Source organism: Lolium rigidum, chromosome 6 (genome assembly GCF_022539505.1).
Source record: "Lolium rigidum isolate FL_2022 chromosome 6, APGP_CSIRO_Lrig_0.1, whole genome shotgun sequence".
Classification (NCBI taxonomy): domain Eukaryota; kingdom Viridiplantae; phylum Streptophyta; class Magnoliopsida; order Poales; family Poaceae; genus Lolium; species Lolium rigidum.
The window spans coordinates 12,129,651-12,193,449 of NC_061513.1; the positions used below are offsets into that span (position 1 = coordinate 12,129,651).

The 63,799-nt window shown below is 44.2% G+C and overlaps 1 protein-coding gene across 1 annotated transcript; it reads left to right on the forward strand.

Annotated features, from left to right (window-relative positions):
* The first annotated feature begins 50,554 nt into the window (after positions 1 to 50,554).
* Positions 50,555 to 54,003, forward strand: LOC124660825 (receptor-like cytoplasmic kinase 176). Its single transcript, XM_047198664.1, has 6 exons — positions 50,555 to 50,907; positions 51,191 to 51,525; positions 51,668 to 51,803; positions 51,913 to 52,055; positions 52,159 to 52,282; positions 53,437 to 54,003. The coding sequence occupies exons 1-6, from the start codon at positions 50,844 to 50,846 to the stop codon at positions 53,895 to 53,897; spliced, it is 1,263 nt and encodes a 420-aa protein (XP_047054620.1). The 5' UTR covers positions 50,555 to 50,843; the 3' UTR covers positions 53,898 to 54,003.
* The last annotated feature ends 9,796 nt before the right edge of the window (positions 54,004 to 63,799 follow it).

The window sequence follows — 63,799 nt, forward strand, 5'->3', positions numbered from 1 at the left end:
ACCTTCCAGAGCCGCCGCCATCGCGAAGCCAAGATCTGGGGGACAGGAGTCTCTATTCCGGCACGCCGCGGGGATGGGGAAGTGCCCCCGGAAGGCTCCTCCATCGACACCACCGCCATCTTCATCAATGCTGCTGTCTCCCATGAGGAGGGAGTAGTTCTCCATCGAGGCTCGGGGCTGTACCAGTAGCTATGTGGTTCATCTCTCTCCTATGTACTTCAATACAATAATCTCATGAGTTGCCTTACATGATTGAGATTCATATGATGATTCTTGTAATCTAGATGTCATTATGCTAGTCAAGTGGATTTTACTTATGTGATCTCCGGAGACTCCTTGTCCCACGTGTGTAAAGGTGACGAGTGTGTGCACCGTGTGGGTCTCTTAGGCTATATTTCACGGAATACTTATTCACTGTTATGAATGGCATAGTGAAGTGCTTATTTATATCTCTTTATGATTGCAATGTGTTTTGTATCACAATATATCCGTGTGCTACTCTAGTGATGTTATTAAACTAGTTTATTCCTCCCGCACGGTGTAATGGTGACAAGTGTGTGCATCGTGTAGTACTTGGCGTAGGCTATGATTGTGATCTCTCGTAGATTATGAAGTTAACTATTGCTATGATAGTATTGATGTGATCTATTCCTCCTTTCGTAGTGTGAAGGTGACGAGTGTGCATGCTATGTTAGTACTTGGTTTGGTTATGTTGATCTGTCATGCACTCTAAGGTTATTTAAATATGAACATTGAATATTGTGGAGCTTGTTAACTCTGGCATTGAGGGTTCATGTAATGTCCCAGGTTTAGAGACGATCGAGGGGTAGATTTTAGAAAGGGATGTGCATTGCATAGTAAATTCTGGGGAAATTTCGCGCTTTTAAACAAAAACTGCATCGAAGGGGGACAAGTTTCTCTCTCGACACCTTACAGGGTTAGGGTTTCGAGAGTGCGACAAACTTGTTTCTCACTTCACTAGTTTAGGGTTTTGAGAAGAGAGGGGAGAGTTCACATGATTGAATTCTAAATGTTATAACATGGTTGAATTCAAACCAAGGTTGATTTTGAATTTCAAATTCAAACATTAAATAATTACTTTAAGTAATTCAATTGAGGAAATTCATTAAGCAAATAACCAATAATAAACAAGTTAAACAATTATAATAAAGTAAAGCTCATTAGAGAAAACTTTGAGCTTTATTGATTATCACACAAATTACAATGTCATTACAATATCCATAAGTGAAATAAAAGAATAATACAACACATTACATAAATGGGCGGAATAGAAGAAAGGAAAATAAAGAAAAATTACAATTTAATGAGCCTAGACTAAATTCTACAAGATCATCTTCATTTGATCTTGTATATGATGAACTCCAAGTCCATTTTGATCCATTCTTGATCCCTGCACATAAACATAACAAAAGAGAAGTTATGCCAAGTGGTAAAACCACTTGGCAGGTTAGAAGAATAATGAAATTGAGCGGATATGGATCAGCTCCGCCGAGCTGATCATCTCCAAACCAAGTTCGCAGCATCGGTGCACACACACACAGCCACACCGCTCGCCGAGCGGTGTGCATGCTCAACAGACACACACGGACCGTGGGAGAGTCACCAAGATGACCGAGGCCAAGTCAGTCGACCAGAGGAGCCAACAAGGGATCATATAAAACCTTTTCACAGCCAGAAACCCTAGCAGCTCATCGACAGGATCTCCAAAGGGTAAGAACACAAAGAACAGCTAGAACAAGAAGAACAGCCAGTGCTGTTCAACCTGTCCAAACTCACCACTGAACCAGATCAAGAATCACAAGCCACAAGGAGGAGCAGGGCAAGCCAAGCAAATCACCAGAAGCAAAACCTCTACAACAACACTTTAATCTAGGAGCTGGAGTGAGGTATACAATTCATCATGAGCAAACCGGATGGTTTTGCTCATAAATTGCACGAGCATGATCTCAATCACACCACAAGGGTAGAAACCCTATATGTGAGTCATCATATGGCTACCGGCCAAATTGGTGCAAGTGAACAAGAGAGAAACAAATAGGAAAGCACCTCGGGAACATTGGCTATGCCAAACTAGTGACATAATCAAAGAAATCCAACAAGGGATGAACCTATCTAGCTAACCGGTTTCACTCAAGCACCTATAGCCACTACACCATCGAACGAGATAGACAATATGTGTCTATTCTTGTTTGTCAACACCAAAGATCACTGGAAATCCCACAAAGAAATAACCAAGTGATGCATTCACTAAGCCATAGCAAGCCCACCGGGGTGGGAGCTACCTAAACAGACAATGAATTGCTCGTCAAGGTTACCTCAACCACCGAAACAGCCAAACCACCAAGCCAAGCACAAATATCATTACCCAGATTTGGGTTCAAAAATGAGCTAGGGTCCCCAACCACTGTTGGCATCCCTCTAGCTCCATTAAGTTCATCACAAGAATCATCACTGCAAGCAGTTCATCTCATTTATCCATCAAACAAAGTAAGGTAATACAGATAAATGAATTATATAAGTAACCAAGCCACCAAAATCATGCACATGATCCAGAGGATCCATGCAAGCATCGACCGATGCTTGAGCAAGCACCGACAATGATCCGTGCCACACTTATACACAGAGAAAAGTAACGACAACCCACGAGCAACAGTATCCAATATAATGATCAGCTATTGATGCTCACAAGATCATTAAAGCCTGTTAGAGCATGCTACTGCATGCTAGAACTCATTCTAAGCATTAACACATGGACAGATAATCAAATCAATCATATAACTGAACAATTGCATCACAGATAATGACATCAGGCAGCACAATTGTATCCAGAAGCACTCCATCAAGGGATGGAGCTGCCAAGTCAGTAAAATGCTCAATTGAGCATGATCATGAATTATAGCACAGAGATAGCACACCAGAAACACTGGCACTTGCCAAAGGCAAGGATCATGCACCATGATCAAGCCAGGGAGTCGTAATTGCTCACACGGGAGAGTCGGGAGCAAGATAGCGATAGCAGACTAGCAATCCATGGCAGCGAGCGAAAAGCACAGCAGCATAGGCAACACAGCAGTAGCACACGCAGAGCGCAGCAACATAGCACAGCAGGAGCAGGCAAGCATCTCCACAGGGAGAAGTCGGCCAATGGCTGAGCTAGACGAAGAAAGGGAGAAGAGAAGAAGATAGAACAGGTAATAGAGGAGGAAAGAGGAGGAGAAACTTACAGGCGAAGCAGATGAACACGACCGTGGCGGCACGGCGGCACACGCCGGGCGACGGCGGCGCCAGGCCAAGCCAAGCCTGGTCGCCACATCACCGCAACGCCGGTATCTCCACGGCATCACCACGGCGCCAGGGACGCCGACGAACGGCAGATCTTCGCGGATCCGTGCGGCCGAGGCACAGATGCGTTGGGGAAGCGTCGAGGTGGAAGCGAGCGTCAAATCGACGCGGACCACCAGGTCCGCCGTCGAGAGGCGGTCCAGATCCACATCGGATCGTCGCCGATGATGGCCGGAGGCGGCGGAGCAGGGCGACGACGGCGGAGGCGATTCAGGTGTCGCGGGAGCCCGAAAGGGGATTAGGGTTGCGGGGTAGAGGACGACGAAACGACTGGGTCGGTTGGACCGAGCCCACTGGGCTGGTCCAACCTAACCAGCTCGGTCTCCTGACAAGTGGGGCCGAGGGGTATTTTGGGCATTTCCCAAAATACCCATTTAAACAAGAATTTCCAAGAATTTTATAAAATAAAATATAACTCCAAAAAAATAAATAAAAATATGAAAATGTATCAGCATAAAATTCTCTACCTAAATAAAATATCAAAGAGAATTTTTGAAGACAATTAAGAATGAGTCTTAATTTGAGGATTTAAATAATCATTTAAATCACACATATATTTTTCAATAATAAAAATAAGTCCATTAATACCTTTGGACTTCAAAACACCTTGACAACATTTCAAGGTTGGATTTACCCTAAATCAAGTATCCCTAAGATGTTCTTAGTATCTAACCTCTCATAAAATAGCAACGACATCGGAAAGGGGGGAACAAACCCTAAAACTGGAATCATGCATTATTGCTTCTTTAACCATTGCCCTTATCGGACAATGATGCTATTTTTCAGAACAAGAGGACAAGGGTCAGTCCATACCTTCCAACCGCAGAACTTTGCGTTGTTCGGTGCAAGTTCATCACTTGCTCATGTCATTTGAGTATCTTTATCAAATTACTTGCAAAGTACTATAATTATCACTATTGCATAAAAACCAAAACCACTACTTTCATAACTATGAATATGACTATGTGGTGGGCAATGGAACCATGGATTGTGTTGATATGGTGGAGGTTCCATTGCACGGGTTTATATCCATCTAGGATTAAACAACAAATGTCGCCAGTGATTCTTGTGCCGTAATACCCGTGTTAACCATAAGATCCGGAGTGGGACGGAGTAGTCAAAAGTGTTTCCACCTCTCGTTCATCAACGGATGCGCTTTACCGTAGACACTTGTATCCGTCGGGGCAAGCGGTTGGCTGGGGAAGCCTTAAGTCCCCACGGCATAGTCCGTAGACACTTGTCGCTCGAAGTGCAAGCGGTTGGCTGGGGAAGCCTTAAGTCCCCACGGTATTGCGGTCTATGATGGGTTGCAGCTACCGGCGAAGGAGTTTGGTTCGATCCCAAGCCGTCGTCGTGGTCGGGGTCCACCCGTGAGTGGGAATAATGGGACCGGCGAGGACCCAGGGTCGGGGTGTGCAACAAAAGGGTGGGTGTTCGAGGTAGCGGAGGAACATGATTGGCTAGACCTTATACCGGGCCTCACACCGAAGGAAGTGTGGACGGAAAGCTGCCCGGTTGGCACCAAGGTTAAGATCTCTTATGGGTAAAGCAACACACCTCTCGCAGAGTGTAAAGAATCGTGACTGTCACTCCTCGTTCCGGGATTGAGGAACCGCGAACGCGGCCGGAAAGGAGCTCCATGAAGTTCTAGTAAACCGGTGAAGGCCGACGGACATAGCTCTTTGGAATAAAAGCAATCTATTGAAGAAATGTTTATAAAAACTTGCATTGATATTAGACTTTCCGGTCTAATATCGTAGCTAGTGCATTAAACACCTCTTATCTATAATGAACTTGTTGAGTACGCTCGTACTCATACCACTCTTAAACCCCATGCTTAGATTGTCTGAACCATCTGGAGGAGGACAACGACAACCATGATGGAGCCGAGATCATCGGCTACGAGGAACCAGACCTCTCGTGAGGAGTGGAAGGCGTAGACTACATCATAGTCTATGGATCCGGAGAGGCTTCCGGAGGAGAACAAGCATAGGGATATCAGGAGGAGTAGTAGTAGTCGAGCAGCGCGAACTCTTACTAATTAGCTGCTCGCTTAAATAAATGTTTTGTTTAATGAGACAATGGTATTGTAAGTTAAGACGGGTTCACCTCGAACCCAGGAGATATCCTCTTAGGACCCAAGAGGAGCTCCGAGACGACTTGTGTATATGTATTGTAATAATGTGTGAATGAGTTATGGACCTTGCTATGTTCTCGTTGTACTACTCGAGGGATGTGATATTTGCGGAATGGTACTTCGCGAATGTTATATCAACGACTGGCATACTACAACATGCAGTGGTATGCAGGGTCACCACAGTTGGTATCAGAGCCAAAGCTTTGACCTTAGGTTGGAACCTAGTAAATGGGACTAAAACGTTAGGAGTCAAATAGGATTAGTAAAGAGTTCTCTAAAAATATGGTGTATATTCAATTGAGAATACAACAACCATATCTTTTAGTGCGATAATTCTTTATTATCTCTATTATGATGCATTATTACTAATCTCATAATCTTTCTAATTCTACAGCCAACATGGCAAGTTCACGACTGGGAAGAAACGTGAAAGTTATGGATTCAACGCTGAACGAGTACCAGGGAGGACTTGCTGATATCTTACGAGCCATGTTACTAGAATTTGGGTGCGATCCCCGCATTCCAAGTAAAGAAGTACATGTTTTATGATGGTCCGGTGTTGGCCAAGTGCAGAGTAGGACTGCGACTTCCCGAATCTTTGGGAATGAGCGTAGTCATGCCAGCTGGGGAAGCAAGGACAACCAATACAGCCTACCATATAGCTGTGATGAGAGCCATAACAGACATTCGGGAGCATAAGACAAAAGCGCTTATGGGTTCCGAATTCACCCACATTCCTCATACGGAGGAAGATAATGATCCCATGTTGAACCATTTCAAATATGCCAAAAGTAAACCCAGCTGAAGCAGCCAAATATATGGATAACAGTCGTAACTTCATATCATTACTCTTTCAGTTGAATAATCATCTGATAGGAGCTATTGATACGATGCTTGAGGAGTTCACTGAACCCAAGGAGGAGAGTAGGGGCAAAGAACCTATGGAGAATGTGGTACACACACCAGTTTATTCAGCTGGTGACTATATCAGTTTTGATCCACTTGCACGTGAACCTACACCTGTTACACCCGGGAACTATCCGGGTAGTTCCTATGGGGGATACGAAGCCGGCGAGGAATCCGGAAACCATCAGCGTTCCGAGACTCCAATCGAGAATTCCAGGGGTTGGCGTTGGGGAGATGATACGGGAACCCATAGTACTACCGCGTATTATGATGGAGAGATGAATGATGACGCAACAACCCGGAACCGCAGCTATCCTAGTAATGAAGGAGTGGATGGAGGATATCCGACACAAAGTTGAGTCGGGTATGGGTTTTGGTAATCCTTATGGTGGGGCTACAGGAGAGTACACCCGATGGGTGGATTATGATGCACTCAACGATCGGTTCATGAACACCGATTTCTCCTTAGGATCATCATCCGACTCGGATTACAAGCCAACGGGAGACCTTATGTTCCGGGGTCTATCGGGAGGACGACACGTTCGACCGGATGGAAGCCTCGGAATGTATCGGGAGTGAAGACCGATTAGAAGACCACCAAGGGAGGTGTGGCTATAATACACAAGTACCCCGTGTATTATAGTTTGTAACATTTGTATAAATTTGTATATATACTTTAATAAGTGAGTTTGCATACTCACATCGACTTGAGTTATGTAATAAGACCACTTATGTATGTAAATATATGGTATATGTTTTGTATGATTTGGATTTGCTTCTTGATTTCCATTGCGTGACTAGTTCTCGTGCACAATGTTGAGCTCGGAAAACTTGCGCATGGAGTAACTATGAGTATCATCTTGTGTTGCGTGAACTAGGGGGATTATGTCGGGAACATTAGGAAACGAAACGGAAGCGCAGCGCATGGAGCGCGAAGCAAAGGAGAAGGAAGAGGCTGAGGGTGCAGCCAGAGATCAGTTTCCACCACCACCACCACCCATGACGCAGCAAAACTTTATCCAGTACATGCAATCGGCGGAAGAGAGGCAGCGTGTAACACCGGAGCTGCGAACAAATTCCTTCAGGATCTGATGCAGCAGAATAGGGTGGAGAGACACCGAGAACCAGGGAGTCTCATTAGCAGACTTCCAAAACACCAAGCCGATATCTTTCGCATACGCGCCAGCGCCTATGGACGCGGAAGATTGGTCGATGGATACCGAGCGTAAGCTCAACACTGTTGGATGCAATGACCAAGAAAAGGTTAGATATGCTACCCATCTGTTATGTGGACCTGCCGCATCATGGTGGGACAACATTGTAGCCGTGTATCCGGCAGGAAAGGTATTCACCTGGGAGGAGTTTGCAAGGAAGTTCGGGGAATCCAATGTCCCCGAAAGTATTGTGGAACCGAAGCGTAGAGAGTTCGAGAGTCTCGAGCGGAAGGACAAGGCAATCCCGACCTATGTCGTGGAGTTTTCCAAGCTATCCGGGTACGCGGTTGAGGAAGTTAATACCGAGGACAAGAAGAAGAAAAGATTTCGAGGGGATTAAGTCCCCGATTCAAGGTACGACTACGGATGATGAGAGCAACAGAATTCCAAGAGTTGGTGGATGCAACCATCACTCTTGAAGATGATTTCAAACAACTGCAAGAAGAGAAGAGGAAGAAGGCCAAGTTTGAGCCTAAAAGGTTTGTTAGCAACAAGCCCAATACCAGCTTGAGTTTCAAGCCAAGATACAACAACAACAACAACAACAACAACAGTAACTACTACGGAAGTAGGAGGAACCAAGCTTTCCAGACCGCCAATCCAATGGTCTGTCGAATCTGTGGAATTCCAGGGCATTTTGCCAAGGACTGTAGAAAGCCAAAGGTAATATGCTTTGGTTGTCGCCGGGAGGGGCATATGCTCGAAGGACTCGCCCCAAGAAAAATAGTGGAGGAGGTCAATCCGGAGGAGGAGGAAGTCGAGGAAACACCGGAGGGAGCCGGAAGAATAAGAAGCCTTTCGGCAAGCTGAATTGTACCGGTCTGGAGGAGGTGGTCAACTCGACCAGAGCGGTGATAGGTACGCTCCGGATACTCACTCATCCTGGCAAAGTACTTTTTGATACTTGGTGCAACTACATCATTCATTTCTCAACAATTCATCATCAAACATGGGATTAGTTGCACTAAGTTAGATACACCCATAACCATACTTTCACGGGGGAACGATAGTAGTAACCCATGCCAAACAAAAACAAGTCATTATGATCAATAAGTGCGCGTTTGACGCGGACTTGTTCATTTTACCAATGAAGGACATTGATGTCATTCTTGGTATGAACTGGTTAGAAGCTAATGGAGCATTGATCGACTGTGTAAACAAGACGGTGTCTTTAAAAAGCCCCGATGGAAGTAGAATGATCTACCAAGGAGACAAACATACACAGATTGAAGTTGAACTACAGCTGAATAGCATGAAGGAGGTGAAGATAGAGGATATACCTGTAGTAAATGAATTCCAGGATGTGTTTCCTGCAGAATTACCTGGTATGCCACCAGATAGGGAGATAGAATTCACTATCGACCTAATTCCAGGAACAGCTCCGATTGCCAAAGCACCATATAAGATGGGGCCTAAGGAATTGAAAGAGCTTAAAGAGCAATTGGATGACTTGGAACAAAAGGGATTCATTCAAGAGAGTGTTTCACCATGGGGATCACCTGTGATCTTCGTGGATAAAAGGGATGGAGGAAGAAGGATGTGCGGAGACTATAGAAATCTGAACAACGTCACCATCAAGAACAAGTATCCACTTCCAAGAATACAAGATCTATTTGATCGAGTTAGAGGAGCGGGAGTCTTTTCCAAGATTGATCTAAGATCCGGTTATCACCGGATAAAGATCAAGAAGGAGGACGTTCCGAAAATCGCCTTTGTCTCAAGGTATGGACACCATGAGTATCTTGTAGTACCTTTTGGATTAACCAATGCCCCGAGCAATATTCATGAATCTCATGAATAAGATCTTCATGCCATATCTAGATAAGTTTGTCATCGTATTTATCGATGATATCTTGATATATTCCAAGAACAAGGCGGAACATGCTGAACATTTGAGGTTAGTGTTGCAAACACTAAGGGAACATCAACTCTATGCCAAACTTAGTAAGTGTGAATTTTGGCTAGATCAAGTGGAATTTCTTGGTCACGTCATTAGTAAAGATGGAATAGCTGTTAACCCGAGTAAGGTAGCAACAGTTCTAGAATGGGAAGCACCCAAGACTGTCAAGGAAATCCGAGGATTCCTCGGAATGGCGAGGATATTATAGGAGATTCATTGAAGGATTCTCCAAGATAGCAGGACCAATGACGAAGCTGTTAAGGAAGAATACACCATTCGTGTGGTCTGATGAGTGTGAGAAAAGTTTTCAGACTCTAAAAGAGAAACTCACCACGGCACCGGTGTTAGCAGTTCCGGAAGTTGGCAAGGATTACACCGTGTACTGTGACGCATCCAAGCACGGATTGGGTTGTGTACTCATGCAAGATCGGAAAGTGATATCTTATGGATCAAGGCAACTCAGACCTCATGAAGTAAACTATCCAACACATGACTTGGAATTAGCAGCAGTCGTATTTGCACTCAAAACTTGGAGACATTTTCTCTATGGAGCTAAGTGTGAGCTCTATACAGATCATAAAAGCCTCAAATATTTCTTCACTCGAAGGAACTCAACATGAGGCGAGAAAAGATGGCTAGAATTGATTAAGGATTATGATCCGACAATCAATTACACACCAGGGAAGGCTAATGTTGTAGCAGATGCCCTGAGTAGAAAGAGTACCGGAGGAGTGGAACAAGAAATATCACCGGAGTTGAGGAAGGAAATAAGCCAAGCCCAAATACAACTTTGGGAGAAGGAAGCCCATGAAGGATTATCGGCATTGCAAGTAGCCGATGAGTTGAATGTCAACCTGAAGAATGAGATAATGATGGGTCAGTTGGACGATCCATTCATTGTAGAAGAGATGAGGAGAATAGATGAGGGAAGACCATCAGAATTTCACCGTGGAGAATCTGGATCTTTGTGGTTCCAGAAGAGGATTTGCGTTCCGGATATTGCTGAAATCAAGGAAGTAATACTCCGGGAAGCTCATCAAACACCATATTCCATACATCCGGGAAGTACAAAGATGTATATGGATCTAAAGGAACTATTCTGGTGGAATAACATGAAGAGGGAGATAGCACAATATGTTGCGAATGCCATACCCGCCGACGAGTGAAGGCGGAACATCGAGTCCGGCAGGGAAATTACAACCTCTACCTATTCCAGAGTGGAAATGGGAGGAAATAGGGATGGATTTCATCACCGGACTACCCATGACTAATAAAAAGAAGGACATGATATGGGTAATCGTGGACCGGTTGACGAAAAGTGCACACTTCTTAGCGATAAATCAGCGAGGACAAAGGAGAGAAACTCATTGATCTTTACATCAAGGAGATCGTGAGTAAGCATGGAGTACCTAAGAAGATAGTATCGGATCGAGGATCCGTGTTCACATCAGCATTTTGGAAGCAACTCCACGAAGTTTTGGGATCCAAATTGGATTATAGTACCGCTTATCATCCACAAACAGGTGGACAAACTGAGAGAACCAATCAAATCTTAGAAGATATGCTTAGGGCATGTGCCCTAGACTTCGGAGGATCATGGGAGGAGCATCTACCTTTAGCAGAGTTTTCATACAACAATAGTTATCAAAGCAGCATCAAGATGGCACCATTTGAAGCTCTCTATGGAAGGAAGTGTAGATCACCGATATGTTGGTATGAAGCCGGAGCAAGCAAAGAGTTCAACCTCGATTATGTCAAGGAGAAACAACAAATCATTGACATTATCGGAGACAGAGCTTAAGATAGCCCAAAGCCGGCAAAAGAGTTACGCAGATCAGAAGAGGAGAACTTGGGAGCCACAAGTTGGAGATATGGTATATCTTAAGGTAAGCCCGATGAAAGGACTTCAGAGATTCGGAGTAAAAGGAAAGTTGAGCCCTAGATACATAGGACCTTTCAAGATACTGAGTCAGAATCGAGGTTTAGCCTTTGAACTGGATCTACCGGGAAGGTTGGCACAAGTTCACAATGTATTCCATGTGTCGCAACTCAGAAAGTGTTTGAAGACCCCAGATGAACCAATATCACATGATGAGCTCGAATTACAACCGGACTTGACATATATCGAGAAGCCAGCCAAGATCCTCGAGGAAAGCTGGAAACAACTCAGAAATAAAGCGATCAAGTATTGCAAGATACAATGGAAGCATCACCCCGAGAGGGAAGCCACCCGGGAAAAAGAGGAAGACCCGAGGAAAACATACCCCGAGCTGTTCGGGTATTACAACCACAACTTCGGGACGAAGTTTTCTTTAAGGGGAAAAGGCTGTAATGTCCCGGGTTTAGAGACGATCGAGGGGTAGATTTTAGAAAGGGATGTGCATTGCATAGTAAATTCGTGGGAAATTTCGCGCTTTTAAACAAAATCCGCATCGAAGGGGGACAAGTTTCTCTCTCGACACCTTACAGGGTTAGGGTTTCGAGAGTGCGACAAACTTGTTTCTCACTTCACTAGTTTAGGGTTTTGAGAAGAGAGGGGAGAGTTCACATGATTGAATTCTAAATGTTATAACATGGTTGAATTCAAACCAAGGTTGATTTTGAATTTCAAATTCAAACATTAAATAATTACTTTAAGTAATTCAATTGAGGAAATTCATTAAGCAAATAACCAATAATAAACAAGTTAAACAATTATAATAAAGTAAAGCTCATTAGAGAAAACTTTGAGCTTTATTGATTATCACACAAATTACAATGTCATTACAATATCCATAAGTGAAATAAAAGAATAATACAACACATTACATAAATGGGCAGAATAGAAGAAAGGAAAATAAAGAAAAATTACAATTTAATGAGCCTAGACTAAATTCTACAAGATCATCTTCATTTGATCTTGTATATGATGAACTCCAAGTCCATTTTGATCCATTCTTGATCCCCGCACATAAACATAACAAAAGAGAAGTTATGCCAAGTGGTAAAACCACTTGGCAGAGTTAGAAGAATAATGAAATTGAGCAGATATGGATCAGCTCCGCCGAGCTCGATCATCTCCAAACCAAGTTCGAGCATCAGGTGCACACACACACAGCCACACCGCTCGCTGTGCAGTGTGCATGCTCAACAAAGACACATACGTACCGGGGAGAGTCACCAAGATGACCAGGCCAAGCCGTCGACCGGAGGAGCCAACAAGGGATCATATAAAACCTTTTCACAGCCGTAAACCCTAGCAGACTCATCGACAGGATCTCCAAAGGGTAAGAACACAAAGAACAACTAGAACAAGAAGAACAACCGGTCTGTTCAACCCGTCCAAACTCACCACCGAACCAGCATCAAGAATCACAAGCCACAAGGAGGAGCGAGGGCAAGCCAAGCAAATCACCGAAGCAAAACCTCTACAACAACACTTTAATCTAGGAGCTGGAGTGAGGTATACAATTCATCATGAGCAAACCGGATGGTTTTGCTCATAAATTGCACGAGCATGATCTCAATCACACCACAAGGGTAGAAACCCTATATGTGAGTCATCATATGGCTATCGGCCAAATTGGTGCAAGTGAACAAGAGAGAAACAAATAGGAAAGCACCCCGGGAACATTGGCTATGCCAAACTAGTGACATAATCAAAGAAATCCAACAAGGGATGAACCTATCTAGCTAACCAGCTTCACTCAAGCACCTATAGCCACTACACCATCGGACAGTATAGACAATATGTGTCTATTCTTGTTTGTCAACACCAAAGATCACCTGGAAATCCCACAAAGAAATAACCAGTGATGCATTCACTAAGCCATAGCAAGCCCACCGGGGTGGGAGCTACCTAAACAGACAATGAATTGCTGTCAAGGTTACCTCAACCACCGAAACAGACCAAACCACCAAGCCAAGCACAAATATCATTACCCGGATTTGGGTTCAAAAATGAGCTAGGGTCCCCAACCACCGTTGGCATCCCTCTAGCTCCATTAAGTTCATCACAAGAATCATCACTGCAAGCAGTTCATCTCATTTATCCATCAAACAAAGTAAGGTAATACAGATAAATGAATTATATAAGTAACCAAGCCACCAAAATCATGCACATGATCCAGAGGATCCATGCAAGCATCAGCTGATGCTTGAGCAAGCACCAGCAATGATCTGTGCCACACTTATACACAGAGAAAAGTAACAGCAACCCACAGGCAACAGGTATCCAATATAATGATCAGCTATTGATGCTCACAAGATCATTAAAGCCTGTTAGAGCATGCTACTGCATGCTAGAACTCATTCTAAGCATTAACACATGGACAGATAATCAAATCAATCATATAACCGAACAATTGCATCACGAGATAATGACATCAGAGCAGCACAATTGTATCCGAAGCACTCCATCAAGGGATGGAGCTGCCAAGTCGGTAAAATGCTCAATTGAGCATGATCATGAATTATAGCACGAGAGATAGCACACCGTAAACACCGGCACTTGCCAAAGGCAAGGATCATGCACCATGATCAAGCCAGGGAGTCGTAATTGCTCACACAGGAGAGTCAGGAGCAAGATAGCAGTAGCAGCTAGCAATCCATGGCAGCAGCAGAAAGCACAGCAGCATAGGCAACACAGCAGTAGCACACGCAGAGCGCAGCAACATAGCACAGCAGGAGCAGGCAAGCATCTCCACAGGGAGAAGTCGGCCAATGGCTGAGCTAGACGAAGAAAGGGAGAAGAGAAGAAGATAGAACGAGTAATAGAGGAGGAAAGAGGAGGAGAAACTTACGAGCGAAGCAGATGCACACGACCGTGGCGGCACGGCGGCACACGCCGGGCGACGGCGGCGCCAGGCCAAGCCAAGCCTGGTCGCCACATCACCGCAACGCCGGTATCTCCACGGCATCACCACGGCGCCAGGGACGCCGACGAACGGCAGATCTTCGCGGATCCGTGCGGCCGAGGCACAGATGCGTTGGGGAAGAGTCGAGGTGGAAGCGAGCGTCAAATCGACGCGGACCACCAGGTCCGCCGTCGAGAGGCGGTCCAGATCCACATCGGATCGTCGCCGATGATGGCCGGAGCAGGGCGACGACGGCGGAGGCGATTCAGGTGTCGCGGGAGCCCGAAAGGGGATTAGGGTTGCGGGGTAGAGGACGACGAAACGACTGGGTCGGTTGGACCGAGCCCACCGGGCTGGTCCAACCTAACCAGCTCGGTCTCCTGACAAGTGGGGCCGAGGGGTATTTTGGGCATTTCCCAAAATACCCATTTAAACAAGAATTTCCAAGAATTTTATAAAATAAAATATAACTCCAAAAAAATAAATAAAAATATGAAAATGTATCAGCATAAAATTCTCTACCTAAATAAAATATCAAAGAGAATTTTTGAAGACAATTAAGAATGAGTCTTAATTTGAGGATTTAAATAATCATTTAAATCACACATATATTTTTCAATAATAAAAATAAGTCCATTAATACCTTTGGACTTCAAAACACCTTGACAACATTTCAAGGTTGGATTTACCCTAAATCAAGTATCCCTAAGATGTTCTTAGTATCTAACCTCTCATAAAATAGCAACGACATCGGAAAGGGGGAAACAAACCCTAAAGCTGGAATCATGCATTATTGCTTCTTTAACCATTGCCCTTATCGGACAATGATGCTATTTTTCAGAACAAGAGGACAAGGGTCAGTCCATACCTTCCAACTGCAGAACTTTGCAGTGTTCAGGCAAGTTCATCACTTGCTCATGTCATTTGAGTATCTTTATCAAATTACTTGCAAAGTACTATAATTATCACTATTGCATAAAAACCAAAACCACTACTTTCATAACTATGAATATGACTATGTGGTGGGCAATGGAACCATGGATTGTGTTGATATGGTGGAGGTTCCATTGCACGGGTTTATATCCATCTAGGATTAAACAACAAATGTCGCCGAGTGATTCTTGTGCCGTAATACCCGTGTTAACCATAAGATCCGGAGTGGGACGGAGTAGTCAAAAGTGTTTCCACCTCTCGTTCATCAACGGATGCGCTTTACCGTAGACACTTGTATCTGTCGGGGCAAGCGGTTGGTCGGGGAAGCCTTAAGTCCCCACGGCATAGTCCGTAGACACTTGTCGCTCGAAGTGCAAGCGGTTGGCTGGGGAAGCCTTAAGTCCCCACGGTATTGCGGTCTATGATGGGTTGCAGCTACCGGCGAAGGAGTTTGGTTCGATCCCAAACTGTCGTCGTGGTCGGGGTCCACCCGTGAGTGGGAATAATGGGACCGGCGAGGACCCAGGGTCGGGGTGTGCAACAAAAGGGTGGGTGTTCGAGGTAGCGGAGGAACATGATTGGCTAGACCTTATACCGGGCCTCACACCGAAGGAAGTGTGGACGGGAAAGCTGCCCGGTTGGCACCAAGGTTAAGATCTCTTATGGGTAAAGCAACACACCTCTGCAGAGTGTAAAGAATCGTGACTCGTCACTCCCTGTCCGGGATTGAGGAACTGCGAACGCGGCCGGAAAGGAGCTCCATGAAGTTCTAGTAAACCGGTGAAGGCTGACGGACATAGCTCTTTGGAATAAAAGCAATCTATTGAAGAAATGTTTATAAAAACTTGCATTGATATTAGACTTTCTGGTCTAATATCGTAGCTAGTGCATTAAACACCTCTTATCTATAATGAACTTGTTGAGTACGCTCGTACTCATACCACTCTTAAACCCCATGCTTAGATTGTCTGAACCATCTGGAGGAGGACAACGACAACCATGATGGAGCCGAGATCATCGGCTACGAGGAACCAGACCTCTCAGGAGGAGTGGAAGGCGTAGACTACATCATAGTCTATGGATCCGGAGAGGCTTCCGGAGGAGAACAAGCATAGGGATATCAGGAGGAGTAGTAGTAGTCGAGCAGCGCGAACTCTTACTAATTAGCTGCTCGCTTAAATAAATGTTTTGTTTAATGAGACAATGGTATTGTAAGTTAAGACGGGTTCACCTCGAACCCGGAGATATCCTCTTAGGACCCAAGAGGAGCTCCGAGACGACTTGTGTATATGTATTGTAATAATGTGTGAATGAGTTATGGACCTTGCTATGTTCTGTTGTACTACTCTGAGGGATGTGATATTTGCGGAATGGTACTTCGCGAATGTTATATCAACGACTGGCATACTACAACATGCAGTGGTATGCAGGGTCACCACAGTTCATGTAATCCTACACAGTTAGTGGTGTTCATCATCCAACAAGAGGGTGTAGAGTCTAGCATTTATCTATTTATTCTGTTATGTGATCAATGTTGAGAGTGTCCACTAGTGAAAGTATGATCCCTAGGCCTTGTTCCTAAATACTGCTATCGCTGCTTGTTTACTGTTTTACTGCATCTTTACTTCCTGCAATATTAATACCATCAACTACATGCCAGCAAGCACTTTTCTGGCGCCGTTACTACTACTCATATTCATTCATACCACTTGTATTTCACTATCTCTTCGCCGAACTAGTGCACCTATTAGGTGTGTTGGGGACACAAGAGACTTCTTGCTTTGTGGTTGCAGGGTTGCATGAGAGGGATATCTTTGACCTCTTCCTCCTCGAGTTCGATAAACCTTGGGTGATCCACTTAAGGGAAACTTGCTCGCTGTTCTACAAACCTCTCGCTCTTGGAGGCCCAACACTCGTCTACAAGAATAGAAGCACCCGTAGACATCGGGCACCTATCGAGTTAACACCGGTATCCCGGGATCATGTCCAGGGACGTGATCTTGAAGTAGGTTTTTGCGGATTGCCACTAGAGCAGTTAACTAGTACCTGATCCGTCAGATGAACTAGCCCCAATTACCATTATCCCTGTACAATATAGATATGGATGTCAAATAAAAATAGCAACGGCCTAGAGTCGATAAAAAGAGGGGCTGCGCCCAGAAATATAGTCAAGTTCTTTATCGAGTAGTACAACTTGAGCCTATGCCTAGGTGCAAGCACATGCCCATAGGCTCGGGGGCTACTCTTATCGAGAGTATTGTTCACCCTCCCGATAAGATACAAGAAAGAGGAAAAATTGTGGTGTCGATTAAAAGCAAGTTGAGCCTACACCCAAGTGCAAACACTTGGCTGTAGCCTCGGGAGCTACTCCCATCGGGAGCGCTGGTCGCGCACCCGATAGAAAGATAACTTCGACAGCATCTACGGCAATTAAGGTTTGTAGACTCAACTCGATTCTACGACTCGAGTGGAGCCTACTCCCATCGGGAGCACATGGATTTCATTAAGTTGTTCATCGAGTAGTACAACTTGAGTCTATGCCGAAGTGCAAGCACTTACCCATAGACTCGGCGGCTACTCCCATCGGGAGCGCTGCCGCGCGATAGAAAAATAATTTCAAGAATCGTCGACATCATCTACGCTACACATGATCTACGACATGGACCTCGCCTTTGGAGATGATTATGCTTGGAGTCTCTACGCAAGTCTTCGACTTCCCTAGACACTCGGGGCTATCGACATGGGTATACCCTTCGGGTACCCATTATTGGTATACCTGGATCGGCTCGGCCCAATATGGAGAAGGCCCAACAAGGCAACCCGAAGAAGTAGTCGACTAGGACTCTTGTAAAACCCTAGGCTGGTTGCATATATAAAGCTAGCCAGGGCACCCGAAATAAGGGGGACAATAGATAGATAACATAGCTCCGCCTACGGCGGTACCCTGTAAACACATCTATGATCATATACTGGATTGCTAGCAGCATGTAGGGATCCTCCACCGAGGGGACCCGAAGCTGGGTAAATCGTGTACCCAATCCGCTCCCGGAATCTCCATCGTCGCTCTCTCGCAAAACCCAAGTCTACAATACGTAGGCATTGGCGAGGTGATCCCTCGTCACCTGCATTCATGGTTTCCGAAACAACGACAGTTTTGAGGATATTATTCTACACTGGTTTTATCTAAGACTAGTCACTGTGGAAAGTATCATAAGTTAGTATCATGCATATGATAATAGTTTATGATGATGGGAGTGGTGTTTTGGAACATGGGTGCATATGCTTCCTATATTTTGAAATACATGTTATGTACATTTTAAATTTCAAAAAAATCGAAACAAAAAATTTGTACGTACATCTTTATGTGCTACGCGCTTACAAAGTCGTTTCATAAAAAATCGACTTATCATGTGACGTGTGTAAAAAAGACAAAATTCAGTGCTAAAAATAATGCTTTTCACAAGATAAGTTTCTCCTTTTTTACATAGACCACAAAAAATATTGGTTTTTCGTGAAACTTAGCGAATGCACATACATTATGGAGATGTACATGTAGAATTTTTTACCCAAATTTTTTAACATTTCGAAATATGTTTTTTTGGTAGAGGGAGCATACGCACCCGGGAGCCGAATTGAATTTCCGATGATACCACTCCTATAATGCATAGTATCATGATGTGGTATCATAGATCATTCATATTTAATATTTTGTAAAATCTCAATGCAAATTTGTGTACATAATGTATTTGCTATTAAATTATCTAGTTTCACATGCTATGATACGGTATCTAATTATGATACCAGTCTCACATCTATCCTCATTAATTATAATGTCATATTAGATTTTTGCCAATATGGTATGCATGATACTAGTACTACCACACATTCACACATCGAGACTGACGCACGGATGTGGAAAGCGCAGTATACATATCCATAATCCATCCATTTCGATGGAGCCAAACCCACCAGATTTCTGGCCATCTTTCCCGGCCAACCACATTTGCAGTGAAAACGACCTGTGTGTATCGGCTGGCCGGACGTACGGGTAAGTGAAAACGACATATATATATATGTGTGTGTCTCGTCCTAGGTTTAGGCTGGTGTTTTGCCTACCCAGCCGACCTCATCGTTTCTGCACAACCACCTGGATTGTTGATTGTTTCTATCAACGTCGATTAATTTGGTTAATTATTTCTCTTATTTTCCTATTTTGATGACTAGGTACTCACCACTTCACCGGTCACAACACAAACAAAGGTTCTTAGATGTAGCCGCGTCAAGAGACAATACCTACATGGGACACGACACTAGTAGAAACAAGGGCTTTTAAATATCCTGTCCTCGAAAGTGCTTTTGCACCGGATTTGGCACGAACCGGTGCTAACGGGGTCATTAGCACCGGTTCGTGCGGGACCTTTTGCACCGGTTCGTAACACGAACCGGTGCAAAAGGGTTGGCGTCAGCCACGAACTCTTTTGCACCGGTTCGTAGACCTTTTGCACCGGTTCGTAACATGAACCGGTGCAAAAGGTTTTTCTGCTCCCCACGCACCTCCACCCCCCCCCCCCCCCCCCCGTGGATCGCCTTTTTTAACACTGTAAAATAGAAAAGAAAATGATAGATTATTCAAAAAATAAAATCTTTTGAGATTCATGTATGTTATGCAACCTACTATTAGGGAAAATTAACAAATTTGAATTTTCATATTTATTGCAAAAAATGTTTGAAAAATGGTAAAACCGCATTAACTTTTGCATACGACGTCGAAAAAAACGTATAATATATCAAAATCATCGTGGGAAAAAATTACATCCGAATTCACCGGGGTTTACCCGGTTAGCTAATTTTTAGATTTTGAAAATTCCAAATGAAAATATGAAAGCAGGAAGATTTTAGTTTTTTTGCAGAAATTTAGGATTTTATATTTTTTTATTTTTTAAAATTAAAATTAATAATTGCATCCTGCATAAAGATTGTTATTACTTTTAGCAAATTATAAGATTTTCAAATTTTTAGGTTTTAGGTTTGGCAAAAAAAATTAAAAATTAAAAAATTGAAAATAATAATACACATTATAAAGATAATGTTTATTTATTTATTTATTCAAGATTATTATTACAACATTACTTTGGTTTATTAAAATAATTATTTGAAATTCAAACAATAAAGAAATATGACATCGATCGACATGTTAATAGGATTGATATGATACTACTATCACATACATGCGCGCGAAGCACTTGGATGCGGGATGGAAAGGAACTTGGAAGTTAAGCGTGCTAGTGCTAGAGTAGTGGTAGGATGGGTGACCGAGCGGGAAGTTTGAGCACGAGTAAGTAATTGGACTAGAGATAAGTTTAGTTAGAGACTAAACTTGTGAAATAACTAAAATATTAGAAATTTCGAAAAAAGAAAAAAAAAGGGAGTAGAAAATAATTCGAAAAAAGTGTTTTTCTGCCGCGGCAACCGGTGCTAAAGGTCCTCCCGCTCGGACGCCCGGGAGCCGCCACGTGGTGCACCCTTTAGCACCGGTTCGTAACTGAACCGGTGCAAAAGGGGGGGCCTTTTGCACCGGATTGTTTGCACCGGTTGGGTATCCGGTGCATATAGCCCTTACCAACCGGTGCAAAAGGCCCGTTTTCCACTAGTGCGAACACGGGTCAGCTGCTACAACAAATTACTGTATCCCTACGTAGCTATATGGTACCTGCAGCGTGTGAACGAATCGCCACATCATGTCGAACTAAAGGTGAAAATAAAGATTTCCGGTAACCGAAATTTTGGTCCGCACTTATAATACTCCGTAATCCAGATTTTCTTTCGGATTTTGATCTATATAAAATTAACCAGGCTTTAAAAAATTTGCCCAATTTTAATTTTTGATTAAAATCATTATGAATTTGGTATGATATTTCTAGGTTTCAAATATTTGGGTACCCACCGAAATTGCTAAATTTTAAGAGACCTCATTAATTTTTAATCTGGTGACTTTTTTTTGGAATCCAACGACCATAATGTCTATAAAAATAGAAACGAAAAGAGCAAAAATTGTGAAAAAAATGGCTTGTCGTTAGATAGCTAAAGGATATAATAACAAGAGGTTACAAATAACAAAAAACAAAAGTGACCGAGATACGGGAGAAAACCTTTTGTTTCTCATTTTCTGAGAGGCCACCTATTTGTTTGTTCACCATGCTCACTTGCTAGGCACGAAGTCATAAATTAGCTCTACCAAATTTTGCATGTGTCGACATGCATGCCAACAAAAGCGCACACACTGTCCGTAGGTTGTTGGACGTGTACCAAGTTATTTATGAGGCAACATGAGGTAAGCAACACGCACAGAGCGAATGCTTGTTTGCGAGCAAGCACCGTATATGCACCTTCATTTCTTTTGAAATAGATGGCCCTCCAGCTTCTGTGCCGAAAAGATGCGTACGGTAATTTACTGATTTATTCGACAAAGGTCTCATATAGATCATATAGCAAAATACATAAAGGCACCACGAAACATCTACATTTCCGGCAACGAGTTAGAATCATGTCAACATGTTGAAATAAAGAAATACTCCCGTCAACTATGAACCTGAAACATTGCATACGCCGAGACACACACCAAGCGAAGCGGGAGCGCTCATCCTATCTAGTAGACCCTTAGCGAACACATTGTAACAATATGCACCCTGGATTCACACTTGGTTGCGTATGCAGAACGACAATTGCTTAATTAGCAAGTTTTGAGAGGATAACACATGTGAAAGTGAAATTTGTTGATCAATAATTTAATATTCATATTCCCGAAAACAAAATCAATCTACTTCGGCAGGCAAGAAAATTGGTGCATATTATTTGACTTGGGACATACCTATTAATGAAGATCGTCTCGAAAATTATTAGTAATGTGTATTTTCCTCAACCAGTGAGAATAATCATTTTCATGCCATTACGTCGTAAAATGTCAACGTGCATGTATATACCACACAATCACTCTCTCGCTCGAGCTCGACTGCTCGAGTCGTACGCTGGCCGACTGGCGGCCACATCTATGGATATAGATGCATGCATGTACAACGAAGAATACGACAGATCGATACAGCTTGTTGTGATGGCGCCAACAAGACAAAGGCATCACATCGATTCCCTCTCGGGCAGGGCAGAACTGAGATGCAGGCGGATTGGCCTTCGTTGGTCGTGTACTTGTTTAAGACGGAGCCTTTGACTTCCTGGAGTCTAGAGTTGTAGAGTCTATATGATTAACGAGGCCGGCAATCTATATATATATGAGCCTGTTGTGTCTAGCTGATATATATCTTCTCTTTTAGTAGCAACAAAAGATGCGTGATTAATCAAGTGGACGCAAAGATCTACTGTCTGATCTGCTAGCTAGCTGCATTGTACGATTCAGAAAAAAAACCCCAAAAGACAGGGCAGCCAGCATGGATCTACTCAACCAGTTGGACTTTGTGGGGTATATGAACACGTGAAAGCGAAATTTAAGTGGCAAACAGGCCATCGACCACCTAGCTAGTTACGTATGCAGCGCGGGCCTGGTTCTTCTTTCCCGCGTTAATTAGTATAACTTAGATCTTTTGATTGCATTGGCTAGAGCATGGAATTTTACATGGTATCAGAGTTACAGATTTTGAATTTAAATTCTAATTAACAAACGAAGTATTAAAATAAATATCTGCACACACACCCTAAATCCGCGCGTCCTAGGCTTGTGAAGTAAAAACCCATCAACCGGATATAAGGAAAGAGTTTGAGAAATATAATATATTAATTGCCTAGCCTTTTTATATGTTTAAACTCTTGACAAATCTGGCTAGTGTATTTTCAAAATCTGATACCAGGGGAGTAACTGAGACTCTGAGAGTGACGAAATGGAGACCGAGCTACATGGAACCCTTTTTTTTCAAAAATTCGAAAACCACATTTTAAGGTTCAAAAAAATCTTAACAAAATTTCTAGATGTAGCCCATGATGAAGTACAGCTGTGCAAAATCTCAATGTGAAACTCTTTGTGGTTTAGGCTACACAAAAATGACAATTTTTTTTTGTCATTTTTGACAAATATATAGCCGCGTACTCTACCACCGTACTTTGTGATTTTTGCAGCAAAATATTTAGCTAAATTTGAGTCATTTATTTTCAAACGGAATTTCTACTAAATATGTTGCGCTTATATAGACGCTATATATTTGTCTTGAAAGGTACAGGCTCAGCTCGTAGCACTATATGGACGATTATGTATGCACATGGCGCAGTCTGGTCAACGATTTGGACTTCGTAGCTGGCCGGGCGCGGGGTAGATGGTGATAATACCCATAATACCAGGACAAGATCGATGAGCTAGCCAAAGTCAATGCTCACGAGCGCAAGCAAGCACAACGACCATATATGCGTCCAGCATGGAACCAGACAGCGATGCATTCACACTTGGTCGCTTAATAGGGTGTTTTAATAATTAAAAAGAAATATTGATTAGTTAGCATGTTGTACTGTGACGACCCGAGCTTATGTGAAAGTGTTTGTTTTTTGAAATAGGAAGTGTCTCAAGGGACCCAGAATCTGGAGGGTAGAGAACCAACCTGTGGTTGGATGGTTAGGAGGGCAGTGGCACCCCCAACCCACCAGAGTTCAAATCCCAGATTTGACACTTTGGTGTCTCATAAAAAGACGGAATATTCTTCAGTGGGAGGCGACGTTCCCGTCGACAGCGAGATGGTGACTTCGTCAATCTCAAGACCCGCCGGCTCAGTTCTTCAACGCAGTCTCTTGGAGGTGCTCATAGGGGTAGGTTGTCCGTGTATGCGTTCATAGGGGTGAATGTATGCGCGTATGTATGAGCGTCTTTGATTGTACTGTGTTTCGCAAAAAAAAAATCTGTAGGGTACATTTTCACAAACAAAACCTCTAGGATACTAGAAATTATATCCAAACCCTTGATTCTAACACAGATCGTCACCCAGAATATCGCAAACCTGCAATCAAGGCTTGTACATCCTCATCGGATATCCACCTCCATACATAGTCGTCTCTGCTGATGTTGGGGACAAAACCACTTGGGTAAACAGAGGCGCATGCCGCCACGCCGAGGCGAGTCCAACCTCATGGATGAAGCTAATCGTGATTAAACAGCACTACCGCTTGGAGATGGCCACATCTAGAGCGGAATCTTAACTTGGACCGGGCACCCTCCAGTGCCTACAACCATCACGCTACCTCCCACCCCATCTCGCCACCGAGGCCGGCCAAGAGAGCAAAGGGACCTAAATATCACAAAGTTGCCAACATCAATGCTTATTTGAGGAGCTTGCATTTAGGGCCTCCTCCTCCATCTTCGTCCGCAAAAGCTTACCGAAGGCACCTAGAAGTAGGTGTCCAACGTTGCGCACGCCAAGACGAAGGATAGCTCAAATGCATGGTCTTATTGTCGTAAATCCCTAGGAGAAGCTCCACCAACTACACCAGCTCCCGCTACGTGCAACAACAAATGTCCAAACCATGATTTACAAGATCTGGTCAGCTAGATGAAACATCATACCCCCACATGCCAAAGAAGACAAACTACCGTAGAAATTATTAACTTTGACGCCTCCCCTTAGCCATGTCACAGTTGTGACTCCGCCGGATAGAGCCTCGGTTTGGGCCGGAGGAAAGGAGAGGACTTGCAAGGTACTATAGAGAAGAAAGAGAAGAAAAGGATAGGAATGAGCTCCCCATGCTTACATGAAAGTGAAATTTATATAAACATATTGCCTTTTTGTCAGACCACCCCTAAAGTTTTGCTTGGCATCTCGAAGCAAGGGTCTCATTCCTCTCCCCAACCCGACTCCCCTGCTCTCCAAGATCCAGGGCGGGCTCCTGGCCCCTCCCCTTCTCTTCAGAGTAGCCAACATTGAGGGGGGACACGGTCCCTCCCTGTAAAATAGTAGCCTATTAGTATTTACTATCTAGGGTTCCTTTAGTTGTTTTTCCTCCATGGAGTTTGGCTATATGCCAATGGCAAGCTATTCTCTGTTGTCTCCGAGCAGCGGTTGGAGAAGCCTCATTCTGCTGCTCTGCTGCTGTCCATGGTGGAAGTGGGCAAGTGCTATATCAAATAAGCTCGAAGAACCCCCAAATCAGGGGTTACTGTGGTTGAATTCGGAATTTCAGTGCTTCCTCTCGATCTCGTCGTCGCGGTGGCGGTTGGTGGAGAGAGGTGGCCGGATTTGGAGCTCCATGGGGTGTTCTTGCTCCAGGTTAGAGATCATCACGTGACGGCCCTGGATTGCCTCCATGACTTAGCCTCTCCAAACGCCAAAGATGGCATTAGCTCAACCTCCAAGTTGGAGGCCCTCCGAGGGATTCCCAGCGGCACACATTTCCCCTCCTCTCCCAAGTACGTGTCTTCTTCCCTGACGAGAAGAAGGATGACCGACGGTGGAGTCATTATTGTTCCGGTGGAGAAGAATGGATCGATTGCTTTTTTTTGTTTTTATGTTTCAGGGCCCTTTGTGCTAAATTTTAGGACCGCGATATAATATTAGTTTCCTTTGGGGTCATGTTTGTACTTTTTATTCCACCGGCGATAAATATATTGCAGAACGAGGCCCTTCTAGGCCTCTCCCCTGTTAAAAAAGTAAGTTAACAAGTAATAAAGGTGTTTATAAAAATGTTGTCAAAAAATGTATTTATAAAAACAAGACTAAAGTGGGCTAGCCCTATTTTTAATAGAAGACTAGTAGTCTAGCAGGAGTACTTAGCACTTCCTCCGATTCTTATTAAATTTTTTTTGCGAATTCACAGATTCTTATTATTTTTCGTTAATATAGATGTATGTAAAACTAAAATGTGTCTAAATATATCCATGTTAGAGACACTTAATATGAATGGGAGGGAGTAAGAAAATTCCGGATATTCGCTCCCTGCATCTTAATAGTGGTATTCATAAACCCAAATGATAGAAACAGAAGTGGTGGTGACACAAACAATATGCTGCTCTTCAATACTGTCATCCAAATTCATGATTTGGAAGAAAGAGAGGGGATTTGGTGACTAGGTGTATACGTGAGCACCCTCTAGATGCCACACGATCTGCGTTGAGATCCGGTTCTCGTCAATTGGATCTGTTGCCTTGACGTTGTCTTATCCATCGCTAAGTGTACTTAGCATGGGCTGCGGGTCCCGCGTTTTAATGATTGGTAGCGCCAATCATTAGCAAAGTGTTGTTAGTGCTGATGTGGTTTGCTAACACAACAATGATGGTAACAGTGGATTCCTAGATGTGACACGTGTCAACCAATGGATCCGTGCTCACGTATACACCCGGTCACCAGGCTTCATTCGTTGGAAGAAATACCACTGAAAGGAAGATCATATACATGGAGTAATATGCAGCAATCACCTCTCCTTGAAAAACTGGATTGGGTATTTACATCTGCTAATTGGACTACTGAATTTCCCAATACATTGTCCTTCCCTCTATCTAGATTGGGCTCTGATCATAATCCTATTCATGTGCAAATTGGAACTGATATTCCCAAGGCCAATCTCTTCAGGTTTGAAAATTATTGGCTTGACTTTAATGGATTTCATGATACGATCGAGTAAAGAGTGGACTTCATCAGAATATAAAAGGGATACTGCATTGATGATCAATGGAAAATTCAAGAAGCTCAGATATGGTCTGAAGAAATGGAGTAAAAATATATCAAACCTTGGTAATCTTATTACTAAATGTAATTTTACCTTGGCCCTCCTTGATGGATTGGAAGAGCAAAGATTACTCTCTACTGCAGAAAAGAATTTTCGAGAGAATCTTGCGGAATCATACAAGGAAATTGATCGAAGCAAGAAGGATATATTGGAAAAATAGAGCCAAAATTAGATGGGCAACCTTGGGAGATGAAAATACTAAATACTTTCATACAATTGCAACAAAGAGCTATAGAAGAAATCTTATCACATACATTAAATCTTCTGATAATGTTATGGTCTATAACCATGATCACAAGGCTGCTATTATTTGGGAATCATATAAAGAAAGACTTGGTGTGAGTGAAAATGCTACAATGAATATCAACTTGGCAGATATTATACAACCAGACTCGATCTTGCTCATCTAGAGGCACCATTTACCAAAGAGGAAATAGATAATGTGGTCAAAAAATTTCCTACTGATAAAGCACCAGGGCCAGATGGTTTCAATGGAAAATTCCTCAAGAAGTGCTGGCCAATTATTAAAGAGGATTTCTATAAGCTCATTGAAGACTTTTATAATGAGAAAATGAATTTGGAAAGTATTAATACTGCTTTTATCACACTCATCCCCAAAAAAGCAGATCCAGAGGACATGAATGATTATAGGCCTATCTCATTGGTCAGTCTTCCTCTCAAGATTATTACCAAACTTATGGCTAATAGAATGCAGCAAGAGATTATCCCTTTGATACATCAAAATCAATATGGTTTCATTAAAGGAAGAAATATTCAAGATTGCCTAGGATGGGCTTTTGAGTACCTGCATATATGCCATCTCTCCAAAAGACCTATTATTATTCTGAAAATTGATTTTGAAAAGGCTTTTGATAAAGTGGATTATAATGCAGTTATTGCTATGCTTAAGGCTAGAGGCTTTGGACCAAAATGGGTCAAACTCATATACAATATCCTCAATTCTGCATCAACATCAGTGCTTCTTAATGGAGTGCTAGGAAAGAAAATTATATGCAAAAGAGGAGTAAGACAAGGAGACCCTCTGTCTCCAATCCTTTTTGTCAATACTGCTGATCTCTTACAAAGTACTATTAATAAGGCCTGGCAAGATGGATTAATTGATTTACCAATTTTGGATGATTTTGGTCAGAAATATCCAATTGTTCAATATGCAGATGACACATTAATGATAATGCCAGCAGATAATAATCAATTGGGTTATTTGAAAGAGTTGCTTCAAGTCTTCAGTCAATCTACTGGCCTTCATGTAAATTTCCACAAAACCACGCTTGTCCCCATCAATATTGATAGTGACAGAGCTAATGAGCTGGCCAACATTTTTGGATGCAAAGTAGAGACACTTCCGTTTGCATATCTGGGATTGCCATTGGGTACCACAAGACCATCTGTAGCTGACCTCATGCCAACAGTTTCCAGGATTGATAAAAAGTTATCTGGAATATCATCTCTGATGTCATACACTGGCAAGCTTACTCTATTAAATTCAGTGATACAATCATTACCAATGTTTGCAATATGCTCTTTTAAGGTACCAATTACCATATCTGTACACTTTGAAAAAAGTGGAAGACAATTTCTGTGGTCTGACAGGGAAAATAAGATTCAAGGAAAATGCCTAGCAAGCTGGGAAATGATGTGTAGGCCAAAAGATCAGGGGGGCTTAGGAATTCTGAATCTCAGAGTACAAAATCAAGCTTTACTTATGAAGAATTTACACAAATTCTATAATCATGCAGATATACCATGGGTTAATCTAATCTGGCAAGCCTACTATAGTAATAGAGGCACCCCACAGACTATTAAACCAAAGACATCATTTTGGTGGAGAGATTGCTTGTCATTACAAGACAAATACAAAGAGTTGACATCAGTGGACATTCAAAATGGAAAATCAGTGGCACTTTGGAAAGATAATTGGGATAATTCCATCAGACAGGATGAATACCCTCACTTACACTCGTTTGCCAAAAATCAGAATATCATCTTTGATAAGGCTATGGGAATGTCCAATGAAAATATATATGATATGTTTCAATTTTCCCCTGAGTACTATTGCACATGAAGAACTCCACAGTTTGGAACAGGAATTCTTGAACATGGAAATCACCGGGGATCATGATATTTGGTCATTCAATTGGGGAAATTCTTTTTCCACAAATAAAGTGTACAGAGAGGTAATTGGAAATCATGAAGTACCAAGTAGTATTACAGCGATATGGAAATCCTGCAGTATTCCAAGACATAAATTTTTCTTCTGGTTACTTCTAAATGGCAGACTTAATACTAAGGATATGATGAAACACAAGAATTTTTTTGTGGAATTTTCTGATTGTATACTTTGTGAAGCTTGTCCAGAAGAAACAATTATGCATCTTTTCTTTGAATGCACATTCAGTCAGAGCTTTTGGTGGGCACTTGGATTGGAGTGGAATGTGGATATGAGCCTATATCAGATGATTGATGAAGCGCAACAAAGATTGTCCCTGGGTTTTCTCATGGAAATAATGATTGCAGGCTGTTGCAGCATTTGGGATCAAAGGAATGATGCTATCTTTAATGCAAAATATCCTAATGTCCAAACTTGTATGGCTAGGTTTAAAGCCACTTTTACTCTTACAATGCATAGAGCTAAGCCTAGTCTTAGAGAAGGAATGCAATCATGGCTAGATACTCTATGAGTCTGTAATAAGGTTATCTTCAGGATAAACCCATTGTAAATATTCCATTTATTAATAGAAAATGACACAATAGGGAGCCTTTCCCTACTGTATTTGTGTCAAAAAAAATAGTGGTATTCATATGAGGCGGTTTATGGACGACCACGATCATGGGCACATTGTGGTTTTCTTTCCAAAAATCCTGCTCATGTCTTCACTCTTCCACTCCATGCAGTTGATCGTTCCAGAACCCAGAGGGAGGGTCAGCAGATCGATTGCGTTGCGTACGTGAGCAGCCAGAAAGAGCACAAACAAAAAGCAGCAACCCCGGGGACACTTTTGTCATTCTTTTTTTGAACGGGGACCCTTTTTTCATTCGTTCAAATAAAAATGGCAAAGCTATGGCACCTTCCGGGCACAACAACATATTCAACCGATTAATTTGCCGGCAACTAATGCATATCGATATACATCGATCGACCGACGTACGTAGTGATGACGTGCGTACCTAACTCCACGCACACGTAGGCCAAACTAAAAGTGTAAACTAATCTCGTGCTTTCGTTGCTGAAGCAACAACGGTGATCCGAACGCTGATCGATTAAAGTCGGACGGCGTTGGCTTGTGCCTGAAAAGGGAACGTTTATCCTTGACACAACGACAATATGCGCATGCATGTTCTTTTAGTAAACTATTTAAGTCTTGGCCCTCTAGCTACATCCATTGGTACATATAGCGTTTTATTGCATTATTAGGATTTGGTCATATTGTCCCAAAGAGAGCAGAGCTCAGAGAGTCACAAAGAGTCGATGCATAGACCAACCATTTAAAAAGGGAAACAGAAAAATATGGTCGTGCCTCAAGATGTGCGTCAAAATGTGAGTTGTCGATCAAGCCGTCAACATGTGAGTAAATATCATGCGCATGTATGTGGAAAGTGAAATCGGTTGCTTCAAAGAGGATACCTATCCATCCATTCCATTTCAGAGCCTAACCCACTTAATTTCCGGCCTACTACGACCTTCGCGAGACGATATCGATCAATCCGCGTGGCCCCTTTGAACTCCTCGATCGCGCGCTGCCATAATGTGAAAATTACATGTCTCCATCTCGTCCTAGGTTTGCCCGGCCGTTACATCCACATATATTCCACAACGAATAGGTCGAGCACAGTCACTACATGCCGTCGCTCTGTTCAGGAAAAACGCGTACTCTGCATATATATACTCCGTGCTACACATGCGCAGCATGTTATTTCAGCTTAGAATTGGCAGGAGCAGTTCGCTCATGGTCATGCCGTACGTCCCCAAGTCCATCAACACGGTGACTAAATTGTTGTAACCTGCTCTATACCATCATCAAACACGGAACGGGTTTTATTTTTGGGGGAGATCGGACGGCCACTCTCCATTCTCGCTCTCGTGTCCCTCTTGGGTGGCACTGGAGTGTCCACTGACTCCCCTCCCCCGTGCCGCAGGTTCATCCCTGTCTCATCCCTTCCTCGCTTCCTCCATCCTCCTATTCGAGCATATTGCAGTTTCTTGCGCTATATCTGACAGTCGTCGCCAGTCCTCGACCACGCTGCACCGCTTATCGTGTGCCGTGCTCGAGTGTGGGGCGCCCAGATACTTGGGTGGATCTGGCGTGCATGCTAGGCCATGTCTTTCCGACCGGCGTTACCTTCATCATTGGGGCTATTAAATTGATGCAATAGCTAAGTTTTTCAAAAGTCGGAACTATTAAAAATGACTAGGATATATATCTTAACACACCCCTCATGTCTAGGTTGGACAAACAAGAAGACACTAGACATGGGTAATTGGAGGCCACAACTATTTGGAGTAGATTAAATAGTGCATTAGTCGGAACTCGAAACTTGAAATTGAGACCTCTTGGCTTTGGTACCACATTAAATTGATGCATTAGCCAAGTTTTCTAAAAGTCCAGACAATTGAAAAGAGTCAGAATATATATTTTAACAGGAGCGGCATCAAAATTTTGGCCAGGCCACCATGGGTGGCATGGTTTTAGGATACGACGTGCGTTTTGCGGGTGATCGAGCTAGGCCTAGACCACAACACTTCTCGGGGTTGGTGGTTTGGCAGCCACATCTTGCTCTGTCTTATCGGCATCGTCACAATGGCTCTCTGGTTCTTAATGGGTGTTTTTCGGAGAAAGCATTGGATGGTTTTGGGCATTGCTTGCGGCAGCATAACATCGGAACCTTCTGGTGTTGTTTCCTTGTTGAAGGTGTCTCCATGAATATCCTCTTTTTTCTAGATTGATAGTCTTTGTCCCTCCATCTCCTCCTCTTGGTGTCCTTGCTTGGAATGAGCTCTTCTTGTAATGTCTTGTCAATTATCCTTTGATTTCTCTCCATGGCCACAGTTCTCTTGCGACGCCAACCTGGCTGCTCATACACAGTGTCACTTTTTTGTTGTTGGCAGCCTTCCTAGTGCTTGGGGGTCTTGCTAGGTTGAAGCCAGACCATAGTTAATGCATGCGATTTCTTCCAACCCTATTGGTTGATGCCGGTGATTTCCATGTGAGTATAAACCGGAGGAACGCAATTGATGCACACCGCACTTACACAATTGAGCATATGGAAAAGATGGGCACCTATGAGTAATGCACTTAGGGTGCTTAGCACCCTACCCTTATTCAAAAAAAAAGATGGGCACCACACCGTTACATGGTCCTCAATTCTCATAAGAAAAGAAAAATGTTCTGGGATTATCGAAAATACCAAACAAAAAAGAATTGAACGGGAATACCAAACAAATTATGGACGTCCTTAAAACATTACTTCTTTCAAACCGGTGGGACTAGTCATCATCACCATCAAAAAACTGTGAAGTCAACGTTCATGGGTAGCCACATATTTGCTCTAGCTAGGCTTCGAGCTCGATCGCACACTCATGGTCACATCGGTGGACATATAGGTGCATGCATGATAGATGTACAGCCAGAAGCTACAACTTGTGGCGATGGAGCCACCATGCAGTTCAGAAGCTTCCGAGACCGACAGAGACACGGACCGAAATTAACAAATGTCAACTAGCTATCCAGCTCGATCCGTCACATGGACGTTCGTACGCAGACGCACGGATTCTCTCCCCTTTTGTGACCTGCTGCAGATAGGTCATTGGTTGTTTACTTGTTTCTTTAAGAGGTAGATGGATGATGCTCTTGACTTCTGGGACGAGTGTGCAGTACAGAGGCGATCAGTGTACACTACAATACTGCCTGGCTGCCTGCTCTGTGTATCGATATAATATCGCTCTCATTTTTCGTTCCATTTAATCCCTAGACACAAGACTTTCTGTAGCACTTGAGAGTTGAGACCATCAAGAGCCACCACGAGGTATCAACTTGTATAGAGCTAAAAGGATTTGGTGAACATGGGCACCGGTACTCTCTTCACTTTTAATTTTTGAAAATTTCAAAACCTCATATTTTTATGTTTTAAAAAATTATTGCGTTAAATATGTAGATAGATATGTACATGAGAAGTGCATGCAAAAAACCCAGTAAAAATACTTTAAATTTGGAAAATACATAAAAGCAAATTAATCTCTAACAAAAATATACACTATTGTAATAAATTTCACTACCATTTATTGTCATAAATTTGTCTTTTTCATATTGTTCAAAATGCAAAGTATTTTTTAACGGGACTTTTTTTATACACCCCTCTAGTATATATATGTCTATATATTTAACGTTATAATTTTTGGGACTTAGAAACGTGATATTTAAAAAAAATGAAAATGCAGAGAGCATTGGTGCACATGTTTCAAGGACACTTTCCGGTGTTAGAGGCCCTTTAAAATTGCTGATTGTCGATGGATGAACAATCTCATTGTTTGCTGCATAGGCAATCTTTGTATGAAACTATTGTTAAGGTCACCTCTTTTTTATATTGTGCGTTTTAGCCATGTTTCATCCCCACTCCACCCTTTATCGCCGAGATATGTTGTACTCTGGGTTTTGGTGTTAATATATTTCCATTTGAAAAAAGAATAATTAAGCCAATGCAAGGCATGCATCAATCTGTTGTTTATCTACCACTTGCTCTGCTGCCACGGCACTGTACTGTAGACGACGGCAGTGCATGCATGCATGTGGTGCAGTTGACCTTTGTGTCGATCGTTTCGCCTTTCACTCGAAAGCTACTACTACTAGCTGCGGCTGCAGTTGACCTTTGTGGTGTTCTGCCTTTTGGTAGAGGCAAAGCTCATCAGGTCGCAGCAATGAACAAAACTGCCCTTGTGGGATGCAGATGCGTTCATGTTTGCACGCGTGTGGCGGATCGGTGAGGTCAGTGCCGTTGCTAAGAAACCTTAAGAGGCAGCATCTAGTCAACGAGTTGGACTTTGTGGCCTGCCAGCCGGACAAGCTTGTCACAGGCTCACGGGTACAATTACATGGAGTTTGTGCGTCGCTAACCATGATGTATTCACACTTGGTCGCTCTTGGATACAGGACGTTTGTTACCGAGGGCGCACGTGAAAGCTAAATTTACTACTACTAACACGCCGGAATCGGAGCAAATTAGTCCATCCGTTACCTGAAAATTGGTGACTAAAATCCGAAACATTTTCTTTACTTCACAACCACGGCACTTTACATGACAAACAAAATGTACAAATCTTTACAGGAGTCACCGACCGCAGAGTTATTATCTTCCTTGCTTTTGTTGAATAAGTTGGTCATGTGCATCTGCGATATCTCGAGTATTTTATTGTTGGAGAACTAACTCGTGGTTGGATGGTTAGGAGGGCACTGACATCCTCAACCCACTAGGATTTAAATCTCAGATTTGACACTTTGGTATGTCATAAAGGTGGAATATTCGAAATATTCTTCAGTGGAGGCGACGTTTCCGTCGATATCGAGACGTCTGTTGTGACTTCGACAATCTCAAGACCCCGTCGGATTAGTTCTTCGACGCAGTCTCTTGGAGGTGTTCATATGGGTAGGGTGTACGTGTGTTCATATGGGTGAGTGTGTGCGCGTATGTGTGAGCGTCTTTGATTGTGCGTTTCGCAAAAAAATTATATTATTATATTGTGGAGGCCAAGCTAGTAAATTATAGATGTATCATTTTAATATTAATATATTGCCTTTTATTATACTAGGAAAAATGCCCGCGCGTTGCTGCGGATTTTAAATAGCCAAAATACTCCAAAAATCTGTAACTAAAGGGTCTAAGTGAGTTCATGAGCATTTATTACATTCGATCACATCTAGTACGATTATTTCAAGTTTTTTAAGAAAGACGGGTGCAAAGATTTAAAAAAGGTAGTTTAAGGCATACTTCTTTTGGTTCCAGAAGGGCTTTTCAGAAATACCAATTTATAAGTTTCAATAAGTTTGGGAGACACACATCTAGCTGTGAGAAGCTGAGTAAAGGTAACTTCGGGGAGAAACCATCCTAGAAGCAAAAAATAAATCCCCCTAATACTGCTATTTACGGAAAAGCTAGTAGATTTTTTTAAACAATGTGATGTTGCCACGGATATAGAAAAAATCTTAATGTTAATTTAATTTGTTATTCAAGCCAAATGCAATTGCAGTAACTTTTGATAATTTTTTGGATGTACAAATTACTTACTTAGGAATAAAACTCCTTTAAACTAAAACTTTCGGAGAAGAAAAGTTATACTAAAAATTTCTGAAAATATTTTGGAATAATTTACTATGGTGTGGCATTGAATACCCCTATGAGAATTTTCACTATTTTGTGATAAATTCTAAACCTCCAAATAACCTACATATAATTCATATAGATCATACACATGACATACTCCCTGAACTAACACGCATGTTTAAAAAGTCAGTACCAAAGCAACATAGGCATTAGAGACTCGGTGAACTATCATTAATAAAGAATCCATAGGAAAGCAGTTAGCGCACACAGAAAAATATCATGCCTATTAAATCTGCCGTGACATCGTTCAGAGTTATTCCCCTAACACGATTTTCATTGATGAAACCGGGAGCAGGGCATTTGGATATCATTCGTTCTCTCACATCAGATGAGTCGGTTTCGCACTCTTCTGCAACTGAGCGCCTCGTGTGGAGAGCGAGACGACGCAGAGGTTCGCGGCTGTGCAGCAGGCACCGAGTAAGGGCAGAGCGTAGAGAGATATACTGACATTAGGCATCAAAACAGGTCTAAGAGCAAGTACAATAGAGTCCAGTCAGCTGACTATAAGATATTAAATAATATATTTTAGATGAGTTGGAGGAGAGAGAAGAGGAGAGAGAAGGGAGGTGAAGCTACTTATCGCGATAGCAAACTTCTGACGCGTCTTCCTAGACACCTTGTGAGAGTGAAAGGTGGGCCATATATTAGTAAAGTACTACATTCTTATAGCCAACTATTGTACATGTTAGCTATATGATGACTACAAATGATATGACATCTTGTTATAGCGGCTATACTATTGGAATTGCTCTAATGAGTCAGACCATTTTCACAACAACTCACATGAATGCCTAATCCCCATCGTCTCTTCAAGTAGTGTTCCTTCCACGAGGCCATGGCCGAGGAAGCTGATTGACTGCTTCTACTTCCCTGCTTTCACCAGCCTAGCAACGCCTGTCACTCCCGATTTCTCCATCTCGTGTCATGTCCGGCGGTGGTTGCAGTCCAGGCCCGAGATCTTCATACCGGTGGCGGCAGTCAAGCGGCCAGCACCCTTAAATACCCGCAGGGGCGACGACAGTATGCAAGCAGCTCCATGTGTCCGAGGCGGCAGTCTGGCGAGCAGCTCCGCATGATATTGATGTCGGACGCTCGACTTCGCGTGCGGCACGGCGGGAGTCGGGCGGCCAGCTCAGTATCATAGGGCCGCCGGCAATCAGTCATCTAAATCATCGGGTGGCGGTAGGCCGGATTCCCCTTGTGGCCGGCAAGTCATCGTGAGCTGGAGCCGGACTCCAATGCCAAGGACGCCCGACGCCCGGGTGCGGCGTCCACACGGTTGGCGCCCGCCAGCGCGCCTCATGGGGGGCCCTCCCGCGTCAGAGGAGGCTCAGCAGCGATGAATACTTCTGAAAAGAGGTTCTTGCCCAGGACGATTTGGAGACGGGCGGCGCTAGGTTCTCGGCAGCGGAGGCCTCTCGCCCTGGAAGAGTTGGGATGGACGGAGGCGAGTCTTCGGCGGCGGAAGGGAGAGAAACAGAGGGGATAACAGAGAGAGAAAGAGCCGCTCGACCGGAATATTTGGATCGGAACAAAACGCTTTGTTGACTAAGGGGTGGCAATTGTTGTAAATTCGACAGAAGGATTTTTTTTTTTTTGGAGTAAACCGTGAGCTTTATTAATCACAAAACACAAAGTTACAATCAGCCTCAAGGCTTTGAACTAAAAAGGAAGGACACTCCCCCAGCCATTCGTGTGACACCACGTTGTTGCAAGCATATTTAGCACACAAGTGGGCCACACTATTGGCTGAACGGCGTCTAAAACACAAGCTAAAAAACTGAAAAAACACACTCAGCTCACGGATATCATCTAAGATAGGAGAGATAACTGATCGATCTCTCCGGCCTACGCCCCGGATACGGACGAGCTCGGAACAGTCGACCTCAAAAATGACCCGAGGGTAATTATGCTCCCTCGCAAAAACCACGGCGTCTCGGAGGGCAAGGGCTTCGATCGTGAGAGGATCCGACATAGCTGGGTAGACCTTACACCAAGCTCCTTTGAAACCCCCATTGTCTCTAGCAATCCCGCCTCCTCCTCGCTACTCCTTCGGCAACCGCAACCGCCCCATCCGAGTTCATCTTGATAACTCCTTCCGGCGGCCTCTCGCCATCTACACTCCGGCCTCCTTGGCAACGGACGCCGCCGAGGCGGCGGAATATCAAGGGACGAAGAGTATCCCTAACAAAACCAATAGTAGAAACCGGGTTATACCCCTTCTCACCATGGGTCCATTTGTTCCGTGAGTCCCGGATCGAATACATAATAGTGATGATCTTCGGTCTGTCCTCCTTTGAGATAAGGCCGTCACGGATAATGTCCTTAGTCCATGTATCCCGATGGAGGCGAGGGAGTTTAAGATTCGAATCTCCTTTGCCGCCTCCCGTAACGGTTTTGCATGTGAGCATTCGATCAAAGCGTGCTTCACATCTTCAATGGTTGATTTGCGGATCCCACGGATACTTTCCTCTTTGATATGGCGCCGGGAGAGAGTCGCATAATCGGGCATAAAACCTTTTAAAACCCTCCACCAAAAAGTACGAACTTTGGGAACCACGTTAATCTTCCACAACTTTTTCCACAATCCTTCATCGCCCATAGACGAGGATACCGCATCCGACCCCTGAGCTACCTCATGGCCATCATTCAGAACCAGTGCTCGGTAGGCCGAGCGGACCGAGTACTCCCCTGATTTTTCCTTGGCCCAGGCTAGTACATCCTCGCTCACTCGCATACTAAGAGGAATTTGCAAGATTGTCTCAGCATCAGGAGCAAAGAAAATTGACCGGACCTTCCCAACATCCCAGCAGTGATCATTTGTGAGCAGTTCATTCACTGTCTCAACATCAGTATCGATTAAACGTCCCATTGGACGCATTGTTCTCGAGCTCGGGATCCAACTTGTCATTCCAAATAGACACCGAATCACCGAGCACCAATACGCTTCACCAAACCCTTCTCCAGGTGCCTTGCGCCCCGCCAAGATCGCACGCCAAGTTACGGGACGCAGCACGCGGAGCGATGGCCTCCATAAACCCTCGGTCGGGGTAGTAACGTCCCTTAAGGACACGGGCGCAAAGAGAGTTTGGAGAGGTAAGGAGCCTCCATCCTTGCTTACCCGACGAGCGCCAAATTGAACGCATGCACGTCCCTAAAACCCATGCCGCCATTTCCTTTAGGAATCGCCAGCTTCTCCCACGTCGTCCAATGCAAGGATCGCTTGTCAAGGTTCCCACTCCACCAGAACCGTGCCATAAGAGACACAAGCTTCTTGCATGACCCCTTGGATAACTCAAAACAGCTCATGCTGTAAGTAGTTTTTGCCTGGATAACTGACTTCAATAATGTCTCTTTCGCCGGATAAGAGAGAAGTCTCTCCGCCCATCCATTCATCTGTCCCTTTGCACTATCGGTAATGTACTCAAAGGCATCATTTGTTAACCTCCCGACGGCTGTTGGAAGTCCCAAGTACTTCTCACGTAAAGCTTCTATCGAAATATCCAGCACTTGTTTGACTTCTCGTTCTCACAATATCGGATGTACAAGGGCTGAAGTAGATAGAACTTTTGTTTCTGTTAACCTGCTGCCCCGAGGCCTGATTATATATATATTGAGGATTTCATTCAGCCTGGTCGCACTGTCCACATTAGCATTGATGAAAATCAAACTATCATCAGCGAATAACAGATGGGTGATCCATGGAGCCCTATTACACACTCGCATGCCCCTGTCAATATAGCCATTGTTGTAGAAGTTCAGCAATGCCGACGAGTCCCTCTCCACATAGAAGAAAGAGATATGGTGACATTGGGTCACCTCGCCGCAATCCTCTTGAAGGGTTAAAGGGATCTAGCAGATTTCCATTAACCTTAACCGAGAATTGCACGGACCGCACACATTGCATAACAAGCCCGATTATCCGAGGAGGAAAACCCAGCTTTTGCATAATTGCTTGGAGGAAGGGCCATTCTACACGGTCATACGCCTTCATCATATCAAGTTTCACCGCGCACAAACCTTTCTTCCCTTTCTTTTTCCTCTTCATAGAGTGGATACACTCAAACGCCACAAGGGCATTATCTGTAATCAAACGCCCAGGAACAAAGGCGCTCTGTTCCACGCTTATCACCTCCTCCATCACCGGTCTCATGCGATTTGCAATTGTCTTTGCACAAATCTTATACAACACAGTACACAAAGAGATCGGCCGAAATTGAGCGATGGACTGGGGATTCCTTACCTTAGGAATAAGGACAATCGCGGTGTTGTTAAGCATAGCAGGTAAGTCCCCTCCATTCAAAAAACCCAAAGCTGCAGCCACTAGGTCGGCGTGCAAGAGATCCCAATGGCGCCGAAAGAAGCCTCGCTGTGAATCCATCCACTCCCGGCGCCTTCGACGGGTGCATTTGGAACAATGCTAGTTTCACTTCCTCCTCAGTATAATCCTTATCAAGGTTCATTTGCATGTCATCCGACACCTTAGCCGGCACAAGATTCAACAAGTCCGTCATTACAGGAGGGCCCTGAGACGTATACGCGCTGTTGGTAGAAGGACCGTATTTCCGCATTTACCTCTTCTCGGCTCTTCACACCTTGTACCATCTTCCCTTTGGAGACTAGTGATCGTATTTGCCCTTTTCCTTCTAGCAACTCTGTGCATGAAAGAAAGCTGTGTTCCGATCCCCCGCTCTCAACCAATTTACTCGGGCTCTTTGTTTAACCCGATTTCTTCTTGGTACGTAACTTCACTAATATGCTGCATAATCTTCCGTTCTTCATACGATGGTCCTCGACCCATAGATTGTCTTCCGATACGATCAAGCTCCCTCCTCAAGTTTGACGAGTTTCTTCTTAAAATTTCCGAAAGTAGTCGATCCCCACCGATCTAGACCTGTTTGCATGAAACTCAAAGAGGACATCAGACCCGAGAGACCCTGCCCACGCTGAGCTCCTTGCCAAAGATCCTTAACTACTTTACTATAATCCCCATGAGACTGCCATACGTTTTCATAACGAAAAGGTCTTGCACCTCTTCTCCTCTTCTGTGCTTGATGTGTGCTAAGCTCGGCCACTAAGAGACAGTGATCCGACTCCACCATATCCACATGACGAATCTTGATAACCGGGAATAACTGCAATAAGGTTATGTCCCCAAAGGCTCTATCAATCCTCGCCTTCACATTAGCTAAGCCAGCCTGACGATTATCCCAGGTATAAGGGGCCCCTGAGAAGCCCAGGTCTAGCAGCTCACACTCCTCTGTAGCTTCACGGAAAGCTCGCATCTGCCACTCCTCCCTTGCATGCTCACTAAAATGCTCCGTCCCGTACATGGTCTCATTAAAGTCTCCCATGCATAGCCACGGCATTTTACGTAGTGAGAAAAGACGCCGGAGTAGCGTCCAGCTCAGGTGTCTCTTCTCCCGTCTCGATTCACCATAAAATCCTGTGAAACGCCACGGAGAACCGCTTCCATCTTTGGAACTAATCACCGCATCAATATGATGAGCATTGAAACTCTTGATATCTACAGACACTTCAGCGGACCAGAACAAACCTATTCCGCCGCTAAGGCCCTCACTTGCTACTGCAAATGCACCAGCGAAACCAAGTGCTCCTGCCAGTTTCTCAACCCTCTTCCCTTCGATCTTTGTTTCCATCACGAAGAGCAGGGTGGGGTCCATACACTTCGTAAAACTACGAAGCTCACGAACCACCGAGTGATTCCCCATCCCCCGGCAGTTCAAACTGAAGCACGTCATTGATCCCGGCGCGGCTGAGCCCCAGCCGACGCCGATAAAATTGAAGCCTCATTTGAGGGTGACACTTTCTTCTTCTTTGGATCAGGTGACGCTTTTTCGCATTTGGTGGTGGTTCTGGCCTGGTCTCTCTTTTATTGTTGCCACCGACCCATCAAAAACCACCATGGCCTTTGTCAAATCCATTGAGCCTGACTTATCAGTCTCCACGGCCGACATGTTTAACTTACGGTACACCTGCCTTGTTTGTCCTCCACGATTGTCTTTGGCCCCGCTTCCTCCTCCCTGGCCAGCCGTCTGGAAGTTTCCAGACTTAGCCCCCTGCTCCCCACTCTGGTCCGAAAACGGATTGTGTGAACCGGCAGAGTTTGGAAAACCTTGAGCACCTCCTCCTCCCTTCTGGCCAAAACCCGACTTCTTCCGGTCCTCAACCACACGAAGCCTTGCATTATAAGGCCACTCGCCATTGTCATCTTTCTCCGCTGGAGTTGGACACCGCAACGCTGAATGTCCAAGCGGACCACAAGAGAAACAGAAATAGGGTAATTGTTCATATTGGACTTCATACCAATCACACGCTTCTCGTAGAGTAGAATCCAGAAGCAATCCATCTACGAAGCGGTTCTTTTACGTTTATGAACACCCTCGCCCTCAAGAAACCACCGAACTTATTTCTAGTGTCTATATCCACTACCTCATCTCCAATGTCACTTGCTATCTTTGTTCCCCGAATTTATTGACCATATTCAGCGGAAGATCGATCACACGTACCCATAACGGCAGCCTATCGAAGTTCAGCTCGGATGGGCGCCGCCAACTTTGATAATTCTCGAGCAGACACAGCATGTTTGTTGACGGTCCAAGGAGATCTCTCCCGGACCCGCTCCCTATCTCTCTCGAAGCCAACTCAGCAATGAACGGATTCGGGCCGCCATCCGTGAAGATCGGGCCCTTAGGATTTCCCCAAGCGGGACGGAGTGCCGCCGAGATAGTTTGGATATGAATGACTTTTGGATCGGGAACCAAGATCCTCCCGGCAAGCGCCCAAGATGGGCTACCTCCTTCCTCTCGATCATCGATACGGACCTTCCGTGATTCCGCCGCCGACGGTTTCGGACGACCCACCATCTCCTCGATGGTTTCCGATCGGCCCCCCGTTTCCGGTGGTCTCGATCCCCTCGCCTCCGAAGAGGCTGCTTCACTTGCCGCCATGACCAGAACGTCCCAAAACCCCTAGATCGGAAAGACTCCACCAAGAGCGGGCAGAGGCGCAAGGGCCTCCCCTTGATCGCTCCGAGTTTTGTCAGGCCGATACCACGGGAGATCACCGTTCGTACCAGCGCAGACGTCGCTGGTGTCGATGGAAGCCTACCCCTGCGCCCCGGCGAGAGATCACCGAGCGCCGCTGCCTTCACTGGAAAACCCTAATCGCCTACAGGAGACGAAGCGTTTTTTCCGGAAGTTAATAAGTAACAATTCGACAGAAGGATATGGGCAGTAAAAAACGGACGAAATTTTTGGGGAGAAACCTTCCTTCCTTTATTAGTAGGTATCTTTACTATTAAAAATGGGAGTTAGTCGTTTGACACTCAACGCACTTTGGTGATCGTCATTCAAAGCATCGTATCCGTCTAATCTAATCCTACGGTCTTCGGTCTCCGTTTGACATCCAATCCCGCAACAATCATGGAAACAATCGATCACGCTACGAATTAATAAGGAAACAATCTGACAGCCTTCTTTAACGCTCATGCCATCAATCAATCACGATACAAATAATTAGGAAACAAAATCAGAGGCATTTCCTTACTTGGTTTCCTTAGGAATTTATTACCTAAAATTAGGAACGTTGTATTCTTTATCTTTACTATTATATGTGAGTCCGTACGTCCTCAAAAATGTTTGATGTCAAAGATTGGAATCATCCAGGCCGTCCATTTGCTCACAAATAAACAATCAACACCGTACCACAAGATCTGACATATAAGGAAGTAAACCACCAGCCTGACAGATAAGGAAGTAACAGAAAAAAGAAGTAAATAGGGAATTTAATTACGGTTTGCCGTAATCAAGGAAAGCAATAGTCACAATCACCCAGATGCCACACTACATGGAAAACAATCAATATATTTACCATGCACGAACCTGCCTCGATCAGGACGAAATTAACCCACGGTTGACATATATGTGCATCCACATCTTCTCTCCCAGCTCCTCGTCGCCAGCCACACCGCGCTATGCCATCGGTGATCCCCTGCGCTGCCGCTACGGGCCATGAGCTGTCCTTCCACTGTGTCGCCTCCGGCCTCGTGCTGGTCGCCTGGTCGGCCATAACCCGGACAAGCTCGCCGCCGTCTACGAGAAGAGATCAGGGCAAGGATCCTAGACCGACGTCCGCACTTCCGTGCTTGACTTCCCAGTGAGGGGCTTGCCGTCGGGCTGGAGGCACTAAGGAGAGCATCCGAGGACTCGATGGTTGCTTGCTCGTCAGCAACGCCGACGAGGTGGACGATGTGCCTGATCCGGGTCACACACGCGCCGGGCATAGTCGACGGGAAGTGCACCGTCATCGTCAGCATCTTCTCAGGTGCATGCATACCATTATTTGAGGAATATAATCCATGATGATACAAGTATATATATCATATGTGTGGAGCGGAATGTATTGCTCTAAATGTGTACGCAAGCCTGGAGGATTTGGCCTCACGATATGAGTATATGGAACGGATGGATCTTCTGTTATTAGTGTGCATTTTTTCTGGAAACCAAATGTGAAATGAAGCAATTGTTTGGTTCCTACAAACCTGGACTTCAGCTGTAGAAAATGTAAAAAGATGTCTAATATAATCTAAATAACGGCATGGATGGAGACTTTATCTACTCAAGTATAGTGCAATATGTTCTTTTTTTTGCGAAGATACTGCAATACTTCCTATCGTTTTTTATCTGTCAAACATCAATGTATTTTAAATTTAGTTGTGTGCTTCAACCCTTGACAAATGTCGAGTATCAATAGTTGATTTGAATGCTTATGTAGGATGCTGAAGCACAAATATAATCAAATGAAGCTAACCGGTAACATGTTGAAGTCCCTGAAGGTTGGTACATGAATATTAAGGATTAGATTAATTAGATGCTGAAACCTTGTAGAATAACCTCCAATTACATAATATCTACTGCCTTTACACCCATTCAAACATTTGTTTCTATGGCCTAACACTATCATATTTGTTTTTTATCTTTTTATATATACTTCATTAGTATTAATATTCATGTGTCTATTCTCTTGCTAAATTGGTAATTTATATCGTCTTAGAAAACTCAAATATCATACTCTCAGAATATTCTTGCGGAAATACATCAAGTTTTCCATCACTTGTTTTTACCACTAGGCTTTCAGTTAGACATTAATCAGTTTTTTCGGTAAGCAGCCTCCTCGACAAGGAACCGACAGACTCATAGTAGTCGCTCCAGGGGTGTTTAACATAGCTCGAGGTTGGGCGTTGACAATCCTATGTCTCTAGGAGTGGTGTTTAAAGCTTTTTTCTAGGCCTCGCTTTTTACCTTCACCATTAGCATCTCTCTGGAAGGGATCCTATGGCTATGTGTTGCAAGAAGGTGGGGTCCGGTGGTTTTTGGCATGCTTCCTAGGCATAGCTAACTTGAATAGGACTGGATGTTGAATTTGTGTCATTCTAGAAGTTAGCTTGATATGTGTTGGGCAGGTTACTAACAGGGATTTGTGATACAAAACTGCAAGTTGTGGTCCTTGTAGAACATCCATGGTCAAGATACCGTGTTGAGAAAAATTGGTGGGATGTTCAGCATTTTTTCATCTTTCTTTTGTGCTAATGTATTTCGTGGAGGACACAACTTCCAAAATATTTTAGGAATTTTTTATACTTTGTTCTTCTATTGTTATTTATCTTTCTCCTCAATGATCTATTATGTTGTGTTGTAATCCTTCCATTTCTAAATAAATTAATCTTTAATTCAGTTGTTGTATTTTCATGTTGCATGTGTATCTGTGCTATAGTGGGGGAGGAGCTAAATATATTACTTCTGGAGTTTGATTAGAAATAATCATGTGTGTGTGTTTCATTATTCAAAAACCAATGTTCGAATTTGTTGAAAAGTGCTAGCTTGCATATAGATTATTGTTTTAAAATTATTTTGACACCATAGGAGGGGTGCACATCACCATCTATCCTAAGACACTTTATCAATAAAGATCTAGCTGAATGTTTGTGATGGAGTAAAATGAATTTGTGTTGTTAGCTTTGGTAGATCATTGAGTGTTCCTTGGTCAGCACCATCTTATTTGGAAACCCAGTCATGATGCTTTTGGTTAATACTCCCTCTGTTTCATTCTATAGTGCCTATAGTTTTCTTGCACGGAAATTAGCGTAAGAGTATTTTTTACACAAGACCCCTAGCTGAACGATTTGAGATCAACGTAACATTTGGAAAATCCATATCTTCCTAACTTACCATAACAAATTTGGGAGCTGAACGATTTGGGAGCGGAACAGAGAAGGGGTAATTGAAAAAAAGCTAAGCTACAACCTTATATTCTGAAACAAATGCCAAAAATCTATAGGCACTATAGAAAGAAACGGAGGGAGTAATAATTTTCAGTATAAAATGCTTAGTTGTTAGTGTGGATGTTTACATACTAATGAGATCTCAGTATCACGTTGATGAAAAAGGAAGAAAAAAGGGGAAGTGTTTTTTTTTCATTGCTTGGATGTGTAATCACACAAATAATTATAGACCATTAGTATCTGGTTGGAAGAAACACCCGCTTGAAATGTTCTGCAGATGTAAAGAAGCATATGTTATTCCTTATCTTTTGTTTTGCAGAAGTATAATTAGTGTCTGGGAGTGATGGTCTCGCCAGGATGTAGTAAATTGCAGTTGCCAGTCGAAGACCTTACATCGTTTCTTCTTTACTTTGACCGCCAAATTTAGGTAAACCTTTACACCTGTTCTATGATCTCCATCCTTCTTCATCCATGTGTGGACTCAATTGGTGGGAAGGCTGGTCTTAAAATTTTGTCTAGCACAATTGGACGAGATGATGAATGGTAATTCGGCAACTAAGGGCTGCTGCCCGGGCAACAAAATCATTACCAAAATGATGGCCGGATACTGTACAAAGAGTGAACATTGAGAAAATGACACTTTTTTAAACTTCAACATAAAAAAGATTCAATTTGAAAAGGATTCTAGAAATAGCCTCTTTGCATAAGACCCCAAGCTAAGGCACCATGCTACATAGCATGACACCCCGAGTAGGACGTCATGATATATATAGCATGGCTAATAGGTTGAGGTCACGGTCGTGCCATACATCACGGCGCCCTAGGCCATGACCGGCATGTTAACTAGCATGGCACCTCTGCCCTGGGCTTCATGAAAAGAGGCCATTTTTATAAATAGTTTTTAGATCCAGTTCACATTGGGATGAAGTATTCACGTACAAAGATATGTTAACATAAGGAGAGGAATTGGAGTATGTGCAATGGTTATATAAGAGAAAGGGAGCAAACCATTTGATTTATGTTGATCCTGAGGAAGGGTGCATGGTGATTGTAAGAGGGGTGGAAGTTGAGAATAATTCACACAAATTCTATTATAATTTCGCTTATCTTTAAAAAAAAATTCCGTAGCAACGCACGGGCATTCAACTAGTAGATATAGATAACCAGATCCGCGTTTGTTAACATTACGGTCAATCTGGGGAGTCCTGCAATATGTACATCACACTAGCTTTTGTCACGTGTAAAGTTTTGTTTATTTCTCTAGTATTTTCAAGGTACCTATGTCCACAAAAGCATGACCCGGGTCGAGTACATTCTCGAGTGCTACAAAACCTTAAGTCGAGTATTTCCTCAAGTGCTACAAAATATGAGTCAAATAGTTCCCCTACTGCTGCAACAACTTAAGTCTATGCCAGCTACAAGTACCCGACTCGCGGGCTACTCCCATCCGAAGGGCTCTTCGCGCACCCGATAGAAAGAAAAAATTTGAGAAAGAATCAGGCAAAAAAAGATACATAAGAAATAACTTTGTTGAACGAACCCGAACATAATCTCGGGTGCTACTCCCATCGGGAGTGAGGATTGTGCACCCGAAGAAAATGCCAAACATCATACAAGTAGGAACTCGACAACTTCAACTATTGCGTCATCCAAACAAGGCAGTCGATATAAACTTTGAATTCTCAGACCGCGTCCGCCGTGATAATATGTCTGAATGCCGCGTTCATAACATCAAGATAAGATCCCAGTATCCGTTGGGAGTGAGGACTGCGCACCCGAAGAAAATGCCAAACATCGGACAAGCAGGAACCCGACAACTTTAGCTATTGCGTCATCCAAACAAGGCAATCGATATAAACTTTGAATTCTCAGACCGCGTCCGCCGTGATAACATGTCTGAATGCCGCGTTCATAACAAGAATATAAGATCCCGGTATCTGTCCTGTGAGGTCTGGGAATCACAAAAGCTACGCTTTGCTGGGAAATTTCCATATCTAGGATATGATAAAAAAATCCAGATGAACACGTTGGTACCAGAAATACAGAACTGGAATTCATAATTCGATAAGACTTCCGTGGCACGAGCTGAATTACGCCAGCATATGCCAGATTCGAGTTCGGGGACTTGAGTTTGAGTAGGTCCACGATATTTTTGCCCAAGAGCAATTAACTAGTTCCGGATCCGTCGGATGCACGAGACTCATTATACCAATATCCCCATGGCAAAAATTATTTCGGTTTCTTCTTGCGGGTGAATGAATCAAGGTTTGGAGACTCAACCTGAGTCTGCGACTCGTGTAGAGCCGGGAGATACTGTCATGGGCATACCCTTTCGGATACCCACTATTACTATACATGATTTGGCCCATTATGGATGGCCCAACACGACCGCTAAAAAAGCTAGACTTGCACGTCATAGCGACTTGGAGTACAAGAAAGAAGACTCTAGAATAACACTTGTAAACGCTAGCCTAGTTGCATATATAAAGCTGGGAGGGACACCCTTTAGAGGGGTATCATCATATTAGAAAAATACAACTCCAGCTGTGACGGCTCCATGTAACACAATTATGATCATATATTGGATTGCTAGCAGGATGTAGCGATCCTTCACCGAGGCGACGTGAATCTAGATACATCGTGTGCCACTCTCTCACCTGGATTCTCCTATGCCGCCTTCTTCCCCCAAAACGCAAGTCCGTAATCTATGGACACTACCAAGGTCACTCCTCGGCACTATCAACCCATGAATGATGTCACTAAGCATGTCATCGAATCATGCAACTAACTCATCTGCTCAAACCTTAATACGTTTACCGTTCTCTCTGGTTAGGGTATGTGTCAAACCTTCAAGATCGATATAAAAATACCGAAAGACTAGAAATGAATCTCTACTCCCACACTGCAGAATATCCCATAAGTAATTTATATGCACATAGTGATGCGAGGCTAGGCCTCAGCTCATAGACCGACATGATTACTCACACATGATTATATTAACAATTTTAAATCTAAAAGAGACGAATGATGATTAGTCTTACAATGCCATCAATCGAATGTATCAAGATTACAAGTAGAGGGAGGGGTGATCGAGATGATGATGACTATGAGGCGGTGAAGTCGATGGCGACAGCGAAAGGGCTTCGGTGGAGATTGGATCTGACTATGACGGCGGAATGTGGTGTGTTTACTCGAATGTCCTGGGTGCCTTCTATACTGGGTTTGACGAGGTGAGCCATCGACACGTGGTACGGTCAGGCTGTACTACCGAGGCTGGTCGTACGAGTGATCGTTAAAGCTTTTGTGTATTATATCTATAGACCCTGGTTGAGCTGGTGACATCTCCAGCTCGTAATTCTTCCTTGATTGCTCTTGATTTTCTCCTAAACACTTTCATTTTCGCATAAAAAATAAATAAGGAGAATTGCACATTTTGGCATTGATTAGCACTTATTATTGGGCATAGAAAATAAGCCTCTCCATCCCAATAATATGAATTAAATATCTAGGAAATAGTATATTGGTTTAGAAGGAGGTAATGTGGTCGTTTTAATGAGCAATCATACCTCTCCAGCCCGCCCTCACTAATCTGCCTCAAGTGGTCGCAGTGCGATGACTCGTGCTTTGTGGCCTCCCGAGTCTACGACGGCCGCAATTTATTGGCACGGTGGCCTGCGTGGGAAAAGGCCCGGCCTGGCGGGAGATCGCGCTGGGAAATAGCGGCGAGGACGGAAAAATGCCGCGCGCAAGCAAGAGGGCTTGGCGGGAATCAGCGAGCACATGCTGGAAACAGTGGAGCCGTCGATAAACTGCGATTATCACCATCGGCATCCATTAGCCATTGTTTAGGCAGTTGCGCGAACAGCTGGCCCCACAAATGAGGCGCGTCGTTGAGGGACCTGCCACCTGCAAACGGACATGGCCCGTAGCCTGTGCGTGAGCCGGCACAAACGGACCGATTTGGTGTCCGAAATGCGATGGACTGTGGCCCCAAATATATTAATACATATTTACATAAAAGGATGTCGCAAGTTTATCTAAATTTAGATGTATCTACTATATTAAATTGTGCATAAATATATTTAAATTTAGATAAATTTTCAATACTCTCTATGTCCTTGTATACAAGGCCACAAACTCATGTTCCATGTACCAAGAAGACAAACCCAAGTAATAAGTAACGCGATTAATTATGTGAAAATGCTCTTGTTTTTCGGATTAATTCAGTGTATTCCATTTGGTGTCTGCTTCTCTCATTCACATTAATGAGCATCATCCTAGGAAGTAGAAGTCTAATCAAGTTTTCTTTATTATTGTTAGTGGCTTGTATAAATGAAAATTATATTTTTGATAGTGGTCTTGCATTCAAGAATGGAGGGAGTATCTTTTTATGGATGAAGGAAATAAGTTTAGCGGTCATAGGCTATCCTGCTGAGATGGATCGATGGCTGAGGCGACTCGGTTAGGAAAAATTCAGAGAAACGGCGGTTGAGAAAAGAAAAGCAGACGCACGCGCACACACTAGCAGGGTCCAAACGCCCGAAAAGTGTTCCCCTGGCGGCAAGCCGTCCCGCGTAAATTGACCACCACCACGTAAGCTAATTACTCTGCTCACCAACTGACACAACAAGAGTTAAGCGTTCGTCTGAATCAACATCATCCATCCGATCGCAATCCAACGGCCTGCACCGATCCCCAGCCCATCACGCCATCCACACTGACAGCCCGTCCCCACCTGAGCACTGGCCCCGCGTGTCAGTGGACGGAAGGATCGGCTTCGAAGCTTCCGGTATAAATCCAGAGGGGGAAGAAAAGCTCTCTTGAAGAGAAGAGAACGCACCAACCTTCTTCCTCCACCTCTCCCCGCCCGCCCGCCCGCCATTAATGCCCCCAGCTTCCTCCACCTCCTACTGGGGCAAGTGGTGAAACGGTGCGGAAAAGGTCAGCCTCCCTTCCCGTGATCGGCCGACCAAGAGGACGGATAAAGGCGGAGGAGGAGGAGCTAGCTACTACTCCGTCCCTAGTATATATCGAGCTTCCTCGGACGGGGCGGAAGGGGCGTCAGTTTCAGTCGAGCTCGTCCCGTACCTCCAGCTCGATCGCCTTCAACTCAGGGGGCTCCATCTTCACCTATATCGATCGCCGGCCGCGCGCCATGGGGAACTGCTTCGGGAGCAGGATCAGCTCCGACACCAGCTCCGCCTCCCCTTCTACTTCAGGTACGTACGCCGGCGCAACGCAACCAGCACGCGCGCCTCCTTCTTCCTCCTAGCGCAGCACATGTTCCTGGCACCATTTCCTCGCGTGGTTTTGGATTCTTGCACCACCAAACAAACACCTTTTTCCCGACCCTTCCGTTTCGGATTAGTCGTCTTCATCTCTAAAGTTGTTTCTTCGTCCCCAAGGAGGAAAATTCAGACTTTTCTTTGATTTTTTCACCCGGTTCTTCTTCCCAGTCATAGACTCATAGCATAACCGAATCTTCCTTCGATGTTTGCTCAGGGTGGAGATGGAGGAAGAAGGGCGCCGGTGGCCTGAGCACCTCGAGCAGCCGGGTCTCGTCCTCGCCGTCGACCACGACGGTGCCCCCCACACCCAAGCGGAGCGAGGGCGAGATCCTGCAGTCGGCCAACGTCAAGAGCTTCGCCTTCACGGAGCTGCGCACGGCCACCCGGAACTTCCGCCCCGACAGCGTGCTCGGCGAGGGCGGCTTCGGCTCCGTCTTCAAGGGCTGGGTCGACGAGACCACCTTCGCGCCCGCCAGGCCCGGCACCGGCATGGTCATCGCCGTCAAGAAGCTCAACCAGGAGGGCTTCCAGGGACACCGCGAGTGGCTGGTCAGTGCTCTGCTCTCTACCGTTCTTCTCTGTTCTGCACATGTGTACATTCAGAATCGATCTGTTACTGACTGAATTTTCTGAATCAGTTGTTACTGAGTATGTTCTCCTTTCTTATTCTGTCTCTGAATCTGATGTGCAGGCTGAAGTGAACTATCTAGGGCAATTGTCGCACCCGAACCTCGTGAGGCTCGTCGGGTACTGCCTCGAGGACGAGCAGCGGCTCCTCGTCTACGAGTTCATGCCACGAGGGAGCCTGGAGAACCATCTTTTCAGAAGTAAGTTACCAACCAATGTTCATCTTTCAGTTGATCAGTTAATCCCATTTTATCGAACCACTGAGAATATGATGATGATGTTAACAAGTTTGTCTGAATGATCATGCAGGGGGCTCGTATTTCCAGCCATTGTCATGGAACCTGAGGATGAAGGTCGCGCTCGGGGCGGCCAAGGGCCTCGCCTTCCTCCACAGCGACAAGGCCAAGGTCATCTACCGCGATTTCAAGACGTCCAATGTCCTTCTCGATTCGGTATGTTGCTCTGTTTTTCGCCTTCTAATTTGGTTAACAAGGTAAAATTGTTCAGTCACTTGCTGATGCTAATTAAATTTGTGATCCATGGATGGAATTGCAGAACTACAACGCCAAGCTGTCTGATTTCGGGTTGGCAAAGGATGGGCCGACCGGTGACAAGAGCCATGTCTCCACGAGGGTCATGGGCACACATGGCTATGCTGCCCCTGAATACCTCGCTACAGGTATATATTCAATGAAATCATAACATAGCTCAATCTTTTCCGAATCCATCATAGATACAACATATACTTTGGTACTATTGCTGAAACACTTCCAGTATTGTTATGTTCAAACCTTCGATGTATAGGAGTACCAATTGTTATTAGCATGTGGGAGATGCTAAAAATGTGATCAACTTTTGAGAGTGACAGTTTGCTTCTCAGGGTCCAACTATTGTTATTGGATCACATGAGGTTGCTTCCTACCAATAAAAGTCGCCTACTCCGGTTTGTCAGCTTGTGTGTGTCCATAAGCACCATGAGAAGCAGTAAAGAACACTACTCTTGAGAATTCTTTTGGGTGTTGAGGAGGTCATATTAGTTAGGTAGGTGTGCAGCACATACAGCTGGTCCGGTTTTGTCATGGTTTCAGACCTAACTTGACTGGACCCCTTGAGCACATGTGTGTGCTAGGCCAGATTAACTAATTAGGTATCACCGCCATCTACATACTAAATGTGCAAGCTCTCTTTAGTTTAGAGGAATAGCAGGTGATCACAGATCAGTCTGCAAAAGAATAGATATAATCTTTGGAGCTTAGATAAGTGTGCATGCACTTGTGCCAGCAGGTCAACAATGGCAGTACCACTTGTTCCTCCAGTCTAGTGGTTCCTAGGTAGGCATGAGCTGTGTGGTAATGTAATCACCATATAATATTATCGGTACCATTGCACTACACTAATCCGTTTTGGGTTATATCATAGTAATCTAATTTAGTTTAAGGGAATAGCAGGTGTGGAGTCCATAAAAGATTAAGAGATACAGTACCAGATTGGTGTGTATGGTTGCACTTGTGCCAACAGGTCAACAATGGTGGCATGTACTTGTTCTCCTAGTTTAGTGGTTCCTAGGCAGGGATGAGCTGTTGTGTGTAATCCCCATACAATATATTGTTAGTGATACACTAGACTAATCCATGTTGGGTCTATATCTAATCTTAGTCCGTTTAAGCCGGATCACTGTCTGTTCCTCAGCAGCATCTGCACACACGAAACAGAAATTTGATGCCAATGGAATCTGAAACCACTGCCACTGGATTGGATGAAGTATCTAGTAGGACTAAAATACGTTATTTTCAGAATCGTGTCTGAACCTTCTCTGAATTGCTGGATGTGCAGGGCATCTGACGGCGAAGAGCGACGTGTACAGCTTCGGCGTGGTGCTGCTGGAGATGCTGTCGGGGCGGCGCGCGCTGGACAAGAACCGGCCCTCGGGCGAGCACAACCTGGTGGAATGGGCACGGCCGTACCTGACGAGCAAGCGCCGGATCTTCCGCATCCTCGACGCGCGCCTCGGCGGGCAGTACTCGCTCGCCGGCGCGCAGAAGGCGGCGGCGCTCGCGCTGCGGTGCCTGTCCGGGGACTGCAGGGTCCGGCCCGGGATGGATCAGGTCGTGGCCGCGCTCGAGCAGCTGCAGGACGCCAAGGACGCCGCGGGGTCGGGGGCGGAGCAGGGGAAGGTCGGTGGCGCTAGCGGGTTCGTCAGGATGCGCGGCGTCGTGGGCGGGAGCGGGCGGCAGCAGCGGCCGGAGCCGGCCGCGAGGCGGCATTATCCGAGGGCATCGCCGCTGCCTGAGTGAGCGGCGCGGCGGTGCCATCATCTTGATCGATGGATTGTTGTAAAAATGGCAGGATTATCCTCATGTTAATCTAGTTTCTGAATGTTAATCTAGTGCTTCTTGCTTCTTTGTCTGCCATTTTGGCTTGCTCCTTTAGTTAGCCAGGATGATACGATGATCTATCGGTCGAGCTTTTTTGTTCCGATGAGGCATGTCGTCGTCTAGCCCGCTGAGTTCCCGCCCGCGAGAAATGAGCTGGAAAATAACATGCAAAAATTAGTGGCTTTTTACTTTGAAGGCTGAAGGGATCGATGTGTGGGGAATCAGTGAGCTGAACTTTTACTCTTTTCTCATGATCTTTGATGGCGTGTGCTTGATGGAAGATGTTGGAAAACCCCAAGAGTAAGGTATGATGAGTAGAGCAGCAAGTTTTTCCTCAGTAAAAACCAAGGTTTAATCGACCAGTACGAGAAAGACGTGACTTCTGAAGGTATTGCTAGCTGACTAGTGGCAGGGCGCACTACCTGCGTCAGCAACAAAGTGGAACCTGCACACAACATAACCAAAATACTTTGCCCCAATTACAGTGAGGTTATCAATCTCGCCGATTTTGCTGAACATAAAGGATTAAATGTATCGAGTGGAAGGAGATGTTTGCAGTAATAAAAGAGAACAGAGCTTACAGTATGTAAATAGAGCAGGATTGCAGTGGTTGAATTTATCAGTGTAAAGGAAAGGACCGGGGTCTACAGTTCACTAGAGGTGTCTCTCCATAAAGATAAATAACATGTTGGATGAACAAATTACAGCTGGGCAAATGACAGAATATCGACCATACATGATAAGATGATTACTATGAGATTTTGGGCATTACAACATAATACATAGACCTAACTGCGTCTATGACTAATAATCTACCTTCTGGTTATCGTCCGAACCCTTCCAGTATTAAGTTGTAAGCAATAGATTATCGCATTAAACAATGTGTGTAAAGTAAACAATAGAACTACCCTTGGATAAAACATTATTGTTTTCTCCCTAGTAGCAACAACATATCAACAATCTTAGAAGTTATTGTCACTCTTCTAGAAAACTAGAGGCATATATGAACCTACTATCGAGCATAAATACCCCCTCTTGGAGTCACAAGCATCTACTTGGCTAGAGTATCTACTAGCAATGGAGAGCATGCAAGATCACAAATAACATATGACAAGAACATATAATCGATCTCAACATAGTATTCAATATTCATCGGATTCCAGCAAACACAACATGTAGCATTACATAAAAATGATCTTGATCATGTAGGGCAGCTCACAAGATCTAAACATGGGGCACGAGTTGGAGAAGACAACCATCTAGCTACTGCCATGGATTCATAGTCTAGGGATAAACTACTCACGCATCACTTCGGAGGCGGGCATGGCGATGTAGATGCCTCCGACGATGATTTCCCCCTCCGGCAGGGTGTGATGCGTGCAATTAACACACGTCCGTTGGGAACCCCAAGAGGAAGGTGTGATGCAGACAGTAGCAAGTCTTCCCTCAGAAAGAAACCAAGGTTTATCGAACCAGGAGGAGCCAAGAAGCACATTGAAGGTTGATGGCGGCGAAATGTAATGCGGCGCAACACCAGGGATTCCGGCGCCAACGTGGAACCTGCACAACACAACCAAAGTACTTTGCCCCAACGTAACAGATGAGGTTGTCAATCTTACTCGGCTTGCTTGTGAACAAAGGATTAACCGTATTGTGTGGAAGATGATTGTTTGCGAAGAACAATGAAAGAACAAGTATTGCAAGTAGATTGTATTTCAGATGTAAAGAATAGACCGGGGTCCACAGTTCACTAGAGGTGTCTCTCCCATAAGATAAATAGCATGTTGGGTGAACAAATTACAGCTTGGGCAATTGACAAATAAAGAAGGCATAACAATGCACATACAAATATCATGATGAGTACTATGAGATTTAATCGGGGCATTACGACAAAGTACATAGACCGCCATCCAGCATGCATCTATGCCTAAAAAGTCCACTTTCAGGTTATCATCCGAACCCCTTCCGGTATTAAGTTGCAAGCAACAGACAATTGCATTAAGTATGGTGCGTAATGTAATCAATAACTACATCCTCGGACATAGCATCAATGTTTTATCCCTAGTGGCAACAGCACATCCACAACCTTAGAACTTTCTGAGCACATTCACGCATAGGTGTGAATGTTTTACTCACCGTCCGTTGTGCTTTAAGATTCAGATAAAAGGAGAAGAGAGAAAGAAATCTTCTCATGTACCATGGCGGGCACGAACCTCGAAAAATAGCTGAACGGTGACGGAAATGGAACCGGGGCAAGGCCCTTTTCATCTATTTTTTTGTTGGATGGTTTCATGGAAATGGAACCGGGGCAAGGCCCTTTTCATCTATTTTTTTTTCCAAAATAGAGTTCCGCAAAAAAATAGAAAATTGACAGGTATAACATGTATCTAATTCAGTTAAAAAAGTCTTAAGTATTCCTAAAAAACTGAAGGATTTCATTTGCTATCGGCGCCGTCGCCAAGCGTCCAAAGTCTTAAGTCGCGAATATTCACGCGAGCGCACGCGCTATGTGCGTAGTACATCTCTATGTGTGTTTCTAGTATTTTACATGTGTGCAACAACCTCCCTTATAAGTTGCTCCAAATCTCTTCACCTTAGCAGTATGGGACTAAACAATTGGTCTCCTCATTTCCTCGCTGGCTATGGATGTCAGCTAGCTAGGCATGCTTTTGGTTGGGCCTTAGATTGGCCTTGTTCTCTACTCTGATGCAACCATGGGATGGGCCGATGCTTTCCTCTTCCATGCATCCATGTGTTCTACATGATTCATTACTGCGTACCGGTGCACAGTATAGTGTGCATGCCAGCTGAGCCCAGTGGTTATTAATGAGATGGGACACACTCCCGTCCGTTGGGAACCCCAAGAGGAAGGTGTGATGCAGACAGTAACAAGTCTTCCCTCAGAAAGAAACCAAGGTTTATCGAACCAGGAGGAGCCAAGAAGCACATTGAAGGTTGATGGCGGCGAAATGTAATGCGGCGCAACACCAGGGATTCCGGCGCCAACGTGGAACCTGCACAACACAACCAAAGTACTTTGCCCCAACGTAACAGTGAGGTTGTCAATCTTACCGGCTTGCTGTGAACAAAGGATTAACCGTATTGTGTGGAAGATGATTGTTTGCGAAGAACGAGTAAAGAACAAGTATTGCAGTAGATTGTATTTCAGATGTAAAGAATAGACCGGGGTCCACAGCTCACTAGAGGTGTCTCTCCCATAAGATAAATAGCATGTTGGGTGAACAAATTACAGCTTGGGCAATTGACAAATAAAGAAGGCATAACAATGCACATACAAATATCATGATGAGTACTATGAGATTTAATCGGGGCATTACGACAAAGTACATAGACCGCCATCCGAGCATGCATCTATGCCTAAAAAGTCCACTTTCAGGTTATCATCCGAACCCCTTCCGGTATTAAGTTGCAAGCAACAGACAATTGCATTAAGTATGGTGCGTAATGTAATCAATAACTACATCCTCGGACATAGCATCAATGTTTTATCCCTAGTGGCAACAACACATCCACAACCTTAGAACTTTCATCCATTGTCCTGCATTTAATGGAGGCATGAACCCACTATCGAGCATAAATACTCCCTCTTGGAGTCACAAGTATCAACTTGGCCGGAGCCTCTACTAGCAACGGAGAGCATGCAAGAACATAAACAACTCATATATGATAGATTGATAATCAACTTGACATAGTATTCAATATCCATCGGATCCCAACAAACACAACATGTAGGATTACAAATAAACGATCTTGATCATGATAGGCAGCTCACAAGATCGAGCATGATAGCACAATTAGGAGAAGACGACCATCTAGCTACTACTATGGACCCATGGTCCAGGGGTGAACTACTCACACATCGATCCGGAGACGATCATGGCGATGAAGAGTCCTCCGGGAGATGATTCCCCTCTCCGGCAGGGTGCCGGAGGCGATCTCCTGAATCCCCCGAGATGGGATTGGCGGCGGCGGCGTCACAGTAATGTTTTCCGTATCGTGGCTCTCGGTACTGGGGTTTCGCGAGGAAGGCTATATGTAGGCGGAAGGGTAGGTCAGGGGGCGTCACGGGGGCCCCACACAACAGGGCCGCGCGGGCCCCTTGCTGGCCGCGCCGCCCTATTGTGGCGGCGCCTCGTGGCCCCACTTCGTCTCCTCTTCGGACTTCTGGAAGCTTCGTGGAAAAATAGGCCCCTGGGCGTTGATTTCGTCCAATTCCGAGAATATTTCCTTACTAGGATTTCTGAAACCAAAAACAGCAGAAAACAAGAATCGGCTCTTCGGCATCTCGTCAATAGGTTAGTGCCGGAAAATGCATAATAACGACATATAATGTGTATAAAACATGTGAGTATCATCATAAAAGTAGCATGGAACATAAGAAATTATAGATACGTTTGAGACGTATCAAGCATCCCCAAGCTTAGTTCCTACTCGCCCTCGAGTAGGTAAACGATAACAAAGATAATTTCTGAAGTGACATGCTATCATAATCTTGATCATACTATTGTAAAGCACATGAGATGAATGCAGCGATTCGAAGCAATGATGAAGATAATGAGTAAACAAATGAATCATATAACAAAGACTTTTCATGAATAATACTTTCAAGACAAGCATCAATAAGTCTTGCATAGGAGTTAACTCATAAGGCAATAAATTCTTAGTAGAAAGCTTTGAAACAACACAAAGGAAGATATAAGTTTCAGCGGTTGCTTTCAACTTTAACATGTATATCTCATGGATAATTGTCAACACAAAGTAATATAACAAGTGCAATAGGTAAACATGTAAGAATCAATGCACACAATTTACACAAGTGTTTGCTTCTAAGATAGAAAGAGTAGGTAAATGATACGTCTCAAACGTATCTATAATTTCTTATGTTCCATGCTTGTTTTATGACAATACCTACATGTTTTATACACATTATATGTCATTATTATGCATTTTCCGGCACTAACCTATTAACAAGATGCCGAAGAGCCGCTTGTCATGTTTCTGCGTTTTTGGTTTCAGTAAATCGTAGTAAGGAAATATTCTCGAATTGGACGAAATCAACGCCCAGGGTCCTATTTTTGCACGAAGCTTCCAGAAGACCGAGGGGGAAAGGAAGTGGGGCCACGAGGCGCCGCCACACTAGGGCGGCGCGGCCTAGAGGGGACCCGCACCGCCCTAGCGTGTGGGGCCCCCGTGACTCTCCCGACTCCGCCCTTCCGCCTACTTAAAGTCTCCGTCGCGAAACCCCCAGTACCGAGAGCCACGATACGGAAAACTTTCCAGAGACGCCGCCGCCGCCAATCCCATCTCGGGGGATTCAGGATATCGCTCCGGCACCCCGCCGGAGAGGGGAATCATCTCCCGGAGGACTCTTCATCGCCATGATCGCCTCCGGAGTGATGAGTGAGTAGTTCACCCCCGGACTATGGGTCCATAGCAGTAGCTAGATGGTCGTCTTCTCCTTATGTGCTTCATTGTTGGATCTTGTGAGCTGCCTAACATGATCAAGATCATCTATCCGTAATGCTATATGTTGTGTTTGTCGGGATCCGATGGATAGAGAATACTATGTTATGGTGATTATCAATCTATTACCTATGTGTTGTTTATGATCTTGCATGCTCTCCGTTATTAGTAGAGGCTCTGGCCAAGTTGATACTTGTGACTCCAAGAGGGAGTATTTATGCTCGATAGTGGGTTCATGCCTCCATTAAATCTGGGACAGTGACAGAAAGTTCTAAGGTTGTGGATGTGCTGTTGCCACTAAGGATGGCAATGGAGCGGGTTTGGACGGATATAGAAAAACCAGATCCATGCCCAAATCCACCAGGCTCGCTCTGCCCCGCCCACGAAAGTATCCATGGGCATGGATGTCGCCCCAAATCCAAATCCGATGGATACCTAGATATCCATGGATATCCATGCCCATAAAATTTGAGTACCATTTCAGCAATATTTCACTTGAATTTCATCAATAATAAGCTAACATGAATATTTTGGCAGCATTTCGACATTATTTCAGTAGCATTTCAGCCGTAATTATGTCGACAATTCATAGGAATATCAAAGCAACAATATATCACATTACCGAGGAGGCGGAGCAATCAACAAAGATCCACAGTCAATGCGGCCGCCGGAAGCCCTTCCAAAGACAAGGCGGTTCCGTGATTATTTAGAGTATAAAATCATTAAAGCTTAAATTAAGGGTTTGGTGATTTGGCCCTAAAAAAGGACAGCCAATCGTAGGTAAAATTGCATGTGTCACTGACATGTGGGTCCCACATGTTAGTTGGATATCCATCGAATATCCATGGAGCAAAAGCTCTGCCCGTGCCCGCTCCATGAATTATCGGATATCCGCCCCATGAAATCCGTGGACACAACCAACCCTCCATACCCGTGCCCGGCGGGTCGAATATCCGTGGATACCCGGATCCGTGGATAAAATTGCCATCGTGAGTTGCCACTAGGGATAAAACATTGATGCTATGTCCAAGGATGTAGTTATTGATTACATTACGCACCATACTTAATGCAATTGTCTGTTGTTTGCAACTTAATACCGGAAGGGGTTCGGATGATAACCTGAAGGTGGACTTTTTAGGCATAGATGCATGCCGGATGGCGGTCTATGTACTTTGTCGTAATGCCCCGATTAAATCTCACTATATTTATCATATCATGTATGTGCATTGTCATGCCCTCTCTATTTGTCAATTGCCCGACCGTAATTTGTTCACCCAACATGCTATTTATCTTATGGGAGAGACACCTCTAGTGAACTCGTGGACCCCGGTCCTATTCTTTACATCGCATACAATTTATCGCAATACTTGTTCTTTACCGTTTTCTCGCAAACAATCATCTTCCACACAATACGGTTAATCCTTTGTTACAGCAAGCCGGTGAGATTGACAACCTCACCGTTTCGTTGGGGCAAAGTGCTTTGGTTGTGTTGTGCAGGTTCCACGTTGGCGCCGAATCCCCGGTGTTGCGCCGCATTACATTTCGCCGCCATCAACCTTCAACGTGCTTCTTGGCTCCTCCCGGTTCGATAAACCTTGGTTTCTTTCTCGAGGGAAAACTTGCCGTTGTGCGCATCATACCTTCCTCTTGGGGTTCCCAACGGACGTGTACATCTACGCGCATCAAGCACTTTTCTCGGCGCCGTTGTCGGGAGATCAAGACACGCCTGCAAGGGGAGTCTCCACTTCCAATCTCTTTACTTTGTTTTTTGTCTTGCTTTATTTTATTTACTACTTTGTTTGCTGCACTAAAACAAAACACAAAAAAATTAGTTGCTAGCTTTACTTTATTTACTGTCTTGCTCTCTATATCAAAAACACAAAAAAATTAGTTACTTGCATTTACTTTATTTAGTTTGCTTTATTTACCACTGCTAAAATGAATACTCCTGAAAACACTAAGTTGTGTGACTTCACAACCACAAATAATAATGATTTCTTATGCACACCTATTGCTCCACCTGCTACTACAAGCAGAATTCTTTGAAATTAAACCTCGCTTTACCGAATCTTGTCATGAGAGAGCAATTTTCTCGGTGTTAGTTCCGATGATGCTCGCTGCCCATCTTAATAATTTTGTTGAACTTTGTGAAATGCAAAAGTATAAGGATGTAGATGGTGATATTATAAAATTGAAATTGTTTCCTTTCTCATTAAGAGGAAGAGCTAAAGATTGGTTGCTATCTTTGCCTAAGAATAGTATTGATTCATGGACTAAATGTAAAGATGCTTTTATTGGTAGATATTATCCTCCCGCTAAAATTATATCTTTGAGAAGTAGCATAATGAATTTTAAGCAATTAGATAATGAACATGTTGCTCAAGCATGGGAGAGAATGAAATCTTTGGTAAAGAATTGCCCAACCCATGGACTGACTACTTGGATGATCATCCAAACCTTCTATGCAGGACTAAATTTTTCTTCGCGGAACCTATTGGATTCAGCTGCTGGAGGTACCTTTATGTCCATCACTTTGGGGGTGGCTACAAAACTTCTTGATGATATGATGATAAATTACTCTGAATGGCACACGGAAACAGCTCCACAAGGTAAGAAGGTAAATTCTGTCGAAGAAACTTCCTCCTTGAGTGATAAGATTGATGTGATTATGTCTATGCTTGTGAATGGTAGATCTAATGTTGATCCAAATAATGTTCCTTTAGCTTCATTGGTTGCTCAAGAAGAAAATATTGATGTGAATTTCATTAAAAATAATAATTTCAACAACAATGCTTATAGGAACAATTCTGGTAATAACTATAGGCCATATCCTTCTGCTAATGGTAATGGTTATGGTAATTCTTATGGGAATTCTTACAACAATAATAGGAGTGTACCCCCTTGAAAGGACACGGATGTCGCCTAGAGGGGGGTGAATAGGCGGTTTAAAACTTTTACGAGATGGGCTTAACAAATGCGGAATAAAACTAGCGTTTACTTTGTCAAGCCCAAAGCCTATATACTATGGTTCACCTATGTGCAACAACAACTTATTCTAAGCAATATAAGCAACTATGTGATAGCAAGATATATATAAACTTATGCTAAGCAATACAAGCAACTATGTGATAGCAAGATATATAACATCAAGCACGATGGCTATCACAAGGTAAAGTGCATAAGTAAAGAGCTCGTGTATAGAGATAACCGAGGCACGCGGGAGACGATGATTTATCCCGGAGTTCACACTCTTGCGAGTGCTAATCTCCGGTGGAGAGGTGCGGTGGCTTAGTGCTCCCGAACGCCACAAGAGGCTCACCTTGAGGTGTGGTTGCTCGATGCACACCAACGCCACAAAGGCCTCACCCCAAGATGCGGTACTCACACCACACACCGAACGCCACGAAGGCGCCTCACCTAAATCTCCGGTGACCCTCGCCACAAAGGCCTAGGTCACGGTTCCACTAAGGGATTTCCTTCGAGGCGGAAACCGGGCCTTACACAAAGATTGGGGCACACATCCACAACTTAATCGGAGGCTCCCAACAAACCGCCACAAAGGCCTAGAATCCGGTCTAGGGTTCCAAGAACCCAAGAGTAACAACTTTCTTGCTTTCACCTCCACGAATCTCCGTGGAGAACTCAAACCGATGCACCAAATGCAATGGCAAGAACACCACAAAGATGCTCAAGTCCTTCTCTCTCAAATTCCAACAAAGCTACAAAAGCTATTGGGGGAATAAGAGAGGAAGAACAAAGGAATTCACAAAGAACACCAAGATCAAGATCTAGAGAGTTCCACTCACAAAGAGATGGATTTGATTGGTAGAAATGTAGATCTAGATCTCCTCTCTCTTTTCCCTCAAATGGGGGCAAGAATCATGGAGGGATTGAGAGATAGTGCAAGCTTCTCTAGTTCAACAATGGAGGAGAGAGAGAGTAAGAGAAGCCACAGCCCAAGGAGGAAGAAGGGGGGTATTTATACCCCCCAAGAAAATCGAGCCGTTGGGCAAAACCAGGGCCGGATAATCCGGCCTAAGTAAGGGCCGGATAATCCGCCCCCCCGGATAATCCGGCCACGGTACAAAACCTGGTCAAAATCCGGCCAAAAGTCCGGCCTCACATCGACTTGCTTTTCTTCAGGTCCTTAGCCATTTTTCGAGGGGCCGGATATTTCCGAAATGTCCGGCCCGGATAATCCGGCCCTGGGACAAAACCGGGACAATATCCGGGCAAATGTCCGGCCCCTATACTGAGCAGCAATTCCTCAGGTCCTTAGCCGATTTCGGGGGGGGCGGATATTTCCGAAATGCAATAAAGGCACATGCTTAAGCACA

What these genes read in the sequence shown, in the direction of transcription:
- LOC124660825 (XM_047198664.1), top strand. Translation starts at nt 50,844, where the DNA reads ATGGGGAACTGCTTCGGGAGCAGGATCAGCTCCGACACCAGCTCCGCC. An exon ending in AGGGACACCGCGAGTGGCTG is followed by an intron (nt 51,526 to 51,667) that starts GTCAGTGCTCTG and finishes TCTGATGTGCAG; the next exon opens with GCTGAAGTGAACTATCTAGG. An exon ending in GGAGAACCATCTTTTCAGAA is followed by an intron (nt 51,804 to 51,912) that starts GTAAGTTACCAA and finishes ATGATCATGCAG; the next exon opens with GGGGCTCGTATTTCCAGCCA.